Below are 72,089 nucleotides of genomic sequence, written 5' to 3'. Positions count from 1 at the left end.
ATACAGGGATTTTCAGAAATGAAAAGCAAAGCAGTTAAAGAGAGTGATGGGTAATAGGGTCCAGAATTTTGAGTGTGGGATTATGAGTTTTAAAAGTCCACTTGAGGATAAATAAACCCACAAATGGATATGTGCAACTCAATCAAAAAAAAAGAAATTAATAGGTTTCAAAGCAAGCAGTTTATAAATAAACTATCAATAAATAACATTAAATCAATATTTAACATGATACTAGGGGATAAAATGAGCAGCAAGGCATTAAAAGGATGCAAATAATATTTTAATGTTGTCTTTTGGGATGAAAGGAATTGAATGTGTCAGGATTCCCCTCAGCAGTTTTCTTTCTACTGGACAAACTTTTCGGCTCCTCTTGTGTTGACTGGGTCATGCTTAGAAAACACTGTGGCTTGGAGTGCATCTTTCTAGACTACCAAGAAGCAGAGGCTACTGTGTTCTAGCTTACTGTTCAAGTGGCCTGGGCTTATGATGCCATCATGTGCTGTCATAGCTGCAAGGCCCGGAGTAGTGGGATTTCATGCCCTTTGGGCTTCCACTCCATAAAAGATACTTGTATAAAGCAGTCTTAAAGTAGTTGATGACTTGGTATTTCAGATGCAGACTTTTAATTTGGAGATGAAAAATAAAACTAGGAAAACCACTAAAAATGCAGGTTTCTGTAATCAGAACCAATATAACGAAATAGCACTTGTTTATTGACTCAGTCTTTTTGCAGATGTGGGTTAAACATCTGAAACATGCAAAGCAGCAGGGTTCTAAAGTCAGGGAACCAAGCATATATTATTTAAGACGTCTGAGACTGTGACAAAACAAAACAGACTGCCACTGATTTCGTTGAATTCGGGACACGGCTCGTCTATGGTAAGAAAAGATCACTGATTCGTTGACGTGACTACAAGATACCATCATTGATTTGCCCTTGGGTGCTAAAGAGATAGCAAAAACACAGATAATTGAAGACTAGAATGCTCAGCACTAGCAGTCGCGTTGTGTGAGGTCTCATATGAGAGGAGTAGAAGCTTCACTGCACTCCTATGTTCTGTCTCTCTCATTAGTGTAGTGAAGAGAGAGAGCCAAAAAAATGTATACATCAGGAAAAGAGAATATTAGTGTAAATATTCTAATACTAAATTTACTGATACATCATGAGATTAATACAAGTTACCTTTGGTCCCTACAGTTACAAGAATTGCTCAAAGTGGTGGCCACTCACTTCCAGACATTTATTAGTACAACAAACTGCTGAAATGTGTGTACATTTTTTGGTGGACTTTCACTGTGTGTGTGTGTCATCAAAAATAGAGAAAGTAAATGAGATGATTCCACGTGTGGTTTCTCTGTGTGTGTGTGTGTGTGTGTGTGTGTGCATTTTACCTCAGCATAGAGAGATTGTTGTGGCTTGTATCTATAGGTTCCCGAGGTGGCTGGATTTAGCGTGTGTGAATGTGGATTTAAGGGTGTGTGAATATGGCTGAAAAGTGTGATTACTAAATTAAACCACTGATTGTTTAAGCATAGTTCCTGGTTTGGATAATGAGAAGGCCACCCTGGGTATGGTGGTACTACCCAAAAGGTTTATAAATGTTCCTTTAACTAAGCAATATTTAGCATGTAGTATTATAATTGGAAGGAAAAATTGGTTAGTTTTCAGAGCAAAATTTACTAAAGAAATAATGGGCCAACCACATTGGGTGTTTAGCTGTTGATTTTTAATGAAGTTCACCATAAAACTAATGTTTTAGGGAAAAAATTAATCCCACCAAATAATATATTCTATTATTATTATGAAAATCATTAAATGATAATGGACTAATTATAAAGTAAAAATAAAATTAACCTAATTAAGACTATAGTGCTTAAAACTTTATATGTTTCCATTGAGTCTAATTTTTGAAGAAATTAGCATATTGTAAGGTAATTATAATCATAGCACTTCAAATGTTGTGAATTCATAGCTTAGAGAATATATACATATATATATATTTTTTTTTTTTTCCTTACTGGGGATTGAACTCAGAACCTTGTGCTTGCGAGGCAGGCAGCAGCACCACTGAGCTAAATCCCCAGCCCAGAAAATATATTTTGAAAGAAAATCATAAGTCTATACAATGAATCAAAATTCAGTAAATAACTTTGAAGTCTTCTAAACATTTCAAAATTTTGATAAATTGCCTATCATGGATTTATAACTGACTTCTTAAATGTATTTTCAGAAATGGATTTGGGCAGCATTTCACATACTTCTGAGTGCATAGGACAATTTTAGGACTTGATTTTTAGTTGGTATGCAAGCCAGGATTATTTTGGTATTAAAAAATGTTAAATAATTTAGATTGTTTTTCTGCAAAAGGATATCCGTAACACCAGAAGACAACTTCTGTGAGCAATAATCTAAAAATCCTTTGTTGTTTAACCAAGTAGAAGTTTAGTTTTTGGCCATCTGCAAACTAAAACAAACAAACAAAAAAAACAGAAACCAGTTGAATGATTTGCTCTCTTCACATGGTGATTCAAAATCCTAGGCTTCTTCGATCTTGAGACTTTGCTATCCCCAGTAAATTGATTTTTAGGATGATTGTAGATGTCACCTGTGTTGAAAGATGACATGCAGACATTTTTATGAACATTTTGGAAACTGACATGAAACAACGTTTTGTTTTAAAGTCATACAGTTTATGGTACGCTTCATAATTTGAAAGTCATAACTTCCTATTCCAGGATTAACTGCTGAAATACACTTGGTTTGTTATAAACTAGAAGATGACATTTAATTGTGTTACTTGATAGAAAAAACTCAATACTTGAAGAACTAATGAGAAGTAAGCTTCAGAAAGAAAGAGGAGAGGAGAGGAAAAGGAAGATAAAGAGGATGGTAAAAAAAGCAGTAGCAGCTACAGTAGCAAGGTATAGGATGTTATTCTCAATAGTCACATTGCTTCTTGAGTATAAGAACTATGGGGAGGAACATTTTTAATCTTTGATTCTTGGAAATCGAATTCCTATTGTAGAAAGTATTGACTTTAACGCCAAAGAGAATATGTGATTTTTGTGCTAAATTTCCCAATATACAAACCTCCGAATCACTGAACTCTTTCTTCAAGTGTGTTGTGTTCCCGCCCCTCACAGATTTATTTCTGCTTGTGTCAAGCAACCAGTAGTCTGCAGTCAGCTGGGCGGTGTGCGGGCTCCCCTGACACAGATGTCAGAGGAAGTATAAAGTGTTTACTGAGGCAGAGAGGGAACAAGGAGGATGGAGAGAGCTTAGCAGACAAGTACAGGTTACAGTTAGATATGAGAAATGAGTCCTGTTGTTTTACTGCACGGTAGGGTGACGTGGTTAGCAGTAATGAATTCAATATCTCAGGATGGCTACCAAAGAGGATTTTGAATGTTCTCATCACAAAGAAATACTAGATTTATAAGATAATATATATACTAAATGCCATGTTTTGATTATTACACACTTGTACTCAAACACGACACTGTACTCAACAAATATTTGCAATTATTACATGTCAAGTAAAAGCAAAATAAAAAGTTAATCGTAGACTTCACACAAAGTATCTGTGAGATCATTCTAGAAACACATAGATAAACTTTCTTTAATGATTATGTATAATAATATATCCTCCTTGTATCATTCTACATTCTAATAACTCATGGCTATTAAAGCAAAGTAACATCAAGATTAAACTAATATAAATTGGATCTGAAGGAAGTTGTTAGGTTAATAATAGGAGAGATAATCTTCAGATTCTCAGAAATGACAAAACATAAGGCAGAAATATTGGAAATTCCAAAATAATGCAAACAAAAGAAACAGAAACTATAGCCTAGAAGCAAGGCTTTATTCTGTCTTTAAGGCGCTTTCCTCTGAATCCAGTCTGAAATCTTGTTATACTGCCTGTTAATTTTGGTTTATTTCAAAAGTTTATCTTCTATCCTCCTGTCTTCCTTTGGGTATTTACCTTCAACTAATAAGATAACAAGTCTGCTTCAAATATTGTTCTTTCTTTCTTTTTCAAATTCCTTTCTACTAGAATTACAGAATATTATTTCATTTTTGGCCCTATTAAATGAAAGGCTACGTGGTGTGTTCCATTAACACAAAAGATAGGAAACACTTCTTTTCACGTATCTGTGAGACATTGGCAATCTGGCCATGACTTTGGTTCATAAAACGTCTCCATTAATTATCCATATATGTGAATGTAGTCAACATTCTTTTTTCAATACGATAAAGCTGGAAAGTAAAAAGAAAGCTGGCAAACAAAAACTAAGGCATAATTTACACATTTCAAAAATCCTTTCTAAAAGACAAACATCAAAATGGAAACAAAAGAAATTAAATGTTTAGCCCAGAATAATTCTAAGTGCAACATTTTTCTTCATTAAAGCTAAGATCCCATCTGCTGTAAATAAATGGTTATTTTTTTATGAAAAGTAAGTTTCTGCCAGTAGATTGTTCAACACTCTTATTCCTTATCATTTTCCCTCCTCTGTATCACCAAGAGCATTAGTGATCTGCTGTACTTCAGAGAGTGTATTAGACTACTCAGAATTTTGTTTCAAGCTCTGCCACTGCTTTAGAAAATTCTGACGGCAAAGCTTTTATGTCTTCTTAGAAAGTGTCCGTGCAAAACTTTATATCAACAAAATGATGCTATTTTTAACAGCAACTTGATTCAGCTCTTTAGAAACAATAATGTGCATAACTCCACTGAAAGTGACACCAGTAGGGACAACACTGTCTGAGTCTGTGACAGCTCCAAGGGTAGAAATGGTGTCAAAACTGCAGCCTAGCTAACAGCTATTGGAAACTGGCTGAATGGAACCTCCTGTGCTAACAGATGTGCGTGATTCCTCTTTATTCTAAGATGTGTAGTAAATTGTAAAGATATCAAAAAGAACTGCCTCAGAATAAAAGAAACATGGATTTAGATTGCATGGCACATGTGCAAAAGCTTGTAGGGAAATTCATAGTCATAACTATTTGTATTATTATACTGGGAAAGAAATAGATTAAGCATCTAGGTTCAAACTGTTAGCAGAAGAATGAAAGTAATACAGAGAACATTAGAAACTGATGATTCAGAAATCTGAAAAAAAAACCCACAGTAAAATTACACATACAAAAGATTTTTCTCATTGAGTTTATTGGTACTTTTTACATTTTATATTGGTACAGTTACATTTATCATTGGGATCTTGTACCTTTATGTGACAGATCTTGGTTCTCATCATTTCTTTGAGGGACATTTAAATATAAATCTAACTGCATAAGAGAGAATAGAGATCATACCTGTAAACAACAACAAAAACAAGAAAATAAATTATAAGGGAGAAATCAGTACTGATAAAGATAGAATTAGAAAGTAGATGAAACATAGGTTCTCTCAGTTGTAAAATGAGAATTAAAAAATATCTGTGGTAACTTCATGGAGCTTTAATAAATTAGAGTTAATGCATTTGAAACCCCAGGTACTATCCCTGTACATGAAACAGACACAGTGCATTACTACTGGAGCTGGTGATGCCAGATGAAATAGTGTCACTAGTCCTGTTATGCCCATTGCTAGTACTATTAATAATGCTATGACTGGTCCTATTGTTATAGCCACAGTGAAGTAATGCTTGTAATAACTTAACCCGCCTCCTCTTGGAAGAAGACAGAGATACCTAACCCAGCTGAAGTATGGGAGGGTTTGCTAAAGAATTGAAGATGAAAAGGAGTCTTGGAGACTACTATGAAATGGGAAAACTGTAATGAGAGAACAGAGTGCATAAAGGCAGGATAGGGGAAGAGATCTTTATGGAGCCATGCATTTTTCAGTAGAGTTGTTATATAAAACATGAAAGTGTGGAAGTTAAAAGGAAGATGGTGAAAATAAGTGAACACATGAATCAAGATATATACACAGATGGCTCCTGACTTGCAGCTTTTTCTACCTTCTGATGGTGCAGAAGCAATACATAGTCAATAGTAACTGTAGTTGGGCTTTTGAACTTCATTCTTTTCCTGGGCCAGTGATGTGCTGTGGTGCATTCCTCACTTCTGATGCTGGACAGCTCCCTATGTGTCACACATCCTCAGACAAGGTACCTTTGTCTGCAAGTGTCAGATGTAGTAAAAGCATCTTGGACTTACCCTATCTTCAGATTACAGTGCTGTCAGGACACAAAGCCCTTCCTTGTAAGTCAAGGATCACCCTTCTGTTAAGACTTTAAGATCCATTTGGATGGGCTGGGGTTTAGCTCAGTGGTACCATGCCTGCCTCCCCAGCTCAAGGTCCTGAGTTTGATGCCTGGTACTGGAAAATAAAAGATCCATTTTGACTATATTTTGCTGTTTTTATTAGTGTCCCTATAGCCTATGTAAAAACTTCAATATGGCATGCCTTGGTTTTATGTTTTAAATTACTTTCTCCCTGGAGTTTACATGTGTTACAGGGTAAAAGCAAGACAACGTAGTAAATATACTTTGAAGTCTTCAGGCTAAACTAACAATTTTGCTGGTACATTTAAATCATGGACGAAAATAAATGGAGATTTTTGTTTAAAATAATCAAGTTGGTCTCATCACTTTACTCAGCCAGAAGACATAATTTCCAGAATTTCTGACAAATAGCCACTCTTTTAGATATATATGTTCTTTGGTGTGCATGTGGCTATTTCAGGCAGAAAAATATCCAGAAATTGTCATGCAAGGCATAACAGTTTGTTACGGCGATTTCTAATTTATGCAGTTTTAGACACAAATTATCTCTCTGTATCTAAATTAGCTATAGTTTAGAGAATTAGTTTGCGTCTGTATGCCTGTGTGTTTATATATCCTGTAAGTTTGATGAGACAATGAGGAATTGAAAGAAACAAAACATTTAGGTCAGTGCTGGATAGTAAGTAGCATTTTGACAGTTGCTTACTTGTTCTATATCCTTCTGCATTCACGTGGATACTGTCCATTATATATGAAACATTCTAGAGTTCATAATCTTGTCTCCTCTGCCCCTGGACACTGTCCAGCCCTGGAAGGGAGTGGACCTCCTGAAAGCTGGATGAGTTTTCATTTAACCTGTTTGCACCACCCCACTTCCCTCTTCCTGCATTCTGTGGCGGAAACTGAGGATGTGTGCTTTGGCTGATCAGCTCAGTCTAACACTTGCATAACATCTTGGCAACAAAATACTAATGCACCTGCTGCTCACTTACGTGGAGACTTTGTCCATTGTGCTTATGTGTTCAAGACAAGGAGCCAGAACTATGAAGGCTTAGGAATAGAGCCCCTGCAGCCTATAAGTTTGTATTTCTGAATTTAACTGACATTTCTTTCTAAACAATTACAATCTAGTCTACTTGATTACGTGGACACACAGGAATTGTGTACACATGTGAAAACAGCTGAAGCTGCTGGCCTCCAGATGTGTCCTCGGAAACCTCGGTGTGACAGTGCCTGGCAGCCGGCCTCTTCTGTCTGTGTTTCTGTTACCACGTTCTCATTGCTGTCATTCAGTCATTCTCAGAGGACTGAGAAACCTAAAAAAGCGGGAGGAGGAGAAGCAAACTGAGGGGATTCTAAATAAGCTGAGCTAAGAATGCAGAGAGATGGCTCAAGCTCCCAGGTGGTGCTTGAGTCTTAAGGTGACCTTGATGAATATTTTTGAAAGAATGTGCGCATCCACATGCCTTTTCCCAAATGAAAAGGTTATAATGCTTAAGAAAAAGTTATTTGGAATCACATTCAGCCACATAAAACCAACATGACCTTCAGCGAATAATTTATTATCACTGATCTTTAATTTCATCTCACATAAGTTGGAGACATTTATACTTACCCTATAGTTGTTCAGAGGGTTTTATTTGGCATATGAAAGTGCTTAACTCTTGCCACATATCAGGTGCTCAGTGTGTAATAGAATGGTCAGGATGATGATGGTATTAGAAAAACAATTATTTCGACGGTTAGGAAAAGTGAATCTGTTTATGGAGCTCTCTGGAATAATTCTAATGCTTTGACATATTTTTAGACCCATTTTCAAAACCCAGTGAAGATTAATCAGAGTTGATTGAGTTGTGTGTTCTTGCCCTTTCCTGTAACCTTAAGCTATCTAGAATGTGATCTGTCCTCCCTGTTTAATCTTATTTCCCATCGTTCATTAATGCACGTTTATTGCTAATGTTAAATTAAATAGTCCACAAGTAACTGTTGTCTACTTTTTCTCTAGCATCCACACCCATTCCTGCTGTACATCGCAATATCAGAATTGCTGAGGACCTTCATAAGCATTCCACACTATTTCTATGTCTGTGCCCTTCGGGAGATTTGAAATGACCCTTCTTACCTATTCCCAAATCATTACATAACCATTTCCTTCATCTCAACACTCTTAACTCTCTTATACAATCCTTGAAAATACCAGGGCTCTCAGTGCAGATAATTTAAAAAAATATGTCTTTGTAGACTTGAGACTTCATCCAAGTTTACTAGGGTGTACATAACAGAGCACTAAAAACTGAGTGGCTTACACAACAGCAAAGTCTTGTAGTTCTGGAGGCTAGAAACCTGAGAAGGTTGGCTCCAAGAGCTCTGAGGGAAAATAGATACCATGCTACTCTTACCTTTCAGTGGTTTACTGGTAATGTTTGCCTTCATTTGCTTCATCCAAAATCCTGCCCTCTTCTTGGCATAGAATTCTTTCTCTGTGTGAGCACGCGCGCGCATGTGTGTGTGTGTGTGTGTGTGTGTGTGTGTCCAAACTTTCCCTTTCATTCAAGGACAATAGATTCATCCTATTCCAACAAGACCTCATTTTAGTTGACTGTATTTACTCATTTCCAAATGTGACATTTTGAGGTACTGAAAGTTGAGACTTCAAAATATGAATGGAATATCTGATTCAACCTATAACAAATTATATATCTAATGAGTCGAAACACTGACTACTAAACTCACACAAGTCTTCCATATTATAATACTCTTTGAATTATATCGCATCTTCTAGGAACTTACATTTAAAATATAAGAATATTGTTTCACACTCATGTCTCTCTCCTCAGAAAAACTTAAGGGAGAATGCTTGTTGAAGTAAAAACTGCCTAGCTGCATTTGCTATGGCAATATACTCTTTATTACCCAGTACTTGTCTTTCTCTTCTTCTAGTCTGTAACATTTTGGAACTAGGGACATGTGTTTCTTCCCTACTAGTACCTACAGAGATGTAGCATTTTAAGGTATGTTATAACCAATCAGTCAGGTTTATGTGACAGTGTGCTCATTCTTTTTGATATACAGCAGTTTCATGACTGCAAAAGTAACTTCATCCCTCACCATTTTTTTCAGCTATATTGCAGTATTTTGGAAGGAACAAAAAAAGCACTGTTCTTTGAATTTTATGCCCATTTTAAGCTCTTCCATGCATTTTATATATTTGCTTTTCTTTATTTAGCTTTAAGAATTTGACCCACATATTAATTAGTTTTCGTTGCACACATCAGAAAATCCAAATATATCAGCTAATACACAATAGTGTTACATTTTTATCATGCATAGCAAAGTCAACAGTTTTTCAAGTGAGGATGATGTGGAAGATTTTTTTTTCTCATTGAGTTTATTGGTACATTTTAGGTACACAGTATAGTTACATTCATCATTGAGATCTTGTACCTTTACATGACAGGTCTTGGTTCTCATTTTCTCCCCTTATCCCTGCCCTCCATTCACCCCCTCCTCCCTTCCCTATTTACAAATACTTTATTTCCATTTTTTCCTTTTCCCTTATTAACTTTATCTGTTTATTACTTTATAAAGATCGGTGTTTATTTCCATTTATGAGCCTTCATTTTTACAGGTACATTTCCAAAAGCAGGAAAGAGGAAGGAGAGACCAAAGGACTTTTTCCACACAAATCTAGTCCATTTTAAAAAGTATCTCCTTTTATTATGTCTCAAAAGCTATTCGGTTTCATTGCCAACTATTTTTTTTCATTTTGGCCTTAATAAATGTTAGTGGGGATTATTAGTTTCCTGTATTAATAATCACCATCATGGTTTAAATAATGTCATTTGTGAACCTGGGAGTTCTTTACTCATTTGTGCAAATCTGACACCTAAACTGTGGAGTTGTTTTGATACGTCATTTACTGTAATTGATCTTTGTGGTTTACACATGTGTGAGGCTGTATTTGTGGGCTCCTTGATGTTGCAGTCTGAAAGCCCAGCTGTATCCGAGTAGCCCATGCCTGTTCCTCTCTTTCCACAGGAATGGTTTGATTTCTCAGCAGATTTACATCTCTTAATCTGCCTACAAATGGAGCTCTCAGTCTTGTGATCCACTTTACGGGAGTATTGGGAAGATCAAGAAAAAGATTCAAGATATTTTTTGACCAAGTTATATTATGCAAATCTTACTAAATACAAGTTTAAACCAGTGTTCTTGGAAGGTTAAGAATGAATTGATTAACACGTGATCCCATATATAATTGTGGATTATTAGTTAAATCCCAACATAATTCAGAATTATACTAACCAGTCACACAGGTATACTTCACATTTCCAGTAATGAATAGTAAGGTATTTTATTCCTTTTCACTATCCTGTATTGGGATTGGGGCGTGAAACAGTGGGAAGAAGGCTAATGTAATTTCAACTCATCGGTCACCCTTTTGATTTTTTGTGGCACCACCTTTTCTTTTATCACATGCCTGTTTTCTAAAACTCCACATCTTAACATCTTCTTCATTCATGTGCCTTATAACCATACATCAACCAGTGTCTCCCAGGGTTGCTCCTTCCTTTCTACTGGCACTGTCTTGGGTCAATCTGTTCTTCATCTTTTACCTGGAGTCTGTGACACTGGTGTCCTGAGCCGTCACTTTGCTGTCAGACGGTCCTCAGTCCAACCCATCCTTCCCACCATTCCCAAAAGCAACACAAAAGTGCATTTTGGCTCTGACTTATTTTTATTATGGTAAGATAGGCCTCTCGAGAGTCAGATGTCTCATTTACTTACCTTTCCAGGGATGTGACTTTTCTTTCAATGATTCCTAATCTCTTTTATTTTTCCTAAATGTCTTTCCTTGGTCACAGTCTCTTGCTCATCAGTTGCTGTTCTACCTAACTGATATTTCCCTTTTGAATTTCCCACTGGTGGAGAAATTCCCACTGGTATCCCTTGGATGTCAGTTCTTTTTCTAGCTTTTCTTGATTTTCCCACAAAATATTGCAGTTATAATTCCCCTTAGCCCTTGGGTAGCTGAAGCAAGGTACACAAAGGAGATAAGAATCTGGTCTCATTCACGTGGGCTACCACACAGTCACTTTTCCCCACGTTCTCATTCTGTTTTATATTTAGATAATATTTTAAAGTCCCTTCTATTCCCAGTTTCCCATGAGCTCTTAAAAGATGAGGATTTCATTTTATTCAGCCTTCCAAAACCTTTCTCTTCTCGGGCATCCAGTGCAGTACCTAACACATATATACTCTTTACATGATTGTTTAACAACTATGAAAGTTTAATGGATGTCATTGCAAATTCTGTGCTATAGGAGATAGTCGTAAGTCTGTATTAATTGTGGCTGTATAGTATTAATAGTTGCCATTTTAGTGTACTTCTATGCTAAATTCTTGGCTAAGCCAGTTCATAATGTCATATTTAGCAAAGCTCCAAACTATCCTGTAGCACTTGCTATAGACTGGCCATGGTCCCCATTTACATGTGGAACTAACTTGCAATGTGATGGCTTTTGAAAATGGGTCCCTTGGTGGGTAATTAAGCTTAGATGGATGCATGAGGCAAAGCCCCGTGATATCACTATGCTTGTAGGATAAGAAAGAGACACAAGAGCTACTTTCTCCACTCTTCATAGATCCCATGGGGAGATGGCCATATTGGCAGGCAACACATAATCTAGTACCTTGATCTTGAACTTTCCAGAAACCAGAACTGTAAGAAGTAAACATATATTGTTTAAACTACCTGTCTTTGTTATTTTATCATGGTAACCCAAGTGAACTGAAATAGGATTTTTGTCTCCAGATGGTGTGCCTTGTCTTAGCCACACAACTGGTACATGGCATTGTGACTGTCCTCCGTCTTGACCTGAATGAAGACTTGTGCTTTTAGTGAGTGTACTCTGGTGCATTCAATTATGAAGAGATGAGGGAATGATGAGGGGTCTGAAGGCAAAGGGAGATGGAGGACCCCATAGTGCTTATGATTGTGGGCACATGTGGAGGAAAAGTCATTCATCCTTCTTGAAGGTGTGAGTTCTTTTCCACTGAAACCAAATATTTAGTCTTCTGAAGAGTCAGTGCTTGGAGGGCCAAGTCAGTGCACAGGAGTGCTCATTTCTGAACCCTGATTCCTGATTACGTTCATTGCAGATAGACCATACTGCATAACTTTCTACTTCCCATTTGAGAACAAGAGCCCCATCCCTATACTGATTGTGCAGTCTCAGTGAGAAAATGCCACTGTCAAAAGATTTGAAGCTAGCCGGGCGTGGTGGTGCACACCTGTAATCCTAGCACTCGGGAGGCTGAGGTAGGAGGATCGCTGTGAGTTCAAGAACAGCCTGTGCTACACAGTGAGTTCCAGGTCGGTCTCAACTACACAGTGAGACCCTGTCTAAAAAAAAAAAAAAAAAAGATTTGAAGCTGTGAAGATGAGTCATAAGCTGTTTTACAAAAGAGCACAATGAAGCAGAATGTGATGGAGAACCATGGTGTTAAAGTCGGGTAATTATTGATGTAATTTCAATTTTTCTAATTATCTATGGATATGACAATAATAATATTATCTTAGTAATAGATAAACACGTGTCTTATAATAGTAATTGCTTAGTAAAAACTAGGTGGTTATTTTATATCTTCTTTCAGATACTTTGGTTGATCCTCTCAGTTAATTAGCGATGTAAAGTACTACATGTTGTGTGGTCAGTGGACAGTTCTGTAACTTTAAATCCTTGACTTCCTCTATTTTCTCATTGAGGTTCATTCAGGTCCTAGCAATTTCCAAGATGTCATGCAAATACCACTACTTCTGCCTTTTCTCCTTATCCCTCTTTCGTGATCAAAATCATCTTTTCCTCCTGAAATTTCATAGCATTTGAAATAAACCTTTATTATAACACTTTGCATGTTTTACATACCTCTCCTCTTGTCAAATTTGAGTACTTTTTTTACTTCACTCAATATATATACACACACACACACACACACACACACGCACACACACACAATAAGTACTTGCTAATTAAATAATTAGTGAGTTATAAACAAAGACACACAGTCAATAATTTAGCTCTTTTTGTGTGTGTATGGTTTTTAGTTTAGTTTAGTTTATATTTTTGGTACCAGGGATTGAACTTGGAACCTTGAACTTGTGAAGCAGGTGGTGGAATCACTGAGCTAAATCCCTGGCCCAATAATTTAGTCTTTGTAATTTATATCACCTTTTATATTTATTCTCTTATTTGGTTTTCATATTAAGTGTGGGTAAAGCAAGTGAATGCATTCCAAATTTAACAGAGAAGTTAATTTGTATGCCAAATTCACGTAGAAAAGTATCTACATATGTTGTATGAAACTTTTATTTTCGAGTGTATATTTCATTTCTGGAGAAATGGAGAATTTTTCTGGAGAAAAATTTCAGACATACAGAAAGTATTGTGAATTAAATTTAGAGAAGCCATGTGTATTTGGATCAATTTTTTGTGTATCAATTTTTCTACCAGTACATTCAAATATGCTTGTGAGAAAATACATGAATCTTTTTTTAAAAATCTAATAATTTTAAGCATTGCAAAATCATAGACCTCTAGAACCTTATCTTTTGGAATAAAAACTGGCTATAATATTTTATTCATTTCATCATATTTAAAACATCATAGCAACCAACAAAGAAGTAATGTTTTTAAAATCCAGTAAAATCTGGCTGACATTAATGAGAAATTACAATTTCAAATGCATTGCCCTTGTAAGATAAATCAAAGGTAACAGTAATTAGGATAATTGCAAAAGATATTTTCGGTTCTGTGTATTTGCACAAGTGTTGAGAAGTGGAATATAAATGTGAAAGTATTTTTGTTCACTTTGGTATCTTGAGCTCAAAATAATTTTTAGACTACAACATTTTTCATTCTGAAATTGTTGATGACATGTTATATTCTTGTTTATTCACATACTGTCCAGTTTTAAAATATAAAATATTTATTAGAGAAAGATTTTTTTCGTGTTATTGCTATGGCCTTATGTAACCACATGGCTCACTTCGTATGATATATTTTTTAAATCTTTCTCTTTGTGTACTTTGGGAAAAATCTGTCATATATATTTGATATATAATAAATATTTTTAAATTTTTGATTCTGAAATAGTTGTGATATTAAAAGTCATCATGAGATCACTTAGGACTGCATGCTGCTTTACTGGAGGCATTCAAACATGAATATTTTTAAATTTAGGATGTATGCAGCGAATGCTTTTTTAGGTATAACTGCATCCTACAAACTATCCAAAGAGAGGTGGGAGAGCTATTTAGGGGCAATGTGCATCTACGTGCATTCTTAGTATGGCTCTATAATATCATGCTGAATGGCTTATCCTCCTCTGTAAATTAAGTGTTAGTGGTAGTTGCTTCCACTCCAATCCTTCCTTTGGGCTCTTCTAGAATTGCTTATAAGCTTCAATAGTTCTTTGGCAGTGTCGTGCATTCTATTGTTCAGCAACTTATGAAAAGAAGTATATTGAAACTTCAGTTTATTTCTTTTGCAAGGAGAAATGATTGGGAAGAAGATGGTTACTGAAATGACTGAAGCGAGAAATATATGGGGAAGGAGAAAGAAAAGGAAAATTTTTCTATCCCAAAACTATAGTAGTACACTACTGGATTTTGTTCCTTAAAATTAGATAGTTTCATGAAAAGTCTTAGGACTCTGTTACACAGGCCATGTGGTGGTCACATCCTGACCAAATCATGGTGGTGAGGTCATCCTTACCATCCATGGGTCATATATTTACTCCTCGAGTCAGGAAATGGGGCGGTCTTCATAAATGATTGCCATAGAAAGTGTGATATTTCAAAAAGCATTTTATTGTTCTGTTAATCTTTAAGTAATTTGAAGGAGGCCACCATAAAATCTTAAATGGCGTCATGTATATTAAACACTATCATTACCAAGAAATAGTAAATGTTCAATTAATGACATCAGTCATTCTTTCCTTAGTAGTGATGATAAATAATTGCCTTAAAATATTCTTACTTGTCTTTTTTTGGTCTCTTCTACCACTGGGAGACAGTAGAATTGTACATTCAGCTGGCTCAATCATACCAATAAAACCAGCCAATGGAACCGATGTTGTTCATCAGAAGTCTAAAAGACGAAAATTTAAAAGACAGTTCCTTAAATGTGTTTCTGCAATCATTTTAAAGGGAAAATGAGGAATAAAAAAATTCTGAAGTTCTATAATTTAGTCTTCAGTCTTAGTAAAGGACCAAATAGACTTTCCTGCTTCAATGGTGTCCAGAAATTCTGCAGTTCTGTCTTTTCTACTTTTTAGTTTTGAATGGAGTCTCCCTTTAACATTCTCTTTCCTTCATATCAAGGAAGGATGCTAAACCGGAAATCATCTTTTCAGCGCTTGTTTTCCTTGTTTGAGGAAGGGTGGCAAACAGACCCTTCAGTCTTCTTTATGTACCTGCTAATACTACTCTACTAGGTCCTCAGGACATTAAAGCCCCTCATGGGAAGAGTCATTTCTGTACCAATAATCTGTATTTCCTTAACTTTCTTCAGTGCATGTAATTAATGAGTGTGCAATCCAGCTGTTTCAAAGTTGAATACTCCACGTAATGAGCTCTATTAATTTTCCCACAGTTTAATAGCCCAATAGCTTTAACACCAAACAAAAATTGCTTCCAAGACAAATCAAAACATATTTCTAATTGCTACTTTTTTCCCCAGCATTGATTTTTTTCCCTCTTAATTCTGTGGTATAATCTATTTAATATCAGTAAGAATAAGATTTCATTGTTTATTTGTGGAGGCACAGATCTGAACATAATATTGTTCTTATTGGCTAAAGCTTCCCAAGGGCTACTGAACTGAAAGCTTACCATTCTCTGTGAATACTTGTATTAACCTATTCAAAGAATGAAAATCAACTTAATCTGTGTGAAGTAAGTAAATAGATGATTAAATAACACAGTATTAGGTGATTTCTTGATTCACATTACCTCACTATGCCATGAATAAAGCCACTATAAATAAAAGCATTGTTTGCTGATATTCCCAAATAAAATATTGTCTTAAGTTGCACAGAGAGAAATATGATTATTTGGCTTAGGTAATTCTGAGTCTGTAGTTGTATAATATGAGCTATATTTGTGAATATTTAATTTTAGAACTTTGATGTATAACAGGCACTTATGTATTTATGGCTATACTTTAAACTTTAATAAGGCTAAACAGCAGAAGCAGCTATGGTCCATTTGCTCTAAGGGCCTTTAATCAGAGTTATAGTATACATGTAGAGCTAATAAGCCAACGATCAGATGCAGAGTTCATTTTACAAATGGAATGGCCCAGTGGAGCATGACCTTAGGGTCAAGACGTTGTGTACTAGAGTACAACAAATGAACCAAAATTCAGTTTTGATTCCAGTGAAGTATCATGGGAAACCAATTTGCATTTCCATTATTTGCTTATTTTTGAAATATATATATAAATTAGTTCCCCAGAGAAAGAAACCAAATTGTTATATGCAGAAAAAATAATGAAGCATTCTCAAAGGAGCATCATCTAACTAGTAAGAGAAAAATAATATTAAAATGAAACAGATCAAGTAAGGTAATAAATTGATGAGGTAATAATTCTATGAAAAATGAAGTAACAAAGCTAAAAATAACCCAAGAGGTAATAAACTGCTTAATTTTTTTTCTTTCTGCTAATTTAAACTTTATTTTTATAGGAGAAGGGGAAGATAGAAGTCATGTCTGAGGGTTAGATTCAACTTTGCTTCCAATATGTCCTAAAATAGTGGACAAGTGATGTATCTTTTCTCACGTTCTTGGATTTCTGAATAGTAAAATGGGGTTACGATTCTCTCTGTGTACTTTATAAGAATATGGTCAATATTTAGGGCCAGGAGCTAGTTCAGGGGTAAAACATTTATCCAGCAAGTACAAGGCCCAAGATTCAGTGTCCAGCATGACATAGTAACATCAGTAATAACAACGACAACAACGAGGCCAACACAGTGAGGTCCCTCTTTGTAAAGTGACTTTGCTGTCCGAGACATCGTTCCGTCTCTCTGTCTGTTAGCACCCCTACACCCGCCCTCACTTACAGCATGGGATTTGTCTTGTGTGTTTTGTTTTCTCTGATCTTGAAGGACAAATGTCATTAGTTCTTTCTTCAATAAATCTAGATGTAAATAAAGAGTGCAGGTGCATTCATGGTGGTTGAATATAATTTTAGATGCTAGTATGTGCCATAAAGGATCTGGGATATACTTATCAATGGAATAAAAACAATTTGAAGCTATTTAGATGCAACAACTTGGTCTCCTCATTCAGATTATGAAAGATTTTCATCAAATGAGCCTCGAATTCCTTTCTATCCTTGTGAATAGAGGAATATTGCTATTATTGTTACTTCACCATTCCTTTGGTGATTATTGTTTGTGTTTGTTTTTTGGGGATTTTTTTGGTGCCAGGAATCACATTTAGGGCCTTGTGCTTGACAAGTAGGCACAGTGCCACTGAGCCTCATTCCTGGCACTTTTTGTTTTTTTCCTTTGATGATTACTGCTTATTCTAGGGCCTTTCATTCATTACATTTAGATATCGATAAACTTATTTAAATAACTTGTAATATCCTAGCTTTACAGTGAGAAAACAGATTTAGAAAATGTGATTGTCTTGTCCAAACTAGATAACTAAGCTTTACATGTGATTTAAGGCCCACCTGATTCTAAAGCTTATGCTTTTACTCACAAAATAAATAGCTACAAGAAAGTAAATAATTACAGGAAAGACTCAAAGTACCTATAGGTTCAATATGAGTAGTCAAGGAACTACACGCCCAGAATAATGAAGATTTAGAAAGTCATTTCATCAGAGAATAAATTGCCAATTAAAGAATTGTTAATACTACTCACAAGCCATGTGCTGCTTTTATTTATTTATTTATTTATTTGTACCTGGGATTTTGAACTCGGGTCCATGTGCTTGTGAGGTAAGCAGTGAAACCACTGAGCTAAATCCCCTGCTCTCCATATTCTGCTTTTTGATCACCATAGCCTTAAATGACAGTGTCTAGCAAAGAAAAATCTACATAATCTTAGACTCATTTTACAATTAATTTGTTATCACGGTATGACTACATAGTCAAGAAGTGATTGTTTTTCTTTAATCATAACTTTTTTTTTCCTCATTGAATTTTTTGGTACATTTTAGGTATACAGTACAGTTATGTTCATCACTTGGTTCTCATTTTTTTTCCCTTACCCCTGCCCTCCCTTCACCCCCTCCTCCCTTCTCTATTTACAAATACTTTATTTCCATTTATAACTTTTGATTATGACATCTAGATGGCCTCATGTCCTAGCCATTGTACTTAGATATTTCTAGGTACAAGATGTTAACATCTCTTAATAAGATGAGACTCCTTAATGAAACTAGTAATGTAATGTATGCCTTGTATTCCTTGGATAAATTAAAATCCCGAAAAATTCAGATTGAATCGCATTTAAGGTGACAGACACAATGCTGGCAAATGTCTAGAGTTCATACCAAAGCTGCCTTGTAACATCACTCTCAGATGCAGTACAATCTCTTATTTACGGGATGTTTCTGGACGCAGACAATTTTGGGCACAACATACTTCTCTTGAAGCAGGAAACAATGAGAACCCCAGAGCAGATCACTCTTTAACTTGAAAATAGGAGCAAAAACAGCATTTAATGATGCCGGCAGCTCAGTGAGTGACTCCTGTCAGTCTCGAGAGCCCCACATAGAAGTCTGAGCCTCCTTCTATACCTCTTTTTACATCTATGAGCCCTAATTCCATTGGTGTTGCCCTGGGAATATAGTAGGCAGGATTTACACAAAGCAGAGCAGCGGAGAAGGGGAGAACAAAGAGTTCTGGCAAGACTCTCTGAGTCCGTTATTTTCTTTTGGAGACAAAGTACAGAAGTTGTGATGGTTGCCTAGGCGCATTCTACATAGTTGTGCCAAGTCTTATAGTTAGACTAATTTGGCATTCTCCTTGATAACCTTTTGTTTCGTTTTGAATAACATCTACAGATGTATTTTGGAATTAGCACTCTATGGAAGGTTCAGCAACATATTATGCTACAGGATTATTGCAAGGTAACTGGAAGTTTGGGAGAGCAGTAATGGCTATTTCTGAAACTGCCAAGGAAATGTACCATCCCATCTTGAAAAAGGTGAACCACTCTCAGGAGGCTTGGCTTTTTACTCCTTTGTGAACTTAGCAGACAGAAGACTTGAATTTCTGTCTCATCTCTGGCTCACATCAACATTGGGGACTGGAACAAGTCATTGAATTCCTTTAGACTGAGTTGTTCTAAACCATAATTAGATTACGTGATAACTGAAAAATATGCTTAAAATATTTGTGGATAGATGTCATCGGAAGGGAGGGCAGAGACAAGGGGAAAAAATGAGAACCAAGACCACCTGTCATGTAAAGGTACAAGATCCCAATAAAGAATGTAACTGTACTGTATACCTAAAATGTACCAATAAACTCAATAAAAGAAAAAAAAATGAAAGAATTATATAAAAATAATTATTATATTAACATCATATGATTATGATTATCATAATCCTAAAATGATCATCATCACCCTTAGACGCTATTCTAACATCAAAGCTAATAACCTATTAACAGTCCTCAGTTGCTATGATTTTGTGGTTTATTCCCATCGAAACTCCTGTTGAGATTTGCTTCCCCATGTAGAGGTATTGAGAGGCTGTGGAACCGTTAAGAGACAGTTAAATCATGGGGACTGCACCATTATGAAGGGATTAATTGTGGCTCAGTCAGGCACTGGTCAGTTCCATTGAGAGGAGGCTGTCACAACTCAAGCCTGGCACCTCTCCTGGGGCCCCCAAATTCTGGTGTGTGTCCACTTCCTTTCTACCTTCTTCCATGAGTTGGTGCAGCCTGAAGTCCTCACCAAGACCCATGCGGATGCTGGTACCATCTATGTTTTCAGACTTTCAAAACTGTGCACCAAAATAATGCATTTTCTTTATAAATTTCCAGCCTCAAGTAGTCACTATATCAACAAAGCATAAACTGTTCCACTAATGATCTCAAAATCCATTTTTACTGTATTACAAAACATGCGTATTTCTCACCTTTTTATTTTTTAAAAAAGGCCATTGGTTTTATACATTTTCCAATAAAAAAATTTCATTTACTTCAAGTAGTCTATTAAGATACAATAAAACAAAGACAGGTTTTCCCTTGGAATTTTGGGGCCATAAAATCATTCCAGAGCTGAGCACATTATTTATAGCACAAATGTGTCTCCTGACACACCTGGTATACTGCACTTCCAAGTCTCTGATGGACCAGCTAACTGGACCTAGACCTGGAGCTGAGATATGAACTCCGACAAGCGTGGGAATGATCCGAGATTTGGGTCACAGTGAATTTATTTTCCTCTATGAAATGAGACCTTTCTGCTTAGATGCTCTGAATAGTGATCTATGTAATATTTATTTGAAGAAAGGTATTTTTCAAGGATAACAGCGCTATCTGTCTGAAATGTGTCTTATCTCCACCAATGTTTGAGAAGATATATTGTTTCAAATGATTCAAGGATCTCTTTCTTCTGTCATTCCCTAGGATGCACCCATCTTTTATTCTGTGTTCTTATGGCCAGGAACATTATGCTTTTACACAGCTTCATTTACTCAATTTTAGGGTTTTTATTAGAAGAAGTCCAAACTGGAGAAGTTGGTGCATCAAGGAAGTAAATATGTCCAAAATGCCCATTTTCTGGAAGGATCACTGAAGGCAACAGCTGTTGTGTCCATGCTGGAATAACTGAAAGGAAGACAGCAGACTCTCTGCACTGCCTTTGTTTATTTGTTTTGTTTTGTGGCGGTATGCTTCACAGGTTTTACTGTTTTTTCAGGAATCATGTGCATGACAATCACAGTATGGCTAAGTGATCACAGGACACCACAGGTTTGGATGAAGGCACAGCTCCCTACCACGCAGGTTTGGCTGCTCTGTTGCATTGGTTTGGTGGGTGACCTTGGACAGGTTAATGCAACTTGCTCTGCTTCTGTTATTTTGCACTTAACAAATTGAAAACACCTACCACTCATCTGCTTCTGAGCATTTTCATGGGTGACCTTGGACAGGTTAATGCAACTTGCTCTGCTTCTGTTATTTTGCACTTAACAAATTGAAAACACCTACCACTCATCTGCTTCTGGAAGCATTTTCAAGCCAAGGACAACACACCAAACACTGAATGCAGTTCTAGCAAAACCATAAGAAAAATGTTTGGATGGTCGGTATCCTGATGCTAACCTTCTGCCAACCACTCATTAAATAGCAGAAGACAGTCAGTCAGTCATTCAGTCAGTCTTTCTGTTCATCTATCCATCTACCTATAACTCTGAGAAAAATCAAAATGACTGTGACCAAGACCCACTTACTTATTTCAACAGATGGTTATTCAGTAGCTGGTGTGCAAGTGTACTCATTTCTGGGGCTACGAACATGGGTATGACATTGCTGTGACCAGAGAGCTACACAGTCAGGGAAGGAGGCAGCTTGTAAACAGATGGCAGCGGTACAGGGAAGTAAAGAGCTCAGAGAAAATGTGCCCTGGAGGATGGACGACGGGTGAGTGACCTTATCTGGGGAGGTGACACAAGAGAGAGACAAACCACAGCTGAGGGAGCAGGCACACTGGGGAAGAGGAGACAGGCAGAAGGGATCATTTATGCAAACACATGACATGTTCAGTGAAGCACAAGATGATGAAAAGAAGTGGTAGTGGAAAATAAATTAGTTCTAATATTGGCAAAGAATTGCTCTTAGAATTTTGTCACCTTATTAGAGCCAATTGCTTGAGTATATTATAATAATGTTTAAATCTGTAGGACTACAACTCAGGTTTCATTTAAAATAGAATGTCTGCTTTAAACTCGAATATGACCCTGCTGCTCTCAGCCTGGGCTTAGCTCTCCCTTAAATTTAAAACAAAATGCAAAATCTTTGCACAACTGGCACTGCCCCTGTTTATTTCTCTGTTGCTGGTCTGCTCCCTTTTTGTGCCACCAGCCGCCCCAATTTTTTGACTTTCCTTGTCATCTTTCCATTCTCTTCTCTGCCTCGAATGCATGTCCTCCATTTTTGCTTCTCTCTCTCATAGCATCATTCAAGTATTGGCTCAGATGTTGCCTCGTAAGAAGTCTTGATCCACTGTTATCTCCAAAGCATCTTCCATCTTTCGTAACTCCGTATATGGTTTGAGTGATTTTTTTTGGAGCGCTTATCTCTATGGGATTCCACAATATATCATTTCTTTTTATGTGCCTAACTTCTAATGTCTTGAGTGGATTGAGCCATGTCCTCCCTCAATAAAGATAGGACCATCCCCTCATTCTGAGGAACTATAAATATCTTCTTTTGGAAAAGTGCAGGTATAATTAAGGTAAACCTCTTAGCATGGAATCATCCTGGATTTAGGGTAGGTTCTAAATCCAATGATCCACAGCTACCTCATCTTTGACAAAGGAGCTGACCGTCCCCACTGGAGGAAAGATGGCCTTTTTAATAAATGGTGTTGGAAAAACTGGATCTCAACCTGCAAAAGATCAAAACTAGACCCTTATCTTTCACCATGCACTAAATTAAAATAAAAGTGGATTAAAGATATAAATATTAAAATAGAAACACTAAACTTACTGGAAGGTAAGTTAGGCAGAACTCTGGAAGACATTGATATAGGAAAAGACTTTATTAACAAATCCTCAGCATGGGAACTAGCAGAATCAACAACTGGGATCTCATCTTATTAAAAAGCTTTTGCACGGCAAAAGAAACCATCAACAAAACTAAGAGACAACCTACAATGTGGGAAAAAAATTTTACCAGCTGCTCCTCAGACAAAGGACTATTATCTAGAATATATAAAGAACTTAAAACAATCAGCCCCCAAATAGAAAGACCCAATTCAAAAAATGTGCATCTGAAATGAACAGACATTTCTCAAAGAAGTAAAAGCAGCAAGTAAATATATGAAAAAAAAAATGTTCCACATCACTGGTCATTCCAGAGATGCAGATGAAAACAACACTGAGATTCCACCTCACTCCACAAAGAATAGCTGCTATCAAGAAATCACACAACAACAAATGTTGGCGCGGTTGTGGGGAGAAAGGAACCCTTCTCTGTTGTTGGTGAGAGTGCAGACTGGTGCTACCACTATGGAAATCAATATGAAGATACCTCAAAGAGCTTGGACTGGAGATTTCATTTGACCCAGCCATCCCTCTTCTGGGTATCCAAAAGATTTAAAAGAATCATACCACAGTGATACATGCGCACCAATGTTTATAGCGGCACAGTTTGTAATAGCTAAATCTTGGAAACAGCCCATTTGCCCATCTGTTGGAAACTGGATAAAGTTGTGGTTTTTCTATGAAATGCAATACTACTCAGCCATAAAGACTGAGAAATTAGATTCATTCATAGGAAAATAGATACATATTGAGGATATACTCCTAAGTGAAATAAATAAGTCACACATGTGTAAATACCAAATAGTTTCTCTCATGTGAAAAAATATAATAGTACACAAGATCCTAATGGGATAATTAATTAATAGTGTGAAATAGGAAGAAAAGGGCTAAAGGTGTAGGGAAAGTGGAAAGGGTAGGGGAAAAGGAACAAGGGAAAAGACAAAAATATGAGAAAATGAAAAAATGGAAATAAAGTGTTTGTAAATGGGGAGGGAAGGAGGGGGTGAAGGGAGGTCAGGGACAAGGGGAAAAAATGAGAACCAAGACCTGTCATGTAAAGGTACAGGATCCCAGTAATGAACATAATGGTATTGTATACCTACATTATACCAATAAACACAGTAAAAAGAAAAAAAAAAAAAACAATGAGAAGAAGATAGAAGATAGAGTTCCTCACCATCTTACTCAATGATAATGGCGCTAACACTAACATTTGCACATTCCAAAATGTGCTGTAATTTGCTCATTTAACTGTCATAACAACTGTATGGATGACAAATAGTTACGATCCTATCTTAGAGCTGAGTAAATCAAAGCCACAAGATCTTAGTGACATTGCCTGAGATCACAGAGGCACTAAGGTGCTCCATTAAGCGGCACAGAATGTCTCCGTTGGGACCTGTGCATCTTTGAAGGCTGAAGATTGCTGAGGCTGTTCTCAGAATGTGTCCTTTGTTTGTCTATGCTTTGTAGCGGTGTCATTTGCAGTAGAGGAAAGAAACAAACCTCAATCATGGTTATGAGGTACGTGCACATTACAGTAGGTATTTTCATTTGTTATCTCATTCCACCCTCAAAACACTTCCAGGCTGCAGTGGTTGACTTCACTTTAAACAATGGAGATTAACACAGAGCTGGAGAAAGTTGGCTGGAAATTTAACATCCGCTGTGGTTGACTTCAGTTTTCCTGATCTCTTCACGGTTAGCGCCATTCAGACCACGTGTACCTGTGCAGTCACAACAAGCTATTCCAGAAATGAGCTACTCTGGCTCCTTTGTATCCCATTTTGATCTTTCAGATGCTGACTTCCAGAATTCTCCAACTGTACCAACTCTACTGCACTCATTGTTACAATTAACACTACTGCTTCAGCACTACGTTCTCCACTCTAGGGAGGAATTTCATATTTTCTCTTACGGATCACCACCTAGTTCTTGTTGCCTGGGAAACTAAACTTCTTGTTTCTTTTTTCACCCCGTTTTCCTTACAAAAGTCAAGTAGGATGTGAAGTTAGAAGTTCTAAAACCCTTCGGTGTTTTAGGGGTCTTTTTATATCCCTCTTTAACTTAGCAGAAACTTTACTTTGCATTTGTTTTGCTCCCTCTTCCTGTTTATTTTATGACTCTCCTTCATTGCTCCTCAGGAGGTCAGAGATAGTGGTCCTCAGCAAGATAAGCTGCTGGAAGGAAAGGTCAGCCTGCCAAGAGAGGTCTGAAAATGGAGGTATTAAAAAAACTGCTTTGCTATGGCTAGGACAGATAACACTGTCTTCTCCACGTCCCCTTCAACCTCCACCCTGCCTTAAAAATAAATGTATTTTCAGCCTGGAGATTTCAGATGCCATGATTGTATCTGGTCAAGGTATGGACAAAAAGTATTCCATGCCTAGTGATTTGTTATGCCTTGCAGTAGCAGGAAGAAACAGTAAAATATTCTTTACACTCTGTTTATTCTGTCTTGGGATGATTCTTAGATGTTTAAAATTGTTCCTGTAACACAAAATGGGTAAGCTACATCAATCCACTTAGTTAATTTAAAGGAAAGAGGTGAATATCTTTCATTGTTATTCTTTTTCAAATAATAGCCTATTATCTATTATATCCAGTAGCATATTTACTGATTAATAAAAGAATAGTTTCACTTCAAGCTCTTGTATTTGTGGGTTGAAGTGAAAGACTTATCACTAAGTACTAAATTCACAGTTTTCTTTAAATGAATGGAATTTGAAAAACCAAATATTGAGTTGTTTTTTCTAAACAACTTTTATTAATAGAACTCTATTTTAGAATTTATACATCAGCTATTAAATGTACACACAGAATAAGTACTTTCTTCTATCATTCTCAATCTTAATAACCCAAATGATTAGATAGAACTAGCCAGAATTGTGTCAGTTTTACATTTGAGGAAAGAGGTTGTAGTTGGGGAAATAATTTCATTTGAGTATTTGTGTATTTTAGCTGTATCTGAAGTAAATGGCATTCTGTTAAATGGCATCGTTCCTTACAATCCAGCATTTGTTCAACTCTCCCATTTTGCCTTACTAGGCTCTGTTCTTTTCATTGTATTTAGGGTGGGGGGAAATAAAAGTTTTAAACTAGTGAAAGGGACTATGGTGTAAAGATTCAGGGGTGGGGGGATAGCAGCAAGGCTGGATAGTTCATATATGCTATTTAATCCTAATGAAAAATTCTAGTGTGTCCCCTCTGAGAGAGAAGAAATTGAGCAGTCTGAAAGCTCTGCATTTTACAGGTTTTGGCAGAGTTGCATCTTTCCCATTGGAAGGAGAATAATTAATTTTTTATCAGGTTGTCAAGGATGTTTAGTCTTTCTGTAACAGTTCATAGAACTAAGACGTATCGGACTGTCACATTTCTATGAACTGTAGCCAACTTCGAAGATCATTCAATAATTCAGTAAGGTCAGTTCTTAGTATCACAGTGGCAAGAAGATATAAACTGGGTGTGGATTTGGTGCAGGTAGAAATTACAGTTTTCAAAATGGAGAAATACGTCAGTGAAAACTGGAAAAAATTCTAATTAGGTGTCTTCTATCAGCTTTGTTAGTTACAATTTTCTGTTTCTCTTGGAAAACCAAAGTATGGTTTATACGTTTTCCAAATATAATCATGTCCTTGTAAGAATACTTTTGGAGTATGAAACTAAGTGGAAAAATACTTTTGCATATGAGTTAAAGATTAAGCTTTCATGCACACAAATTCATTATCTTTCTAGCTACCCATTTCTTTCTGTGCATATGGATTTCTATATATTGTTTAAAAAGCTGTATCTCACGTCTGGTTTTTGTTTCTGTTTTCTTTATCTTCAAGAATTCAATTGTGCTGCAGAAGAATCTGAATATGCAGTAGTGACAGTGAATGACCCTCTAAAACATTTCAAATTTTGGTGATATCTGGGTTTGGAAGGGAAAAAAGAGGGAGTCTTTAAGATTAGATGTGACCCTGTGTGGTACCTGCCTTTGGCTAGCTCAGAAAGATTGAGATCTATAGTTTCCTTGATTTTTTAAAAAATTTATGTTTATGGTGTACTTCTGAAAAATTTCTCTGTTAAATACTGTAACAGTAGCTCCCCACGAATTTCCTATTATGCCAAAGATAATCTACTATGAAAATAATAATATACAGGTTTACTTTTCAATTGGAATTTATAAGAGTAAAAATCTGGGATCATGTCTATGGGTAAGGAGTATCAAGTAGTCACAAATTTTCAGGCATCAGCAAAAAGTAGTGGTGAACAAGCCTTAAAGAACTGTGTAAAATGAGCAATAACTAGAACAGAGAGCTCTTTTTACCAGAAACTGGGACAGTTTATTATGAGACTAGAAACCAATGAACTAGTGAAGAGTAATTTTTCAATGGAGCCATGGAATCGAATTTGACATACTCTCAGGGCACTGTGAACTAATATTTGGAACATTGGGGATTACAGTAGAAATTTCAGGTGAGGAAACTGCCTCTTTCCAGTTCATCTTAATATACTCTGACTGATGAAGTTTTCAAGGGCTTACTTCCAGTATTTACCTCCATGTTCAAATGGCCAGAAGTTAACTCCTTTTTCACACTGGCTGGTAGGGAAAGGAGAACTTATGAGTATTCTCCAGTCATATCTGTGACTAGCTATGACCTTGCAAAGCTGGTAATAAGAACCATACAGAATTTTGCAAAACAGATTTAGAAGCATCCTTCTTCCCTGTAGAATTTTCTCATAGCAGGCAGGTCCAAAGAGATAGATGCATTAAAATATCACAAATTTAAATCAATGAGGATGCATGGCCGCATTAGGACCTGAGCTACTGTAGCTGGACATCATTTCATGTATGGTCCATTTGCTTTTATGGAAATAAATCTGTCCAAACAGACTTGGCTATCATTTAGAGACCTACAGATTATAAACCATGGAAGGAACCTCTGAGGTCATCCAGCTCAGCTCCTAGGTTTAACAGATGAGAAGAGAGCTCCTTGAGAAATATTGCCTATGTGTTGAAGCTCCCTCCAGAATCCTGATGACCTGAAGCTCATTTCATATATGACTTTTCCCCAGTAAGCCCTGCTCCCCTTTGTTCAAATTCAAGACCTGCTTACTACCTGTGCTAGTCCCTAACCTTCTCTGTGATTCCACTTTCTTATAAATAGTATGAAAGTAATCATGACATATAGATTAACTTTTGTGAGAATTAAAATGAGTTACTATGTGTCTGGTAAGTAGTAAGCACCAACTAATTACAGATATTTCTGTGCTTATCCTTAGCATCTAGTATTGGAAGAATCATGCATTGCATGTTTCTCCAGCTCATTGGTTCTCACTGGGAGTGATCTTTTTCTGAGAGGATATCTGGTTATCTCCAGTGACAGTTTTTGCTGTCACAGCTCCAGAATAGTGGATTACTTCTGGCCTAGGGTGCTGCTATTCATCTTATCAATAGCAGGACAGCTCTCTACACCAAAAGACTACCAAGACCCAAATGTGAAAAGTGCACACTTTAAGACAGCTTGCTTTGGGTTAAAAAAAAAATGATAGTTTGAATCTAGGGTATGAACTAAACTAAGTTTGAAACAGAAAACCAGGAAACACAAGTAACACCTGTAGATGTGGGAAAGTGTTTCCTTGTGTTGACAACAGGCAAGTGTGGTCTCCTAGAAGTTAAAGCTTGTATGTTCGTTGTGCCCACTCATCTCACCTCCCCTGTTCTTCTCCAGGACTTGGCTACCATAATATCAGCAACTAACATCATCCAATTTCCTTTTAAAGCAAAAGTTCATATGAAGTTACACATTTGTACTGCATGTATTAAATGTTTAGTTGGATTACAAAGAGAATTGATACTCAATTGCTTTTTAGTTTTTTATCTGTACCTAGTAGGATGGGAAATATCGTGGTCAGGAGTCTTTGTAGATAGTAATATGTTTTCATAACTGTTGAAATAGAGAGAAGGCTCTGCTGCCAGCTTTCTCAATCATTTAAATTTATTTCAATTGTATATTTGAAATGAGCAGCCCACCTTAAAATTCTTCTTTTTCTTTTGCTTGTAAAGAAACAGTTGTGTTGGGGGCTGGAGATTTAGCTTAGCGATTTGGTGGCCTGCCCTGAAAGCGCAAGGACCCGAGTTCAATCCCCGGTACCAAAAAAAAAAAGAAAGGAAAAAAAGCAAAAAGAAACAGTTGTGAGCTTAATATAATCTTTATTTTTGTCATTTATCAAAAAGAAGCAAACTCACATTTAGAAGCATCATGAATCTGGGATAATTTTGAAGGTTATAGCATTTCCACAGTGTAGTGTTCTACATATACTTTAGTTTATAGAGTTACATGACCCCTTTAAAATTATGGGTAACCAGGAAGCTATAGTGGCTGATAGCTCAACAGAAGAAAAAATGCTTCCCTTGATGCTATATTGAATTGAGAACAATATATTTACATAGAAACCTCTTTAAATATGAATTTTCATGGATAACGATGTGCAAAAGTGGACAACTTAAAAATTATGCTACACATTAAGAAAATATTACTATATATTGTATACATGTAGTCACATAGTACATTTATACTGTTCTGGCCAGTGATGCACAGCATGTTTGGTCCTATGAGACTGTAATGGTTATGAAAAATTCCTGTCACTTTGATAATGTAGCACAGCACATTATTCACGACTTTATGCTTGTGTAAACAAAACTACTGTGCTGCTAGTGGTATAAAAGTACAGTACACATGATCGTGTACAGTGTGTAAGACTCAATAATTATATTAAATGTGATGGGTTTATATATTTACTATACTTTTCAAGTACTATTTCTGAAGGTGCTGTTTATGCCTATTAAAAAAGGTTAATGTAAAAATATTCTGTTTTATGCTCTCAGCTGCTTCTTCTAGAGTTTGCTGGGACCATTGACTGCATCCCGGGGCCAGTTTCACTGCGTGAGTTATAGCACCTAGGTTTGTGTAAGTGCAGTCGGCGATGTCCACACAACAGAATAGCTTAAGAACACATTCCTCAGGTTACAATCTTCTCATTATGTAACACAAGACTATAGATCGAATCTGTCAGTATATGGATAGAAATGTCTATATTTTTATCACTTTGATTTTAACCTAATGTGTCTCAAGATGTTTCCTTCCTTTGTATTTTGCATTAGTCAGCTGTTGTTGCATCAGTGCTGTGTAACACACTGTCCCAAAGCTCAATGAGCTATCAACAGAAAGTATTTATCCTCAGGCTCACATGACCAAGGTGACTCTGGTTCAGTTGATCTAGACTAGGTTTTTCTAGAATGCTCAGCTAAACATAAAATTCTCATCTTTGATCCACATGTACTTGTCCTAGTCCTTAGTCTGGGGCAGCATAAATTTGATCACAATGAATCACCAGAATGGAAGCCAAACCTGGAAAATATACTTGGGGCCTATTTGTGTTATATTCATTAATATTCTGTTGGAAAAAACAGTCACTGGGCATGCCCAGTATCAATGGGGTGAGGAAATATATTTTTACTATGGTAGAGAGTAAAGGGGATTGGAGTGAACATTTTTGACATAACAATGCCAATTTCACACCTTCCTCTTATTTTAGAGAAAATACTTTCTCTTATTACCTGGACTTATCCCTTCTGTCCATTTCTACCTGTAGAATTGAGGCTCATTAACAAAGAGCTAACCCAGACCTGTCAGCTCCATTCAGCTTGACATTGTGTGGAATACATCTGTGCTTTTCTCACACTTATAATGGTATGTTAATGTATGCAGGGGTATGGTTAATTTGTTTCAGACAATAATTTAATTACAGACTCAGAAATTCCACAGCATAAACAGCTTATCAGAGAAGGAAGACATAAGAATGGCTCAAACCGTCAGACTCAGTACTAGAGTATAATTATGAAATAACACCCAATTAGGAGATGCAAATATCTTTTAAGAAAACAAACATTTTTAGGTTGTTTCATATCTTTTCCTGTGGCACATACACAAGTAAATTAGAGAGGAAAAGAAATATACTCAGTTTCTGGGATAATGGCACATTTATTTATCCTTTTCCTCTTCTATAAGATTACATCTATCTTTGTCCTTTTCCCCCCTGATTTATTTCCTTAGATTTATAAGGACTTGAGTTCAGTGCCCTCTGGGAACTTGGATTTCCTTTGACATAATGTCTACCTTCAGGATAAAATCATGTAATCCCAATAGAATACCTGTATTAAGCAGCAGTCTCTAGGTGAACCTAGGAACTCATCAATCTTGCACCATATGCATGGGTAGAATCTGGGAATGATGAAATATAATACCTATGATTATGTTATATGCCATAGATAATTGGAGGCCAGTGAGATTTGAAGCAGGACAAGAGTTTGATGCCCAGGATATATTGAAGTTGGAAGAGTCTCTGTGAGAAAGGAGGCAGGGTAGCTTCTAGTTGAAGAGAGCAGAAACTAGCTTAATGGTTGGCAAAGCAATGGGACTTTAGGCTACAACCACATGGGAATGGCTGGTGCCAACAAGCAGAAGGAGCTTAGCAGTGGAGCAGGCCTCAGAACTTGCCAGTAAGAGCCCAGCTGGTTCCTCTTGGACTTCAGCCTGTGAAAGCTTGAGCAGAAAACCCTTCCAAGGAGGTCAAGGCACCCAACCTACACAGTTGTGAAGTAATGAATAGATACAGTTTTAAGCTTATGAAGTTATGGTGATTTATCATGCAGCAATATAAAATGAATACGTTATCTTAAAACTGCTGTGTGTGTGTGTGCTGTGTTCCTCCCAGGTCATTCTAGGTAAGTGGTATCGTCATTGTGAAGGTTGACCCATTAGCTCTGACAAATCGAGTTACATAGACTTTGCTAGATTTCTGGGTTTTTTTAAATTGAGTTTATTGGTACATTTTAGGGATACAGTACAGTTACATTCATTGTTGGGATCTTGTACCTCTACATGACATGTCTTGGTTCTCATTTTTTCTCCTTGTCCCTGCCCTCCCTTCACCCCCTCCTCCCTTCCCCATTTACAAACACTTTATTTCCATCTTTTCATTTCTCACATTTTTTCTTTTCCCTTATTACCCTTCCCCTACCCATCAAGATGTCTATTTTTAAATTGGCCTTTCAATTTACATAGGCCATTTAGTGTCACTGATGTGCAGAAGATTTAGGTTTGGTAGGACCTTGAGCTTATACAGTTTTAGAACTTCCTTTGAAATATAAATACATGATTAAAATAGACAGTCCTAGACTTCCAATGCTTTGACTTATGATTCTTTAACAAAGGAGATACATGTTCAGTAGAAATAATATTTTGAATTTTGATCCTTCCCATGACTAGTGATGTGGGGTGTGATACTGTCTCACTTCTCTGGATATGAGTCACAGTTCCTAGGAACTGAGATAGTTCAGAGGGAAAGCAACCAATGCGGTCCCTACAGTGAATTGTGTCACTAATTTGTGATGTGCAGTTGTCAGGCATATTAAATGTAGTTTTGACTTAACATATTTTCAATTTGCAGTGGGTTTGTTGGGATGTGATACCTTGATAAATCAAGCAGCCTTGGTATATATACATGAAAAAATGAATTTCCAAATATAACTTTTAAAATCTATTCATATTTCCCCACTTTTTGCATAGAGTGTTTGATGGCATTGCAATAGATTTTAAAGAAAAAAAATAGAAACATTGCCATAATTATTTTATTGTAGTTTCTGAAATATTTCTTTTGCTTCATAACTCATTATTTGTAATGTTTTATACATTTTTAGAATTGCAATAAAATCTGGAAAAATACTGATTTTTAAAATAATGTATTATAGAGCTTCATTATATTTCAAGCACTTTAAATCATTGATTAGACAGTATTCATTGTCTAGTTTATACTGATGTTCTTATATTTAGTATCAAGAGCTTTTTATTTTCATCATATTATTATTTTGTTTCATAAAATTAAAGTTTTTTTTCCAGTGTATTCATTTGATTCATTATCCATTCATCTTCCCTATTTGAATTATCAGTTTAACAGCTTATTACTATGTCAAGTATAAATCTTTCTTTTCTGCTATTGATTACTTCTTTTGGTGTATTCTCATATTTTGTTTTTTTTTCATTGATGGTAAGACTTGCTCCTTTTTATCACCAAACTAATTTCTAAGGGAACAATTTCACATATTTTTTGTTTGTTTTTTTGTTTTGGTATTGGGTATCAAACTCCAGTCCTTGTTCTTGTGAGGCAGGCAGTGGTGCCACTGAGCTAAATAGCTAAATCCCCAGATCTGAACAATTTCATTTTTATCACTTTTATTTCATGTGATTATTTTTAAGCTCAATTTTAGCTCATTTCCTTACTAGGTCATTTTTATAAATGGCATTAAAATAATTTTATACACATGCTAATTGAGATTTATAATCCCTTCCTGTTTTCTTGAACTGTTATAGAGCATGTTTCCAAATACCTAAATGACATATTTGATCTTTTTTAAGCTTTTGAATGAACATCTTGTAAACTCATTTTTATTCAAGGTTTTTGTATATCTCTAGACATCTATTTTGAGGCCATCAGATATCTTGTTCGAATGTCTTTGCTGTGAACAGTAGACTCCCTATCCGTATTCTTTGAGGGTTGGGCCTTGCAATGATCTTTATGCCACCTTCAGTTCATCCTTGAATTGTGATACCAGGTAGGCGCATGTGTCGGTAATGGGTGCCAGTCACATTTGTAGAAACCATTCCTACCATAGGACAGATATCTATTATGTGATTGTGCATAGCAAGTACTTTGGAGCCCCATTAACAAACAAACAAACAAACTACATTTTCGATTAGCTGGATTGTAGAAAAGTTCACTGTTGCCTTCAAACAAGGGTTTTGCTGTAGAAAAGTTGAAGTGGAAAGGGACCGGTATTAACTAAATGTAGTTAAACTACTTTCTGAATATTAGAAAACAGTATGGCTCTTTCTAAAACTTGTGTGTAGCAGAGGTGACCATCTATGTGAAGGGAAGGCTGTTGTCCACAACATTAGCTGTATTTTTATAGCTTGGAAAAAAAGCATCGCATGACCTCGGAGGTAGGATTACAAAGACAAAGACCTCTTTACCGCCCAGGACCTCCACAAACTTTCCAGCAAACATTGGTGTCCTGGGAGGTGAATAGATCGGCACTCAGAAAGGTTTAGTAAACAATGTATTCAATGAGTTAAAGCTAGTTTTTTCTTTTCATGGAAGTTACCTTGAAGCTTTAATAAGCTGCTAGAACTGGTCTAAGAGTAGGACATAGCACAGCCACTTATCCTTATTTACAGTAGACCGTTTTATAAAATCATTCTGAAGACTGAATTAGTAAATGTGAGCTGTTGCTCTTTTAAGAAATATAAGCTTGGGTTAGCTCGGATTCTTCTGAGTCTCTGATCACATCATTTTCATTAATCAGTCAACATGTAAACTTATTTTGCATTGTTTTGTTTCAAGACATTTGATGCCATATTTAATATCTGTTCATTAGCATTGAACTAATAGTCATTAGCACAAAGAGGGTTCGCGCTGTAACCCTTGCCTTATCTTATCTGTCACATGTTTCCTCTGTAAGGAACATCAGAGCCTTCTTGTGCTTGGGAATGCTAGGCCAAACTTCAGCATATGCTTGGGGGTTTGTATATGTGTGTGTGTGTGTCTGTATATGTGTATGTATCTGTGTGTGCATAAACACATTTATACTATGGAGTACCATTCAGCCACAAAGAAGAATAAACCTGAGTCATTTGTAGCAATATGGATGCATCTTGAGACCACAGTGCTAAGTGAAATAAACCAGACACAGAAGACTAAATATTGCATGTTTCTCTTACGTGATAAATATGTGTGTGTGTGTGTCTGTATATGTGTATGTATCTGTGTGTGCATAAACACATTTATACTATGGAGTACCATTCAGCCACAAAGAAGAATAAACCTGAGTCATTTGTAGCAATATGGATGCATCTTGAGACCACAGTGCTAAGTGAAATAAACCAGACACAGAAGACTAAATATTGCATGTTTCTCTTACGTGATAAACACAAAAATAAAAGACAGTTGATTGGATATCAAGGAGGTAGACTTTGTGGCGACGGGAAGAGTATCTGGGGATGGAGGAAGAGGGGAAATGGGACGGGGGAGGAAGCAAAAATGATTAAAATGTGATTTATCGTCCCCAAGATGAACGCAATTGTTCTGTATCACAAACATATCATAATAAATAAATTAAATAAATTGCATGAAGGTATCAGTAAAAAAGGAAATCTGAAAAACAATCATATACTATGAAAAGGCCAGTTGTTTACATTATGAGAAGTAAAACCAGAAGAAAGGTGTAGAGCTAGACCTACTGGGAGCACGCAGGATTCAAATTTTCTGCCACCTGTACCTTCACACATCTACAAATGACAATGAAAGCATGGTGAGTGTTGGTTGCGGGATTACAAATAACGTTACCAAGTAGGCAAATTCCCACATACAGATTTTGTGAGTAGTGATAATCAGCTGTAAGACTTGATGGTGTGTTTTCATGTATTCTCTTACTCATCCAACAACTTGGTTGAATTAATTATGGGCAACTTCCCATATACCAGGTATTTTCTAAGTTCAGGGACTCAGAGTTAAGAGGGAATCATCACTCTTGCCTTTCTGAAGTTCTTAATTTAACACAAATCAGAAACAACTTTGCTTGAAATCCTTCCCTGTTGTTCTGACAAATACAATTTGAACAAACAATATGGAAGTGCTGTAATACTTGGAATCTTGATGGTTGTAGGATGTAAGAATGCTTGATCAATTTAAAGGAAATTGTTGCTTTAAGCCATGCTTTGCTTACAGTCAAGACCAGCCGGTATTCATTGCTAGATGGTTCTACATTAGGTCAGAATTACTCCAATGACTCCTTTTCATAAGAGATGCTAATGAATATTAAATGTTGAAAGTGGAATAACTGTGTGGCTAAATTAGTTTTTGAAATCCTTATTGAATAGTATGCTTTAATGCAGACTTTTTACTGCATAGCTTTCGATACGATAAAGCATATCATTACTGTCATAGAAACTGATAATGAATCCAATTCTGAAGTTGTAGTTGCACAACTAACTTCTTAAGATTTAGATCGCTAAGATTTACATGGAGGCGGGAGGTGAGTCTAGTCTGGACACTTGGACACTTCTCCCATTCTGGAACACTGTGCCTCTAGAGCTTACAAGGTCTTTTTTGTTTTGTTTTGTTTTTGTTTTTTGTGTGTGTGCCTGGGTTCTAACTTTTTCTTTTGAAGCAAATTTTAATTTACATCCAAAAGTTCTTGATTTCTAGATGGAGCCTCTGGAAAATACTAGAGCGTTTTTCCTATCATTTTTTCCTTCTGATGCTCTCTACAGAGAAAGCAGTTTCCCTCATACATCACTGCCTGCTATGAGCTCTGATGTTCGAGAATCCACACTGCTCACAGTTTTAACTGTGGCTTATTGTTGGAAAATTGTCGCATAAGTGCTGTGTATGTGTAAGTTTGTCTATTTCTGCTATTAAATGTCATGTGCCACTGTGGCTTTGACACAATGAAAGGTACACTTCTTTTCTTAATTATTTGACCATGTGCCTCTTGTGTAACAGGAAAATAAATTCTCCTGTGATGTCATGTGCTCTAAGTTTTGTACAAAAATATATTTGAGGAGGCCACATGTTTTAGTGAAAAAGAACATTTAGATTTTTAAATCTGAAGACCTACTTAAGTTTAAGGCCCAGTGTCTCAGTTTGTTATAATATTCTTTGGAGATATATTATTTTTATGTTTGTTAAAACATTGCACACTTCATTTTTATTCTATGTAAATGGTCAAAGTAACTGACAAGGTTCTTATAAAAGTGTATAGAGTGGTATCTGGCACAGAGGCTGAAAATGAAATAGGCCCTTGGTGAGTAGAATTCAATGTAAATCCTGGTATCACATCATATTCCCTTTTTTGAAAAGTCAGACCCTGATCTATACAGATAAAGTCCCTGGGCATTCTGGGTAATTAAAATTTTCCTTAACTTATAATAGCAAGGGAATTTGTATTAAAGATTTGAGGGACCATGGATTCCAAATTTGCTTTCTTTCACCACTACTGTCCTCCCTCTGGACTGTGTGCTGTTCTCTTTAACTTGGGAGCATCTCATTCTTCTACACCATGACCCTAAGGCTTGGGAGGAGAGGACAGGTTTGCTGAAGTGATAGAGGTGCTCCCAACACCGTGGACTTTTGTGCTGTTTATCTGAAGAATCAGACAGGGACACAGCAACAGAGGAACAAGCCTTTGTATAGTTACACTTGAGGACAAGCAGAACGTGCATGGCACACAGAAGCCACAGGCTGGTCTGAACCGAGGACAAAGGTACACAGCTTTTATGACCCTTACAGAGTGGGCAGGGGCTGGTTTATTGATGTCCTCTCACACAGTGGTGGAGCTTTACTTGCACCTGTGCTCTTCTTTGTCATGTCTCTTCTTGGGTTCCTGTCTCATTGCCATCATAAATCTGCTTTGGTGTGTGATTTTTTTTACTGTGTCAATAAAGTAAAAGTAGGGCTGGGGATTTAGTTCAGTGGTTCTGCTGCCTGCCTCGCCAGCTCAAGGGTCTGAGTTCAATCCCCAGTACAAAAAAAAAAAAAAAAAAAACAAATCAGAAGAAAAGTAACTATAGATTGAATTAGTGCCAATTCTTTGCATATACTTGCTCCTTACTATCTAAAATGTGTTCCTTGTCATCTGGAACCTTTCCTGGTGAGGTTTCAGAGCAGGAAAGATCACTCCTTTGCTTTAATAGGTTTGGTTTTAGTGATCGTGTTTTCTTTGGCTCATGGCTTTTGGTATCTCTGCTGACCACACAGTCCTTGAAGGCTGAGCTGACTCCCACTCTCCCTTCTCCCTGAGTGTTCTCTTCATTTTTATAGCCCTGCTAAGCTACATTTTTAACTCCCAAGTTCCTAGTAAGTATGTTAACCCTGTAGGACTGATAACTGATTAGACTATCTCAAAAAATTGGAAGTAGAAATGCTGCTCTCATACATTGGATGGATTTGGAGAGTTATTTGTTTTACAACGTATGTGGTAGTTTTGTGGTAATAGTTTTGTGCTTTGATTCTTTTCACTCTCACACAAGGGTTGTACCAGTGTTGTGGAACCTTCAGTGAGACTGATGGGACTTAGATGCTGGAACCCAAGTCTTAATAAACAGTATGTTTCAGAAAATAATACGTTCCAGAAAACATAGTTGAGTCTAGGATACCAACAAATAACATAATGTCTGTGATCCATTTGTCTTAGCAGGTTGAGGTCATGGTACTTCATAGAAAGAAAGGATTGGCAAAAATTATAGAAAACATGACCCTTATATTCTCTGCAGCAGTATTGTTTAGCATAATCAGGGAAAATGGGAACACTTAATTGCCTTGGTAAAACTTGGGTCTTGGCTAGAATTATTCTCAGAATAGTAAATCAGCTCTTCTTGAAATGTACTTGAGAAACTCCTTATTTACTTTATCAAGTCCCCAACAATGGAGGCTTGTGTGAGCTTGTGGATTGAGACAGGAAGAAACATTTACACCCAGGAATATTCAAATTATTTAGTAATTATTTCATTTCTCTTAATGAGATGTGTTGAAAATTACTAAATCAGGTTTTGGCCCTTTAAAGCAATCTATTGCATGAACTCTGGTCAGCCTGAGTGCTCCTTGAGAACAAAGCCTAATTTGATTCTTTAAAGAGCAGCTGCTTCTTAATTTAGAGTGTAGCTTGGAAAAAGTAGCCCCTAAATTTAAGTGGAATAGACTTAAATGAAAGGAGTACTTTCGGATGGGATCCAAGAGAGCAGAATGGATAGAATCAAAAAAGCATAGAATAGATGAAACAGAAAGGAATGAGCGGCGTAGAGTAGAATTAATGCTGGTTTGAATTAGAGAGGAATTACACAGTATTGAATGTGTGAGTTCTGACCTCAATCAACTGATGATGTCATGTTTTGGAGGCCTACGTTTGAGGACTTGAGTCTAACTAAGGGTACTTCATTGAACTTCTACCTTTACTGGGGTCTTGCTACAGGATCTGTAAGGTCCTCTCCTCTGGCCCTGAGCTGTCTCTGAGGTTTCACACAGGGAGCTGTGCAGGGGGTCTCATGTTCTTCTGGGTTGTGCTGTCTGTCAGTGGATGTGGTCTGGGAGGGATATGATATAAAGGTGTAGACAGTCCCTCATTCAGAAAGTCAGGGCCCTTTATGGGGCAATGTAGAGCTGAAAATAGCAAGGACAGCTGTAGTACTAACTGTCACCATTCTATACCTGGATCACGCTTTTCACTAAAACTGTTCCGTCACATTCCTATCAGGACAGTGGACTTCATATCAGATGATCTGGTTTTCAAAAATAGATTCAATCTTTATAGCTTTGAGCTCACAGAAATTATTAAAATTCACTGTGCCTTTATTTCCTCACCTTTAAAATGGGACTGAGAGTTCATACACAAAAATCTTGTTAAAATGAAATAAAAATACAGTTCACACAAATTCCTTTAACAGATGATAAATGTTTCAATGTTATTATTTAAAGGTAATATTATTCACTTGACATTCCAATGCACTTTGGTGCTACTGAGGACAAGATAGGACTTCCCAGATGTCTAAGTGAGTCATAAGCACTTGATCTACCTTCAAATAAAGAATTAGAGCTAAAATTTTATACATCCCTGCTGTGTGTCCAGGACCATGCTTAGTACTTTCACATACATTTAATCATTGAATCACCACAGATTCTATGCAACAGGTCCTATCTGACATTAGAAGGGGGTAAACTGAGGCACGCTGATGATAAATAACGCAATCAGAGTGATGTAGTGTATGCAGAGCAGTAATTCAACCTCAAAACTATAGACCTAAAGATCATACTTAACCATTCTGTCCTACTGTTAGCATCACTGAGAGACTTTCTGTCTCTCATTCAGTCTGCATCTGATGCATTTGCCTCTGTGGCTTCCAGAGCTCAGTCGGAATCCAAAGCAGTTGCCTCACTATGGTTATTTTTCCTCTCTTGGAAATTCTTGATGTGGTTTAGAGAAATGGTTCCACATTTCCTGTCTTTTACAGCACTTTTTTTTTCCTGCCTGACATCAAATTTTTAGTAAATGGGTTATGCAGGAATCACTGAGTTGGAGTAAATGAAATACCTGGCTAATACAGCACCTGTGAATAAATGAAGCACTTATTAAAATTTTTAAAAATTTTCTCTTATTATTCACCCCTCCTAAGCCCCCAGATCAATTTCAGTAAGTTTGAAATCAACATGGCTCTTCTCCAGAAAGTCATTATTGATCATAATATCTTCCCGTGGGAAATTAAGTTTGGATATAACAGATGAGGATGTTTTAAAATGATGTAAAACAATTAATCTACTTATCAGGCTAGACAAGCTATTTGACTCTTTAAAAAATCAATCAATCCATCCATCAAGAAAAAAAGAAATTTTCTTTCAGTTCCATTATTCACATTTAAATAAAGGACTCTGACAGGAAACAGTGCAGAAATGAGTTGTGCAAACTTGAGCCCGCCCCTTAGATTGGTGAATCAAACACACACCTCCAGCCAGATGAACTTGAGTTTATCTCTGAGTTTAAACCCTTGGTCACTCACATTCTGTTTGGAGAGATTACACTGGTTATTTGCTCTTGCTGGCTTTAGTTCATCCATAAAGTGGGGCTGGAGGCAGGAAGGATAAGATAACGGTGGCAGTTTATCTTGATATCTTCAGGATGTTTCTGGTTTTAGCACTGAAAATCCTACATCATAGAAAACCCATTGGTCCCTGGGGAGTCAAACACCTTGGGGAAAAAAGCCACATACTATAAGACTTGTGACTGCTTAATGTCGTGACCATGTGAAAGGCCTTTGAACTAATCTTTGAAGCATCTGTAAATAATATAATAATAATTTTGCTTTAAATGTAAAGGCATATATGGGCACTCTCTGCTTTAGGTTAGTTTCTGTGGCAGCAGAGTCTGAGATGTAGTTTCTTGTACTAGTGGTTGATTTTGAGCATAGTTAGGTGGTGACCCATAGATATGAGAGAAGCAAATAAAACTGAACCCGGCAAGATGTCAGTGCTGCTGAATTTCAGCCTCAGCTGAAGCCTATGGGGAATTCTAACATGTGAATAGACAGTAGAGTGGCTCCACTTTGAGACAAGGGGACGAGCAATTTTTGTACCCCGTGCCATTCAGCTGCTGTGTCCAGATCACCTCAGAGGATATTTCTGACAAAAGGAAGTTCACAGAAGAAGGGACAGGGACCCCGATAGGAGCCAACACTGTGCACCAGAGAATGGGTGCCCAACCTGCCTAGACGTCTGCGTGAAGCCCTGCCAACAGCTGCTACACTGCTCAGGAGTTCCTTAAAGAAAATTCTGTCTTGGTCCTTAACTACTCTATTTATACTTTGGGCTTCTCATATAAAAGAAACCATGGGATATTTAAATTCATATTTCTGACTTATTTCATCTAACATTGTGGTTTCGAGGTGAATACAAAAGAGATAAATAGATCTTTGTTTGCAAATAGGAAGGGAGCCGAGATAGAAGTAAGGGTCAGGAGGGAAGGAAAGAGAATGTATAAAGAATTAAGATATGTTCTGTGCAGTGCCAACACTCCCCAATGAATGTAATCATTATGCATCACCAATAGGTTCTAATAAAAAAAGATAAAAATTCCAGCAGTCAGCTTAAGTGACAACCCCTATTCAATATATGTCACCACGTCATGCCTTGATTCTTAAAAGTCTTGCCACTTTCCTTATTTACTGTCATTTTAAAATTAATGACTGTTTATCTAAAAGGAATTTTTAAGCTTGTTGGAAAAAATATGCTACTTCACTAGAAACGACGTCACCATTGCCTCTCACTGGCATGGATGGAGGATACTCTTGTTCTTTAATCCTGTCTTGCCACTTTCCTTATTTACTGTCATTTTAAAATTAATGACTGTTTATCTAAAAGGAATTTTTAAGCTTGTTGGAAAAAATATGCTACTTCACTAGAAACGACGTCACCATTGCCTCTCACTGGCATGGATGGAGGATATTCTTGTTCTTTAATCCATTAGCCTTCAATGGGAAGTCTAAAAACCCTAAAAACTCTGAGATGCAATTTAGAAAAAAAAATGAAAGTTGATTTTTAAGTCTTAGGTAATAGAATGTGGTAGATTCCTGTAATTTAAAGCAAGTGCCAAGGTTAAGTGGAATGCATCTTCTCCAGGGATCCATATAATTTAGAAAATGTTTCAATTAGTCAGCAGGATTCGTATCACTGATTGCCCATCAACAACTCGAAAAAATAAAAAAGTACTTAAAAGAAAATGACTAAATGAGCTTGTCAGCAAGTTCATATGTGTAGAGTGATTTCAACCTCCTCAGATTTAGACATTTTCCAGAAGAGAAATTTATGTTAAGTAATGAATTAATTTTTCAGTAGTGAAGATGCCTACTGACTTATGAGATTGAGTGTTCCTGATAGGGTGTGGTGTCTCAGTTGATATTTCTGAGATTTTTCTCCACCTTTTGTGATTCATGCTCTCATCTTTCAGAACACACAGCAAGGGAGTGCAAATCTCCCTGTGCATTTTGATGTTGTTTTTTAAATTAAAGTAGTAATTTCTTATAGTAGATACGAATGAATTCTTAAGTATGGAACAAATTGCATCTTTGTAAGTGTGAATGTCGTCACTGATGGGATGATTTTAAACTTGAGATGGTTTCTATAATGTAGTTACATTAAAACTCATTTAGTGCTAACTACCAAAAAAAATGTCATTGGTCTTATGCAGTCATTGTTAGAAAAAGGCAAAAATGCATTTTCAATGGAGAAAACCCATGTATCTTTTGTTTTAGTGAAAATGTTTATTTGTATGTCTTGCTCCTTAACTACTCTATTTATACTTAACTACTCTATTTATACTATCTATCAATCTATCTATCCATCCCTCTTTCTCTAGTACAGTGGCTTCCTGTTGCAGTTGAGCTTCCCGAGATTTAAAATATACCAGCACATTCCACACTTTTTCTGAAAATATCCAGAAAATATGTGCCATATACCAACAGGTATGATGGCTGCTGGGAATTGCTTGTGCCCTCAATTCCCTACCCCTGTCATTCCTAACTTATATGATTATTTTCTACATTAAGGTAGGAAGAGGAATTTTTTTATACTATGACCTGAACATTATGCTATCACTAACTATTGTTTTATGTATTTAACACCTAAAATAGAATAAAACAATATGTTTAGAGTAATACAAGTACACAGACAATAATTTCACCTCATAAAAGGACAACTCTTTTTAGTTTTTTAATCACATTGTCATCTTTTCTTAGTTTTATGATTTCTGCCCTTTCCTAACATTATAGTAAATAAGCTGATGAAAGTGCAGTATTCAAAATCACTTACCAATTTCTGATCTCTTTCTGCCTAGCAGGAGTCATCTTTATGCTCCTATTGTAGTTGAGAAAGATAAACAAGTTGCTGTTCACTTAGAAAGGAAGATTAATAAGCAGAAAAGGGAAGCTAAGGTTCTAGTCCTTATCAGACTCAAATGACCAGTACTTTTCTGCTGCTGCTGGCTCAGAGACATGCTTTGCCATGCACGCTTGCATCCAAACTCTCAAGAATTCCAGTTCTATCCTATGCCAGGATACTTTTGAATGAATTAATAAACAATTCTACTCAATTTTGTCCTTTAGTAACATTTAAGTTTTTTTTTTTATTTTCCCTTTCTTCAGTGATCTGGAATTATCCTAAACAACCAGTCATTTGTAGTTGTAGGACATTTACAAAGATAAAAGAGCTCACGGTCCTTGTCATGCCTCCCTGTCGATTAATTTATTCTACAATCAGCAGCTATCAACCAAACTATTACTAAAATATTGCTTTTACCTTAACATTTAATGTTAGTCCTATTCAGAGTGTAGTTATCTAAATTTTGTTTCTTTTTTCTTTTGGTACCAGGGAGCAAACTCAGGACCTTGCTCTTGTGAAGCAGGTGAGGTGCCACTGAGCTAAATCCCATGCCCAAACTGTTATCTAAATTTTAATGTGTTAATATTAATATGTCACAATATACAAAGAAAGGAAAATATTTAAAGAATTAAAACTTTAAAGATAATCACTAACCTAATTGAATTATAATATTACAAAGTATTAAGGAATAGTGTGATCATGTTTTTGACTTTATTTACTCCGAATTTCAAGTTTGTGTAGGGCTTAGTGTTTACCTGAAGCTGTATGACTTCAAATTCCAAGAAATATATACTCTCTAGCAGAATTTTTTCCCCAAAGTTATAATGAGAAATCTACTGGCTCCAGAATATTTACTGAAAGACAGTAAGTCCCTGACTTAAGAATATGTGTGCTGCAAACTTTCAGATAGAAAGGGACCTCGCATTATGCATGTTTGTAGGTGTGAACAGATCTGGAGGTAGCTCCCTGTCTGCTGGACATTGCCACAGCTGTACTGCTGTGTGCTCAGGGTACAGGGCTCCATCCGAGCTTGGGGTGGCTGGAAGCAGGAGGAAAAGCAGTGGTGAAATGGAAGGGACTGCTAGAAAGGGCACAGATAATACACATTGTATATTTGTGTCAAAAGTGTATAAGATGCGCTTTGTGAGATGTATGAAAGAATCTGAGTTTTGAACATTCTACCAGAACAGGACTCAGAACTCCAGTAAGTCCAGGACTTAGGTATCTTACTGATTGTACAATCCAAGTCTTAGAGAGGTTAAGAAATTTATCCTTTGCCACGTAAGACCTGACCAATGAACATTTTTAATTACACCTTGTTTTGGAGTTGGGAGGCTTAAATGAGCTCATCTGTATGCTATAAAGAGCACACTGTGCAGCATTTAGAAGAACCTACATGTGCCACCTAGTAATTATCATACAATATCATGATAACTAAATAAAAAGACGAGTTTCCTACCACTTGTGGATTTTGACTGGGTAAAATGATCAAACATTCAGCAAGCTGATCAAAGCTTATTTCCAGAATGTGCCATGATGGACTGAATATTTAGAGAGACAAGGCATCCTCAGATTTGCAAAGCAGTAATGCTCTTGTGTGCTCTCTCTTAAATACCTGTGATCATGAGTGAGACACTATAATATTGATGATAATGCCTCTCTTGACAATTACTCCCAACTTTTTCTGCTTAGCACCATACAAAGGAATCTAAGGATTTACTATTGCCAAGGGGGCCATTAAAAAATATAATATGCTTGGAAAGAGATATGAGAATATTTTATTATGATAAACCCCCATTGAGGAGATAAAAAGAGTATGAAGATTGATTCCCATAAACTTACATTAGTCCCAGCTGTGATTCCTTCCTTACATCTGGAAGCTGAGTTTTTTCAACTATGTGTGGATTTTCCAGTCCCTAGTTTTTACTTGAGGATTTATGCTTGAAACATTGCCTTGAACTTTGATCTATTCCTGCTGTTCTATATCCCATCAGTGAGTGAGCTGTAGACTCAGATGTTCCTATTATATTTTGTGCCCTTTTCCCTTCAAAGTTTATTGTGGCTTTTTGTTGTTGTTTGTTTATTTTTGTTTGGGTTTGAAATCAGGGCCTCACACATGAAAGCACACATTACACCACTAACACTGTTGCCCAGCATGACTTTTGATAATCATCTTCTCATTCCAAGACTGACGCTGAGCTGAGCCTAACCTTTTCATTTATTGTAGCCATAGTAAACCCTAACCATGCACAAATCTGCCCGCTGCCTATTCTAGCAAACTCTGAACCAGTCTTCATTCTGTCCTCATCCCTTTAGGTCTGATCTTTATAATCTCCAAGTAACTGCAACACTGCATCTTTTCTTCCATGTTCTGGGCAGAGGGAAACAACAAAAGAAACATGGAAGAGAAGTCAGCCTATGAAAGGGCAGCACAACCTATGCAGAAATTGAAAGCAAGCCTCTACTTTTCACTGGCCAGGACAATGTCACATGACCATTTGTAAGGGCACAAGAATGTCTAGTGGAGCTGCATCTTGGCCACATCCTCAAAATCGAGTTCTGTCAGTGGAGGAAGGAAAATATAGACTTTGATGGCTCAAGTAATATACCATCATCCCTCCAAACTCCTAAAGAAATACTGAAAAACGTAACTCATATTATTTTATTTGAGCCCCAGCTGAGCTTCTAAATGAAGACCTGTATTACAGTATTGCAAAGATGAAAATCTCATGTAAAGAATCACAGACTCACAGCCAGTGAGAGCCATGTCTATGCCCTGCCGTAGATGGTGACAGCAGAGTGCCATGGAGTGCAGCACTTTTGTTACTTATAAAATTAATTCTTATAGCTGGACGATAATGTATTAAAATGTAGTGCTGATCAGGGCTGACCCCATGGCAGTTTGTTCAGGAATTAAAAATATTAAATAAAATATTTTATGTAGGCAGCGTTGTGGCCCCTGCTGATGGAACTTGTACTTAGGAGATTACCCTCAGGGGACAGCAGCCATAGAAGCAGATGCTGGCTGGAGCCTGGGGTACAGTAGTTAAGAGATGCAACCTCACTTCTCTGATTTTGTTAATTAGAGAGCAATGCGCCTGGAACTGAAGAAGTCTGATTATGCATTATTTAATGTGATTGTCCTATTTTTATATTTTACAATTATACAAATTTGGTTTTTAAATCTGACACAGTTGGGGTTTTCAAAGAATTATGTTATCTTTTATTTTATCAAATTTTGCCTCTAAAACTGATATGTCAAAATATCTTAATTTTTTTGAGCATTTGCTCTGTGCTAACTACTGTGTCCTCCACGTTTCACATACACAACAGGCTTCACAATAGGTTTTATTCTGGTTTTACCAATTAAAATACTGCATGTTACAGGTGACCCTACTGGAAATGCTGGCCCACTATTTGAACCAAGTTTCCCCTGCTGCCCAAGGCCAGGCCTTTTATCTTCTAAAACATGGGTCTAATTGATACTGAGGACTCAAAGACTTGGTTTAGTAGGAAGCATGCATCCTTTGTCCTCCCCTTATTGCTTGCTTGAAAATATATCACACATAAGGAGATGAATAGATGGGCATCAGCATAACAGAGGTGATATCTTTGGGATTCCTTCCCAATTTTGCGTTTATTTTACTTTGAGGGTATATATTCACTTATTGTCACAGTGGGGACCCTACTTGGAAAGAACTGGAGCCAGTGGTGTCCTAATGACTGTGGTTCAGAATGTGGGGGGTCAAATTGTGTCCTCATAAGTACTAATTGCAGATGCATGCAGAAAAGGCTTAAAGTAACATCACTGATCTAAGTGTAGACTGCGACCCTGTACTCAGAAAACACTACATTTATTTATATAGAGCTCTTTTGTGGGTTGTTGTGAGTTGTATCTAGTAAGGAAAAAAGTCCTTTCCCCTACTTGTTTAGTATTTTACATTCAAACTTGCCTGACAGTGTTGGAAAAATTAGGCGGCATAGATTTATATATCTTTCAGTAATATTTTGTTAAAATCATTAGTATCTGTTTGTAGAAATTCTACAAATTTCTACAAAGTCTGCAAAAGGTGAAAATAATTAAATGTGGTCTCTGTAAAAATAACCTCCATCATGCTTGAGTACTAGTCCATGGATCTCACTGAAGTTTTATTCATATTTGTGCCTTTTATGCATAATTCTATGGCAATAAGTGATATATGATAAGTAACATTATATGTTCCCTTTTGTTACATACAGATGAGAATATTATTAGATGCTTACTCATACATTTTGCTATGTATTCATCCTTTTGTACATCTTATATTTATCCATATATCGAAAAATTTTATTTTCTAATTTTATGAGCTTTGGGGAACTGATTATTTTCTCTGAAGTGAAAATGCAGAAAAAAAATCTTTACTATTCTTTCACCTTGAAGTTATTAAGTAGTAATAGAACATACTTATTTTATTTCATAGTACTCCACAGTCCATTCAACATGGATTTGTGGAACACCTTCAAGATGTCCAGCTATTACCAATCACTTAAAGAAAAAAGAAAGGAAATGAGGATATTTGCCTTGCAGAATCTGTCTGTATGAAACAGAAACAAGGTATACAAAAAGAATTAAATATGGTGGTCTAAGTAATTTTGCTCATAGTGTGTAGGACTGATATGCTTTTACAAAAATATAGCTTGGATGTCACCTTTCAAGATATTTTTTGGTTTAAATTGTTCTTTCTTTTCCCAAGGGGTTCTTTATTAATTTTTCATTTGCTGGTTGGTATTTGTCAACTGGGATACAGAAATTTCTGAAGCTGGGGAAAAGAGAATTCTGTCAGTGTCAAGCTGGCCAACCCTGGCTCTCATAAGTCTTCCAGAGGCAAATGGACATAACATGTGTGTAGCTTTGTCATCTCTGAGACACAATATCTGATACCCACAACTTAAAAGAGGAGGAGTTTAACTTGCTTCACAGTTTCAGGGATTCAATCCGGGATCCTCCGATGGTTCCAAGGCCAGAACATCACGGTAGAAGGGTGAGGTAAAGCACAGCTGCTTAGTTCATAGTGGCTGTGAAGCAGAGTAAGAGAACAGTGTGAGAGAAGAAGGAACCAGGTGCCACACCCAGAATGCAAGGTTGTGCCTTTGTGAACCAACCAGACACCCATGAAAGTGTACTTCCCTGAGTGTATCCCGATGCCAATCAAGGTGACACTCCGCTAAGGTTATGCCACAACTAGTTTAGCATAAAGGTGAACAATCAAGGTGGCCAACAGCACTCTTTGCTTTCATAGCATTTGTAGTCTGTGGTAGGGGCAGATGGCAAATAGTTCAAAAACAAGTGCTAGCGAGGGAAAGACTATATCCTATGAGAGAGAATAGCAGGATGTGGTAAGAGAATTTCCCTGAAGAGTTAATATTTAAAATGATTATAAAGAATAAATGTTAATTATATGAATACTAGCCAGGAAAAAGGTTAGTATAAAAGTCTGAAATAAAAAAGAATTGTAAAAAAGTAAACAAACTAACAAAGCTCATATTTGCTATCACACAGGTAAGAAAGGTACATGAGGTAAAGTTTGAGGAAAAATCAAATATAAAGAAAAAAGGAAACAGATTTTTGTAGAGTGGGGAGAAGAGTTGCAGAGAAGGGAGGGGAATGGAAAAAAAGAATTAAGATGAAATTCCTTATGATGAATGTTATCATTCTGGATGGTAAACGTACTAATTTTAAAATAAAGGTCATGCAACTAGGAATGACAATGGTGAAGTCACAACAGATCCAGCAGAAATCCAGAGGATCATCAATACCTACTTCAAGAACCTGTGCTCTAACAACATGGAGAACAGAGAAAAATGGACAGATTTCTAGATACATATGAATGACCAAAGTTGAATATAGAAGATATAAAAATTCTAAACACCCCAATTACAATCAGTGAAATTGAACATGTAATTAAAAATTTACCAACAAAGAAAAGCCAAGGCCCTGATGGCTTCACAGCTGAATTCTACAAGACATTTAGAGAAGAATTATTGCTACTACTCTTTAAACTTTTCAGTGTAATTGAAAGGGAATCAATATTTCCAAATTCATTCCTAGAAGCAAGTTTTATTTTGATTCCAAAACCAGGGAAAGGCCCAACCAAAAAAGAGAACTATAAGCCAATTTCCCTAATGAACATAGGTGCAAAAATCCTCAATAAGTTGCTGGCAAACAGAATACAGAGGATCATCAAGAAGATCATATACCCTGACCAAGGCAGATTTATCCCAGAGATGCAAGGATGGTTCAACATATGTAAATCAATAAATGTTATACACTATATTAACAGAGTCAAGGACAAAAATCATATGATCATCTCAGTTGATGCAGAAAAAGCATTTGAAAAAATTTAACACCCATTCATATTAAAAGCCCCACAGAAAACTGGAATAGATGGTCTTTATCTCAAAGCTGCTATACAGGTTCAGTTCAATCCCAATTGAAATTCCAATAGCATATTTCACAAAACTAGAGAAAACAATCTAAAAATTCATTTGTAATCAGAAGAGACCTAGAATAGCAAAAGCCATTGTAGCAATAGAGACATGGCAGGGGGTATCACAAATCCCAAATTGAAGCTGTACTACAAAGCCACTGTGATAAAACAGCATGGTACAAAAACAGTTCCAAGATCAGTGGAAAAGATTAGAAGATGTAGAAACAACTCCTGACGTACTCAGCTACCTCATCTTCAATAAAGAAGCCAAACACCATCACTGGAGGAAAAATAACCTCTTTAATAAATGGTGTTAGAAAAATTGGATTTCACTTTGTCAAAGATTAAAACTAGACCTGTATCTTTCACCATACACTAATTTAGAATCCAAGAGGATTAAAGATATACACATTGAAATAGAAACACTAAACTTGCTGGGAGATAAGTTAGGTAGAACTCTTGAAGATATAAGCATAGGAAAAGACTTTATGAACAAATCCTCAGTAGCATGAGAACCAACACAAAGAGTCAACAATTGGCACCTCATCTTTTTTTTAAAGTTTCTGCACTGCCAGGAAATCACAAGCAGAACTAAGAGACAACTCACAATGTGGGAAATATTTTTTACCAGCTGTTCCTCAGACAAAGGCCTACTATCTAGAATATATAAAGAATTCAAAAAATCAAGCCCTCCAAATATACTCTGTTCAAAATTGGGCGTCCAAAATGAACAGACATTTCTCAGACAAAGAAGTAAAAGCAGCAAATAAACATATGAAAAAATGTTCAACATCACTGGTCATTTGAGAGATGCAGAAGAAAACAACATTGAGATTCCACCTCACCCCGCAAAGAATGGCTGCTATCAAGAAATCAAACAATAACAAATGTTGGTGAGGTTGTGGGGAAAAAGGAACCCTTCTCCATTGTTGGTGGGAGTGCAGACTGGTCCAACCACTGTGGAAATCAATATGGAGATACCTCAAAGAGCTGGGACTAGAAGTCCTGTTGACCCAGCTATTCCTCCACTGGGTATCTTCTCAAAAGAATTAAAAGAATCATATCACAATAATGCATGTTCACCCATGTTTATAGTGGCACAGTTTGTAATAGCTAAAATTTGGAAACAGCCTAATTGCCTGTTAACTGGAGATTAGATAAAGAAGATGTGTGTGTGTTTTTTTTAATAAAATAGAGTACTGCTTAGCCATGAAGAATGAGAGGCTAGAGATATTTATAGCTATGTGGACATACATTGAGCCCATACTCTTAAGTGAAATTAATAAGTCACACATCTGTAAATACTGAATAATTTCTCTGGTATGAAAAACTAAAAATATGGATCAAATATATAATTGATATTGTGTAACAGGAAGAAAAGTTCTAAAAGAATAGAGTGGGAGGGGTTTGGGAAAGTTAAAAAGGGAAAAGAAAAAAATACGTGAAAAGGAAAAACATGGAAAAAATGTCTGTGTTAACTTGGAAGTGTATGGTGGCTAAAGGAAGGCTGGAGAATAGGGAAAAATAAGAACGAAAATAAGCCATGTAAAGGTACAAGATCTCAATGATGAATGTAACTGTATCGTATACCTAAAATATACCAATAAACAATAAAAATTTTAAAAATTTCTTGCACTTTACAGGCATCAGAGAGTTTTTTTGTCTTTAGGGGCCCAACCAATAAACAGAATCTCATTCATATCAGATTCTAGACAAAGTGATGAAATTCCAGGGTAAATATAGGAGCTAAAACACCTGATTCTTATACAAGCCAGGTAGGTCCACACCCCTATGCCCAAGGATGATTGACAGTAGCAACTTCTTCAGGGTATAGGCTGCGCCAAGCTCATGCTACTCCAGGGGAAGAAGACAAGAGAACCAAGTGCAGCAGAAGATGCCAGCTTATTCTTCTTTGACAACCGCTCAGATAAGTCTGTGTCTCTCCAACTTCTGCTGGGTAGAGCAAATAGAGGAAAAGGAGAGGCTCAGGTTGGCACCAAACCAGAGTCCATGCACAGGAAGGAGACTTTATGTTAGCAAAGAAGCATGGCAGCAGTATTCTACAATTTGGATATAGTCCGGACTTCATGGTGAAGTTTTAAGGAAGGAATACATAATCCAATATGTGCTATTAACATGTTCTTCAAGGAATCTGTGTAGTGTCAAGAAGAGAAATATTAGTGAATGTTATTCTGGGCTAAATCATTTCAAATCACCAATGGCAAAGCATGTTTATATTTAAAACTAGTATTAGTGAATGTTATTTTAGTCTAAACTGTATCAAATCACCATTATAAATAAATGTTCATATTAAATAAAACCGACAGTGGTTTAAAAAATGATGAAACTTACTGATTTAATCATCTGTAGCACAGGTACAGACAGATAAAAATAAAAATATTTGTGTCATAAAAAGTTCTATAAATTGAGTGGCTTATAAATGGAAGAAATGCATTTTTCAGTTTTCCAGTCTGGGAAGTCTAAGATCAAGGTAAATGTGATGTGTGGTGAGAGCGAGTCTTCTCTGTAACTTCACACAACATAGAGGCTAGTTCTCTTTTATAAACTATCAGTGTCAGTCTTGAGGGGTTCTGCCTTTGATAGCTAATTATCTCCCAAAGACACCATCTCCTTATACCAACAGCCTGGTGGTGAGGATACAGTAAATGAACTTTCAGCAGACACAAATATTTAGATCACAGCAACAGGGTTAAGAAAGCATAAAGAGCAAGCACTGATATATTTTACTATATGCTGAGCAATGTTGTAAGCACTTGACGAGTTTGAATTAATTTGATCCACTCAATAACCTAATGTAGGCCTAATAAAATTTCAACTCACTTTACAACTCAGAACCTCCAACACATTCAAAAAGAATGTAATTATTGTATGATTTCTTGATAGCAGCCATTCTTTGTGAGGTAGAATCTCAGTGTTGTTTTCATCTGCATCTCTCAAATGACCAGTGATGTGGAGCATTTTTTCATATATTTACTTGCTGCTTTTACTTCTTTGTCTGAGAAATGTCTGTGCATTTCAGATGCCCATTCTTGAATTGGGTCTTTATATTGGGGGGGTGCTGGCTGTTTTGAGTTCTTTATATATTCTAGATAATAGTCCTTTGTCTGAGGAGCAGTTGGTAAAATTTTTTTCCCACATTGCAGGTTGTCCCTTAGTTCTGTTGATGGTTTCTTTTGCAGTGCAGAAGCTTTTAAATAAGATGAGATCCCACTTGTTCATGCTTTCTGCTAGTTCCCACACTACTGAGGATTTCTTCATAAAGTCTTTTCCTATGCCAATGTCTTCAAGAATTCTGCCTAATTTATCTTCCAGCAAGTTCAGTGTTTCTGTTTTAATATTTCGATCTTTAATTCATTCTGATTTTAATTTAGTGCAGGGTGAAAGATCAGGATCTAGTTTTAATCTTCGGCAGGTTGAGGTCCAGTTTTCCAACACCATTTATTAAAGAGGCTATCTTTCCTCCAGTGGGGATGGTCAGCTCCTTTGTCAAAGATGAGGTAGCTGAGTACATCTGGAGTTGTTTTTGTGTCTTCCAGTCTGTTCCACCGATCCTCAGGCCTGTTTCTTTGCCAGTACCGTGCTGTTTTTATCACAGTGGCTTTGTAGTATACTTTCAGATTGTGAATTGGCGGACTTGTGGGGAGAAAGGAACCCTTCTCCATTGTTGGTGGGAGTGCAGACTGGTGCAACCACAATGGAAATCAATATGGAGATACCTCAAAGAGCTGGGACTAGAGGTTCCATTTAACCCAGCCATCCCTCTGCTGGGTATCTTTCCAAAAGAATTAAAAGAAACATACCACAGTGATACATGTTCACCAATGTTTATAGTGGCACAGTTTGTAATAGCTAAAACTTGGAAACAGCCCATTTGCCCATCAGTTGGAAAATGGATAAAGAAGATGTGGTTTTTCTATAAAATGGAATACTACTCAGCCATAAAGAATGAGAAATTAGGGTCAGGATTTAGCTCAGTGGTTCTGCTGCCTGCCTCAAAAGCACAAGGACCCAAGTTTGATCCCCAGCACCCCCAAAAAATAAAGGAGGAATGAGAAATTAGAGTCATTCATAGGAAAATGGATACATAATGAGGATATACTCTTAAGTGAAATAAATAAGTCACACATGTGTAAATACCGAATAGTCACTCTGGTGTGAAAAACTATAATAGTACACAAGATCCTAATGGGATAATTAATGGTGTGAAATAGGAAGAAAAGGGCTAAAGGTATAGGGAAATTGGGAAGGGTAGGGGCAAGGGAATAAGGGAAAAGCAAAAAATATGAAAAAATGGAAATAAAGTGTTTGTAAATGGGGAGCGGAGGAGAGGGGTGAAGAGAGGGCAGGGACAAGGGGAAAAAATGAGAACGAAGATCTGTCATGTGAAGGTACAGGATCCCAGCAATGAATGGAACTGTATTGTAGACCTAGATTGTACCAATAAACTCAATAAAAAAAAAAAAAAAAAAAAAAAAAAAACAACGTAATTAGTAGATGTAGGATTTAACCCCAGAACAGAAGTTTTAAGTTACTTTGCTACAAATGGGTAAGATCAAGTAGGTGCATCTCTGGACTAGTTTGCATTTCTTTGTCTTAATTATTACTATTTGTTGCTTCATTGCTTTAGGTAAGATTGTACTGTGAGAGATGAAAATGTACTTCATTGTGCATATTTACTTACAACCTTCTGTACAATAGCATTCATCTAAAAGTCTCCCTAAAGAGATATAAAAGTACAATGCCCATTGTTATACTGCATCTTTCATGGCTTCTCTAAAGAGTTGAATGCACATTCTTAATCATTTGACTTGGCCATGATAATGTGTAGGCTGAAATAAAATCCCCTAATGCATGTTATATCAAAATAGTCTTTTATTTTGCAATACCTGTCAACTCATTTATTAATGCAGTATGATTGTGATAGGCACAGTTGAAGTTATTAGTATTCAATATGTCTCTCAGAAGTGTGCTACATCTCCCCCTCACTCTCCACCAAGAGAAGGCATGATGATATGGTGTTTTAAAAGACAGCTGCCTTCCGAGAACTATTTAAATGGCCCACACTTTTTTCATATTAGTTCCCACAAGGGAGTGCAGTTTCTTGCAATTCATGCATGCTTTCAAGATTTTTTTCTAGGACCTCTGAAAAAAAGCATGTCATCGAAACAACGTCCACCCACTTCATGGGCAGAAATTGCTCTGGCTGCACTGCAGAGAAGGAACGTAAGAGGTAACTGAAAATGGAAGAGGAGAGAGCACTTGGGAAGCTCTTTCAGTAATCCAGACGAGGTGATTGTGCTGTGGACCAAGCTAGCAAACAGAGCCAAGCAGTACCTTCCAGAGAGGGACTCTGAACCTTGCTGACAGATTAGGCAGTGCAAGAAAGGAAGGAGCAGAAGACATTCCTCTCTGCCTGCTTTTGATAGGGTGGGATGGGGTAGATAATAGTGACAATGCTGTTTCTGAGTTAGGGAAGGGAGTAATACGGGGACATAGGGAATACTTTTTTGGAGAAGCTTGAGTTTGAATGTAGATATGTTTCTGGGACTATCTTTGTGAGATCTCCAAGTACAGGACATCGAGAAAAAGACCAAAGCTGAAACTGCGTAGAATTTACTATATTCTGAGCCTGTTCACAAAGTTTGTATCATATATACTCTGCCTCTTTAAAGTACTCACATGTGATAATTAGAGGAACTTGTATTATTCCCACTTTACAAGTAAAAGCAAGTGCGTGCACGATAAAACAAGAAAGCCCAATTTGAAGTATGTAGAACCATATCCAGTGATTATTGATTTCATACTCAAAATTATATTTGTCAAGTTTCTTGCTAGATAAACACTCATAATATTTTGGGTACCAGTTTTGGAGGCAGAATCGTTGAAAATACCCTGTGCTTCAGAGCTGACTGCAGTCGGAAATGGCAGTGAGAGGCATAAGAGAGATAAAACTCTAAAGGACAATTTAATTTTGAAGAAGATGCAGTGATTACGACAGAAGTACTGGATGCCAAACTCCAAGCCCCATCCAGTTCACAATCCCACTTCAGAAAATGATAGTAGAGGGCAACTTAATTAAAAGATAATGGAATAAATTAAGAATGCTCCAGTGTCTTCGTACGCCTCCAGAGCATACATTTTCACCTCATAGAAGTCAGCCCAGGAGCCTTTCTCCCCCAAATGGAAACAGCCTATAAATGTCACACATTTAGGGTTGAGTATATGGAAAGAAGACTGCTGAAAATGTTTGCCTAAGCTATTTTCCCAGGAGGATTTTTACATTTAAACGTGAACTGTATAAGTCATAGGTAAAAGGAAAAATACGTTGTCTTGCAAAATTTGTGCTGCTTTCATAGGTTATTTCCTGAGTGCCAAGGACTGTGCTAAGATATCACCTCTTAGTAGACACCCTCAGGGTCAATAGAGTTAAAAGCAATGGGGCCTCTTTTATAAGGGCTCCAATCTCATTTATGGCCTAGTCAACTCTCAAGGTTAGTATTACAGAGGGTTAGTATTATGATGCGAATTTGGAGGAGCCATATAACATTTGCTTATAGTCATGACCTTGGACGAATGACTGAGCCTTCTTGTTCTTTAGCTCATTCAGGGGGTTAAATAGATTTAATAATAGTAACTCCCATAGGCTTCTGATACAGACTCAATGAATTAATTAAAGTGTTCAAATATGACACGGTCCATAAGAGGCACTGAATAAATCCCAGCTGCTATTAAATCTAAGCATGACATGAAGCGGGGTTCACACTATCCTCTTGGGCTGAAGGCAAATCGGGGGATTATCTGTTTCAGTGTCCCCAAGTGCGCACTACCAGTTAGGCCACGCTTTATGAGAACCTCCTTTAGAACTGATTGATCTGCTCAGACCATATGATAATTTGGAGGAGACCTTACTGTGGAATAAAGATTACTAGCACCACATTCCTGATGCAGACATACTTGCATTATAACAAAACAATACCATTATGGTTGAATATGCCCCTAACAATTCAAGTGTTGGGAGAAATTTCAATGTAATTTTAGGTCATGGAGGCACATCCCCAGGAATTAAGGCTGTGATTGCCAAAGTGGGTTAGTCATTGTAGGAGTAAGTTTCTAAGTCAAAACCACTTTTTTCCTATTTCACATCATCCTGCCATATAACACTAACTGCAATGTTTTCATGCAGTAAGAAGGCCCTGAGCCAATGAAGCTCCCTGCAGCATGAGATAAATAAACTTCTGCTGCTTATACATTATCCAGGCTGTGGCTTTCTGTAATAGCAGCAGCAAACAGACTAAGAGACTCTCTACCCTCTGTAGTGAGGACATTCTTTTTCAGGTCCTGTCTGTATCCTCAGGCCTCACTGCATGGAGGAGTAGGAGTTGACCAAGGATCCTCTCTGTTCTATTCTGCTTTTACCCTCACCTGTTACCTCACTGCTCCTACTATGCCTCTGCACAGCAGGCTGCTATTCAGCCTATTGTTTCCATGATGCTCCTACTGTTGCTTTTACCCTCACCTGTTACCTCACTGCTCCTACTATGCCTCTGCACAGCAGGCTGCTATTCAGCCTATTGTTTCCATGATGATCTCCTACTGTAAAAAAAAAAAAAATACAAATGGTTTACTTTAAATACCTGCTGATAAGAAGAAAGAAGAAAGAGAAGGTATTTCCATTTAACTAGCTCCTAAGACCCACATGCTGGTACTTATCTGTCTGTGGAGTTGCCCATTTCAGGGGTCTAATGGGCAGTCACTGAATGTTTAACGGAGTGAGTGGGTTGCTGCATTTCATCTCATTCAAAACTCAGAGATTAGACACGGTGTGAAATGTGTGAGAGAGTGGAACAGGTGCAGAATTAGGTGTCCAAAAGACCTGGGGTATGAAATCCCATGTTCTTATCTTACTAGCGGTGTAACCTTGAGGTGGGGTTCTTATTCATAGCTTGAGTTCTATGTGTGAGAAGGCCTAGCCACAGGATACTGTTGTCATTGTTTTTGTTGTGAGTATGTTTCCCTTCCTTATGCGGAGTTGGTACAGGTACATAACACATCTTAATTCCTCTCCCCCATCCTTTTCCTCCTCCCTCCTCCTTCCATTTCATGACCCCCTTCCCATTTGAGAAAGATCCGTCTCCCTGCTTAATATTATCTGTCTTTTATTTTGCTCTATATTTATAATTTGGGGGTTTCATATAAGTGAAACCATGTGATATTGAAACTTGTATGTCTGATTTATTTCACTTGAAATTATGGTCTCAAGGTGCATCCATTTTTCTACAGGTGACTCGTTTATCTTTCTTTATGGTAGAGTAGTACTCCACTGTGTGGAATTACCACATTTTTTAATGTTGTATGGGATAAATAGGATAACATGTGGACATGGAAGACCTCACAATAAATGCAAAAGTTTTTTATTGCAAGTGTGCTTGTTTGACTCTTCTGCAATGCATCACAAAAGATTGTGCATGCAGGGAAGGTCACTGTGAAATGAAGATGCCCTACTCGTGCTATTGTACTACCATGGTTGGGTATTCACTCAGTAATTTGTTGGGGAAGATTTGAAATTATGTGTCCAGTGTTCTTCAGCAAGTATTGGCTCAGTGTCACTCAATATTTCAGCAATAGAGTTGCTGTTGCAGAAATTAGTTATGACAAAATCTTTGATCTTGAAAGTGAGGGTAAGAATCAGCAATAAGCAGGAACATACAGTTTATTGAAAAGCCTCAATTCATTGTAGCGTAAATTCACAGTAGTTTTCATTCTTATATTAATAGTCTCAGTTTTTAAGATGTCCCCCAACTTTCTTCCCCCTTCAATATCTTGAAAATAATCTAAAATTTTCTCATCAATTTCAGATATTAAAGTCATAAACTCTCAGCTGCATTTTGAGTTAATATTCTCTACTTTTCATGTGCTTTAGTTTAGGGTCTAGTTCCTCTAATATCTGAAGCCAAAGGGAGGAAGAGAGAAAAGTATTTTATCTCTCTGTCCATGCTTATTTAGAAAAAAGTTATCTCAGAATATATTGTCCTCATAGTTTTCCTCAGAGTTGATAGTGAGTTAATATAAAACTTCATTGGGGTCCTGACTTCAATCAAGACTTTCAGCGCTATCTACAGTGGCTTTTTCAGGAAGCCCCAGAATCCCCATTGCCTTTCACAGAGTGGCATGAAGACCCCTTCTCATATCCTCCAGGTGTTCCATAACTTAGGTTGCATTCATTTTTTTTTCTAGGTGCACTACAACACGTTCTCTGAACATACTGCTTTCCCAATCCTCCAGTCTTGATTATTCCTCATGATGTCGTCTTCTTCAGACTGTAGCCAGGGATCTGTGTCTGTGATCAGGGATGTTGCTAAACTTCAGATTCTCAGATGTCTTGCTCAGATTTCATGGCTAAAAGGTGGTTTATCTATCTGAGTGTTCTTAAGCTAAGACACCTACACATAGCAGAAGAAATAGACACAAAGCTCTTCCTTAGGTGTCCAGGTATTGACCAACTCTGATGAATTTTACCAACTACAGAGTTTCTTGGGGGGAACAGAAAGAGAAGAGGGAAGCATTTCTACTGCCCTTGTCTCCTCTGCCATTATCAAGTCTTCTCATACATTTCAGGGAGTAAAGGGAAAGAGAAATTGCTGAGATAGGACGTGTTCTATCTTTTAGGCATGCATACACGGTGGCCTCTAAGGTCCATTATACATGACTCATTAGCGTTGGATTACTCAGTGTTTTGACTCAGCATTCAGCTTTAAGAAGAGATACAGTATGATTCTTTGGGTCAACAAAGAGCAGGGATGAGTAATTTTTCTTCAGATATTTAAGAAGCTTTCTCTGTTTCCCTAAACTCCTCACTTAGTGCTTTTGCTTTGCTCATGATTAGAATGCACTGTAGGCTTTTTTCCCCCTAAGTGTTTTCAGTTCATCAACCAGTGTTTGGAATTGTGTATTTATTCTCACACTCAATAATCATAATTTGAGCTGCTACTTTCTACAATTTATTAGCAAGGTGATAACATGCAGGTGAACAAGACAGACATAGTTCATTATTTCAGTCTATTTTGTGCTGCTCTAACAGAACACAATGGAGAATTCACAAGGAACACATATCTTTTTCAGCCTGGGGAGCCCAATATTAAGGAACAAACTTATGGCCAAATTTCTTATCTCAACCCACTGCAGAAGGTAGAAGAAGGGCAAGAGAAGAAGAGAGAGGCCAAGAAAGATCAAACCTGTCCATTGGAGCTCACTGACATAAAAATGGCATTAATACGTGCCGACCCTTATGGCCCTCGTACCTCGTGACATGCCCATGTTTTCAACACATGTCTTTTGTGGGACTCTTTCATACCAGAGCATTCACCGAGGGCAAAGTGAGGGTAATGGATGTACTGCTGGGAAGCAGAGTTTTTCCAAAGCAGGAGCTTCAACCTGTTGGAAGGGCTTAAGGGAATCTTCTCTAGGGAATTAATCCTTAAGCACAGTCCCAAAGAATGAATGAGAACTAGAATAGCACAGAAGAGAGCAATAGTTTGTAGACAAAAAGAGGACATGCTCAGATGAGGGAGGGAATTTAGGATGGCTGGAATGCAAAGAACAAGTTGTTCCAGGTAATACTGGACAGTATGTAGTGGCCAAAGCAAACATATACTGTGTTTCACGCGTGTTACAATAGAGGCAAGAACGAGTGAGCACCTGAATGAATTGGTAAATGAAAGAAAAGTCCTCCTTTGCACGCACACTCCCCACCCAGCAAAGAATAGATGGTGCTGGATGGATTAAAGAGCCATATTCATTTTTTTAAAGGATTGGCCAGAATGTATTTGCCCATTGTCTATGTGGGAAATAATGAATATTTGGGAATAAATAAATGGAAAGGCTCTAATGGAGAACATTTTCCCTTCGCTTGTTTATTTTGTGTTACAATTTCATGGTCAACTTCCAAGCTATATCCCTCCTTTCACGTTGATTTTTCTTTCCCTCATTGCCTATGTTCTCTTGTGTCATGCTCCCCCCAAAAATGCTGTGCTGACTGGGTTTGCTTACCCATAAACACTATTGTAATTCTTTTGAGGAAAGAAGGGCTATGATTATGTAGTTACTACTTTTCCCCCTTGAAACTGTCTTTACAGGCTTTGAGTTCTCTGTGGAAACATATACTCTGCTTGAAGTGGTTATGTTTTATTATGTGGATATCAATAATCCAATGATGTCTTGTCTAAAATATCTGCCTCTCTCCTCTGTGTGCTGTGCAGAAAAACATTAGGTTTGCAGTGATCCAGTTGCTTGGAGATATTGACAACATGCTTTTCTCTGCTGAACTGAAAATGTTTCTACCTTGGGAAATATAACTGAAGATGTTATGTTCCTGTCAGTTTTTGAAGACGTAAATACCACTTAGAAACAATAGCAGCACATGCAAATCACCCAAATGGTTTGTGGCTGAGGTTAAGTCAGGGAAGGTCCATTGTCTTCAAAGGGCCAGGGTGCATGTTCCAGTTAAGATTTTTCTGGTCCCCTAGATCTGAGGGGTCTCACATTACGAACATTGGGTAACAACATGGCTAAGAGCTACACTTTTCTCAAGGTCACCTCAGCTGTTGTGAAAAGTGCAACTCCATGTTGAAAGGACTCACATCTTTGTCAGGAAAGGAAGCAGAACTAAGCTCTGTTTACGACTTTAAGCTATCGTCTTGTATGTGAGGTTCCCCTCTAGCACTTTCTTAGTAAACCAGGCTCTTCTAAAGCTTTCTCCTGCCCTTGGCTTTTACAGAGCTGGATCCAGCAGAGTGGTCCCAATTTTTCTGTGCCAATTCTTGAGCCAAATACATGGATTCTTTTCCTCTTTTTGAGATTATCTAAAGGAGATCAAACACAAGAGATTGGTGACATCGAGAGGGTCCTTGACCAAGAGCGATTATGATGACGGTGAGAAGTGTAGTGGGCTTTAGTAGGTGCTGTGGAAAGGCTGAAGAAATTGCCTGTTCTACTGTTCAGTTCTCACAGTGAGCCACTGCAGAAAATGCCATGGGTTGATAAAGAATTATACTCCAATTTATTTAATAATCTGAACATAATCGTTCAGGTAAGAAGAGGCATTTAGAACTCAAATTCACATTTTCCTTATTAAAGGATTTGGAGTCATTACGTGGACCTCCAATTTTTTTTTTTTTTCACTTAAAAGAAGTCTATGTAGTGAGGTACATGAAAGCAGTATGTTATGCTTTTCAACAGCATTGTTGCCTGCATCTTTCTTCTATTGGCTGTTAGTTTTGATACAGCATGTAAATTCTTTGAGTCTTGCTGCTTCCTTTAAGTTTTAAAAGCTTGAATGACCTCTTTTAAAATAAGTGGCCCTTTTATTTATTCTTTTGTTTGTTTTGTTTTGCTTTTATTTTTAATTGAGTTTATTGGTACATTTTAGGGATACAGTACAGTTACATTCCTTGTTGGGATCTTGTACCTCTACATGACAGGTCTTGGTTCTCATTTTTTCCCCTTGTCCCTGCCCTCCCTTCACCCCCTCCTCCCCTCCCCATCTACAAACACTTTATTTCCATCTTTTCATTTTCTCACATTTTTTTCTTTTCACTTATTACCCTTCCCCTACCCATCCCATCTTCCCTACACAGACCTTTTAAAGATTAACTTTATCAACTAGGAAGTATATTTGTATAATAATTTATTAGTGCAAGGTTGATTTGCCTCGTAATTGAGAAGTAAACTACAGAATTGTATTCAATCATGTTGTTTCTTCTCCCTTGTTTTGATCACAAGATCCTTATTCATTTAAAAAGAATCTAGAAAAAAACATGAATAGCGTGTTTTCCAAAGAAAAGCAATTTCTTTCCCTTTAGTTATGCTGCTTTGTAATTCTCTTCTGTCCAGCGCCCTGTCCCCTGGTGTGCCAAACACGAGCTCTGGATAAGGCAAGGTTAGTGTGCTGTCTGCCTGTGCTTCCCTGGAAGCCTCTATAGTGAGCTGTCATGTATTTGCCACGAGCGGGGTCTCCTGCTATCCTGAGAGGCCAGCGAGACAGTGAGAAGCACAGAGATGTGCATGTGGACGGTCTGCTGGGGTGGGAGATGAGCGGTTTTCATCTCTGTTGCCTAAGCTGCTCATGAACGTACATTTGTTCCCGTCTCCTTCCGGGATGTGGTGGTGTTGTCCCTCAGACACTGGGAGAATGCGCCTTTCTGCAGCAGAGCCGTCCCCTCTGTCACTTGTGCCCCTCACACCTGGCTTGAGTTTCGGCACCTGGAACAAAGTAGCATCTCGGTGGGGGAGGTGGTGATGGTAGAACTGGAAGTGGCACCAATGTAACCACTTTTCTTTTTCTTCTCTTTATATTTTTTTATTTTAAATTGAATTTATTGGTACATTCTAGGTAGACAGTACAGTTACATTCATTACTGGGATCTTGTACCTTTACATGCCAGGTCTTGGTTCTAATTTTTCCCCTTGTCCCTGCTCTCCCTTCACCCCCTCCTCCCCTCCACACCTTCAAACACTTTAATCCTATTTTTACATTTTCTCATATTTTTTTCCTTTTCCCTTGTTCCCCTTTCCCTATCCTTCTCACTGTCCCTACACCTTTGGTCCTTTTCTTCCTATTTTTTTTCTTCTCTTTAAATACGATTATGCATCTCTTAATGCCAAGGTAATTTCTGAGAAATGTGCCTTTCCGTGATTGGCTTGTGAATACCCTAGTGCACTTCTTTACAGATCCTTTTATTCTGCCCCTCGCTCCTCATGTTTCAGATGATCTTCCCGATGTAGTATCTCATCTGTCCGTTGCAAAAATCACATAGGTTCCCTTGTTTTTATTTCAAAATCTTCCATAAAGAGAGCTAATTTCCATTGCTTATAAAGACTTTTGACAGTTAATTGAATATTCTTTCAGTAGAAGTATGTTTCACAAGCCTGTCTACTGTGTTATCTATTATCCATTCCAATAGATTTCTTGACTTTTCCAACAGAGTTTTTCCTACTAAAAGGTAACGGAAGTTGAGCCTCCAGTGAAGTCAATGGGAATCTTGCACCAAACATGAGAAACCCATTAACCAATATTTTTCTTTAGCGGGACGGTTTTAGATACGCATAGATCTGCTGACATTTGATCCCGGTGTACACCTGTTGAGAATGGCTCTGACTGGTTCTTTCCGGATGAGACAGGAATTTTTCCCCATTGCTGGATTTTCCTTGTCTTTAAATCTCTGCTGCCACACGGTGGGGAGATGCAAAAAAACCATTAGCTTAGGTATTTTATCATCTTTTAAAATAACGAGTAATTATCATTTACAATGCCTCAAGTTCAAATAAAATAATAATATAACATTAAAAAACCTTTCAGACAAAGGATGATGTTAGGCAAAGTCATTACAAATTGAATGGGCACTGCTACTATTATGAATATAATTGCTCTATTGCCTACTTGGGTAATGAGTTCAATTGAAAAGTGGTCACTTTAAGAAAGGCAGCCTGCTCCAGCGAAATTAATGAGATTTCAATACTAATTACATAAAGCTTTCTTGCTTTCCTTATGCCTTTGCTTCCTTCACTTTTTCCTTCCCTTTTTCTTGACCCTCCACCTTCTCTCCCTCCATTACTTTTGTTTCTTCTCTTCATTTTTCCTTTTTCTTTCCTTTCCTCCAATAAAAACTGCCCTGTTACCTTGTGCCAGACATTATCCAAATGTTATTACTACAAAATCAAATTAAATACCATCTGTGAACTTCTATAGAAGCACTGTTGGTAAAGAGATGAGTACAGAATGAAATCTGAATATAAAACAGTTTTCAGAACATTGTGCCCAGGAGCCTCTGGGATCCCAACGGCTTTGAAAGCCACAGTTTCAATGATCTGCAGTAAGCTAAAGTGCACAATTTTCTTAGAATCAAGAATCCCACCCTCCGCCGGGGATTTAGCTCAGCGGTTTAGTGGCCTGCCTTGCAAGCGCAAAGACCCGAGTTCAATCCCCTGTACCAAAAAAAAAAGAATCCCACCCTCCAATGACTGGTAGCACTTTCTGCAGATACCATGACCTCCTGTTCATCCCTTAAGGGCAGTGCTGTTTGCCATCTTTCATTAAATGCAATTGAGATGTATAGAAATTAAGGAAAATTAACAGTATTTCTTGATAATATTAATCTCATTTCAGAACAGTTAAGAGTTTTATATAAAAAGGTGGTGCTTTCTCTATGCTTCTCTTGGAATGTGTTTCTGTTTGTGCATATATATTCTGTGTTCTATAATTATATAGACAGCAATTCCCCATTTTCATGCCTTTCTGGTAACATCAGCAAACAATTGTTTTCATCAGCATTTTAAAAAATAGTATGCAAACAAAATATTTTAAGAAGCACACAAAATGGCATTATAATATTCAGCCACTTAGTTTTTTTAGGTCATAAAAGTGATAGCCACAACTTGAAAATGACTTTCATCTGTTGCTTCTTTAATCCACTGTTGCCTAACAGCAAGTACCTAGAAATACTTTTATCTATTTCAAAATAAGAAACTTACTTGGAAGCAAGATGAAAATATCCAAGTTGGGTACCAGGGATTTAGTTCAGTGGCACTGTGCCTGCCTCACAAGCACAAGGTCCTGAGTTCGATCCCCTGTATTGGAAAAACAAAAAATATCCAAGTTGGTATGGGAGATTTAGACAAGGAGGAGAGTAATTTTTTTTTTGTTTAAGGCATATTATGCACAAGGAAGTGCCAGATCATTTGTATCCATCAACACTTTTAAAACAACAAATAAAAATGGGAGGTCAATATATGAGCCCATTTTAGAGATCAGAAAACTGAGACAGAGTGCAAAACACATTTTCAGGATGACATTACTAGTAATTGGCAGGATTCACATAAAACAAGAACTCATATTGTCCAGTTATCTTAAAAGAATTATTTAAATATCTGTACCCAAGCAAAAATGCCTAATATCTAAATACTTGAGTTTCTTTTTCTTTTTTTTTTTCTCCCAGTACTGGGGATTAAACTCAGAACCTTGCACTTGGGCAGCAGGCATGGCACCACTGAGCTAAATCCCAAGCCCCAATGAATTTATTTTTCAAGAACAATATAGAATCAATGGTATCAGTAGGATAAGTACGAAGACCTGGTTTTAAACCATATGAAAGTACATTTGTTTATTTTTGAAGTGCACACATTTTTATTAAGAACATTTTAAATTAAAGTGTACTTTTTCTTGAAAGTGAAGGAAACAGTAAGACCTGGGATGATGAGGAGGGAAGATTGTCCTTGGATCATTTCTCATGTCCTTCATTCATAAAGGCGATAACAATGGTACCAAACCATACAGTTATTGAGAGAATGAAATGCAATAATGTACACAACACTCGTAATCCGAGAAGACTTTTAACACATAGTGCCTAATGAGTGTTAAACTTTACTATTATATTCACAATCAGTAAAAGTTTTACAAGCTGTGATATTTTGGTGCCATGGCTTCTCATTCTGGTTTGTATCATAATGTTTGTGGCCTTGAAAGAAGTCCCTAGTAATCCTAAAACTCAATTTCCACCTTTTTGAAAACAGAATATTACTCATACCGTCAACGCTCAAAGCATTTTGTGGAGCCAAAACAAAAATATTTGCAAAAGACCTTTGTAAAATATAAAGGGCAGTGTAAATGTTGATGAACATAATCAGGACTTTATTCCTTCCTAGGAATCACAGAAGTCTCACCTTTAAACTGATTTATGGGTCAGTCTAATGATATAACAATAATTTAGAAATATACTTATTAGCAGGGATTACATTTTACAGCTGTGCTCTATAAATGCTGACCTCTGAGAGGAGATAGATTTTGAAGCTAGCTCTTAGGAGAAGTGATGCTGGTTCCTACTGCACGGAGAGAAGGAACACGAGGCTTAACTGCAGGAGCAGAAGGGAAATACGTACGTACAAGAAAGCCATTTGCTCCTTAGCAAAGTATTGTGCAACAGAAGCGTACATCAGTGACTTCATGTGTTTGTGATGTAAGTAGTGAATTCGGAGGAAAGTGGCTTTCAAGTTTTGAATCAGATCACAGCAACACGGATGGAGTCTTCAATTCATTCTAATTCTGCGTAGTTCACAGTTTTCATCTCTTGCTTGTGGCTTCACTGGCCTTATCTGTGTGTTCGCTGAGCATGAACACTTCACCAGTGTTCCCCTGGCAGTGTTGTGTATCGCACAGATCTCAGCGTGTCATATGTTTATTCCAGGTTGTGTGAAGCTAGAACATGAATATTTAACAAGGCCCGTGGCTACTAGAACAAACCCTGAGTCTTATGAACAAGGAATATGGACAGAAGGCGCAGGTGGCCAGTGGAGCCTGCCGCAGTGCAGTGCCTGGGGCTGGTGGAGTAAGGGCCACTCCTCATAAAAGGCGCAGGAATTTCGTAATATGGTAAACATGAGTTTTATGCATGTGATTTTGGAGGTGAGAAGCAAAGGACAAAATAGAGTAGCAAAGACAGAATTTTGAATTGGTTAAAGGAGTGAAGTTAGAAATGAATTTTAAATAATGGCTTTCTTAAGAACCAATTCTTTTGTAATTGATTAGAAGGAGTCTTTCAAGCACTGCATCTTTAAATACTGAATTGCTTCTAATCCAAGCTTTTGGCAGTAAGAATAAATGCTGTCTGGTCTCTCTCTAGGACAGATGCCCTGGTGTTTAGATGCTGTGTTAAGTATTATTGGGAACAATGACTGTGAAAGAAGTTTGGCTGAAGAAGTGATCATTAAAAACTAAAAAGAGATGTCATTAAGTCTAATCTACCTGATAGCATTCAATATATTATACAAAAATAAATGCTAAAATTCCATTGGTCTTGCACATAAAATGAGTCATAAAAAATTTCACAATATCTGATACTGGGGAATTGGGATTTTCTTGAGTTGTTGATATTGTGCGACATTTGAATTTGTTCAAAAGGATATGTTGAACCACAGAGGTGACAGAAATAAATATATCTAGGTTTCCTATAATACATACTTGTAATTACAGTGAATTATGAGAAAATGATATTTTAATACTGCCAGTTCATTGTGGCTGTCTTTGTCGAATTTGGAATCAGCAGAACTGAAGGCATGTTATCCTGCAATATTCAGCTACGTCAGTTTTACAACTTTTACTCTATTCACATTATAACATTTGGCTTCAGCACCACCCAGTGGTAAAACTAAAATTTGCATGTTCTTGAATTTGGATGGAGTCTTTGATTTGCAGGCAGGTCCAACAGAGCCAGTAAACTGTGTAGTGCCAAGTGTTTGAAATGTGACTGGTTGTATTTGAGATTTGCTGTCCCTGTAAATGCACATTGATTTACTAATAAGTTTAAATCGATTTCAGGCTATGATGGAAGATAGAGGATATATTCAGTTAAAAAATAAAATATTAAATTTTACTTCATCTGCATGTTCTTATTATTTTTAACGTGACTGCTAGAAAATTGACAAGTATGTCAATAACCTCCATTATATTTCTATGGGATAGTACTAACCTTAGAGACTTCATCATGTAGTTTTGCCCAGGTAGCTCATTTGAAAATATTATGAAAGTAAAGAAGTAGCATAAATAATGTAAATCGCCTGAATCTGTTCAAAAAACATGTTGAGTTATACGTGTAGGTGACAGGAATAACTATGCAATTTATGTATATTTGTTATTGCAAAGAATTAATCGTGTTAGTTGCTTTATAACTATTAAAGTGACTGCATTGAGATTTCACTAGGTACCGGTTATTGTTTTAGAAACTCTGCCCATCTTTGCTCATTTCATCCCCATAAAATCTCACAAGGCAAGAATTACTATTACCCTCACTTTGTACAAAATAGTAAAGCCCAGAGAGCCAAGTGTCTTGTCCAAGGTCACGTGTCTATGAAAAGGCATCATCAGGATTTGAACCCAGAGAGCCTGACTTTGTTGCCTACATTGTAAATGGTTCTACTGTATTCCGAGTAAAAAGAATATGTGGGTGAAAAATGAAAATCTTAGCCATACAAAAAGTGCGCTAAATACATGCATACCCAAAAGTTAAAAGAAAATAGCCACAGGGCTTTGCCAAATTTAGTTATTTCGCTCATTAAAATAATTCAAATGAATTGTGGGAAAAATTCACTTATAGAGTATGTTTCAGATTTCCCATTGATTATTTAGTATCAATTAGGAAACATCATGAGAATTCAAAGATGGAAAAGATGCATGATCAGTTGTTTGGTTCTAAAAGTTGGGCAGCACTGGATCCATGAATGAATCACATAGAAAAAGTACAGAGAGGAAAAGTTCCCGGAGGAGATGACATAGGAAGAGAATTTTGATGGGAAAAATATGAGTTGCCGGGCATAAAAGAGAGAGAATCCAGAGTTCCATGCAGAAGGCACAGTTTGGGTAAAGTTATTTACCTGTGAGAGAGCAGGACACATTCAGGAAACTACAAATAGTCCAGTATTCTGTGAGCTTAAAGTTATGGGGAGAAAGAAGTATGTTAATCTAATGGAGCAATAGTAAAAGCTTTAGGGGAGGAGGGGGTGAAGGGAGGGCAGGGGTAAGGGGAAAAAATGAGAATCAAGACTTGTCATGTGGAGGTACAAGATCCCAGCAATGAATGTAACTGTCCTGTATCCCTAAAATGTACCAATAAACTCAATTAAAGCTGAAAAAAAGATTATGTTTCTTATTATAATAATAATTGCTTTTGATAATAGTTTATAATTTATTAGGATAAGCCAGGTGTATGACTTCAATTTTCTTTGTGTATTTACTTGAAGACTATTAAAGTTATTTGTTTGTTCCATTGTTTGGAATACTGGCCTTCACTCCATGTCTCAAGGGTTCATTTGTAGGATTTTTATATCCTAAGAAACATATACCTTGGATAATTTAATTAAAAGAGAGTATTTGAGACAAGGTAATACAGGACAAGACTGTCTTGAGTGACATATGTGTGTCAAATTACAAGTCACTTTTTTGTTGTACCTTAAAATTTTCCCCATCAAATATCATATCACAGAGAGCCATATGCTGAAATCAAATGCAATAGGATTCATTCTCATTAATCTATAATTCTATATATTGCCTTTCCATTATGAAAAATAAATTGATTAAGATAAAATTCACACTTCTGATTTTATCATTTATTAATGAAAGAATTCTGGGAAGAGGATAACATTTGAGAGAGAGAGAGAGAGAGAGAGAGAGAGAGAACTCAGGCCATCTTTCATAGGAAACAGGGACTACTGTGGACTCCGAGGCCAGTTCAAAACCAAACTTGGTTAAATCAGAAGAGATGAGTTAAAAATTAAAGTATGTTTTGAAAAAAAGAATTGCTACCTACCCACTCAAAAACTGAAGTCAAGAAAAGAAAAAGATTAATTGCCAAAGGATTGCTTGACAATTTGGTTTTTGTGGTGTCTTTACGGTTTCTACTTATAAAATAAGATCTAACTTATTTCATGTATAGTTATTAATTCTTTCATTAAAAAGACTCCCAACTTCCATTTTCTCATTTTAGACTTGGCTGTTAATTAGGAAAAAACACCAATTTCCATTTTACTATTTCCATTTGGGGACTGTATCAGACCCTGACATGAAGAATGTGTCCTCTTTTAGCTTTATTTTCAGAGTAAAGAATTTGGGCTACGACAGTGTGATAATTTTATAAAATAAAGATATCTTTATTCCTTTCCTGCTGTGCTCTGCTTTGTGTTGTTTTTGCAGTGCTGGGGATTAAACCCAGGACCTCACCCACACCAGGCAATCACACTCTTCTGTTGAGCTACATCCTCTGCCTATTTTAAATGCTTAGTTTAAATTCTCAGCAGGGTCTCACTAGGTTGCCCAGGCTGGCCTTAAATACCTAACCCTTGTGCCTCATCCTCCTAAGTACCTGGAATGACAGGCATGCACCCCCCACTCCCGGGCCCTATGTATTTTCAATCTCGTTTAGAGACTCCAGGTGAAATAGAGCAGATCCTGCAGTTTGGTTGTATCCTTCAGCAGCCTTTCTGCCCTGGGCTGATGTAGCATGTGTGTGCTCCAGTGTGAGCGCACCATTCACAGTCTCTCTCCTTTGTTTATGTATGTGCATATGTGTCTAGAGAAACAGACAGAGAGAGACACGCAGAGGTGGAGGAGAGAGAAGGGACAGAAAAAGACATTGTGTTTTCAGCAGGGGAAAACTTGGACTAAATATATCAAAAAGGAGATGGCATGGCAACGGCAACCTCCTTGATTTCCTAAACAGGAAATCTGGCAAAAGTTGAAACGAAATTGATAGGAAATTTTGAGACACGGTTGACGTCAATGAGAAGATAATAGACAGGATAGTGACTTTTCATTCATACAAAACCAAGGAGGCGAACTAAAGAGCAGGGTCTATGGGACTGCATCCCTTTCTGAATGCCGTTTCAGTAACTACTTCTCTTCTGTACGAAACTTTGTTAACAGATTTTCAAAATGACTTCTCAAGTTAAGGCAAAGTGTATGTGTGTGTTTCTGTGTGTGTGTGTGTGTGTGTGTGTGTGTGTGTGTGTGTGTGTGTGAAAGAGACATACACAGAGAAGCAGAGAGAGGGGGAGGGAGAGAGAGAAACTGTAGCGAGAGGGAATCTAAGATTAAATTCTAAAGTCCACTAACTTTAGAATTATGAGGCAGGAGGGCAGTTGTCAAATTTTTGGGGGGGTGCAGCAGCGATATTTTATTTTTTTCATTGATTTCATAAGTTTATAAGCGCACCGTGCGGTTACATTCATCATTGCGATCTTGGATCTTTACATGACAGATCTTGGCTCTTATTTTTTCCCCATTCCCTTGCCCTCCCTTCACCCACTCCACCCTCCCCTATTTATAAATTGTTTTCATTTTTTCCTTTTCTCACATTTTTTATTTTCCCTTATTTCCTTTCCAATACCCTTCCCACTTCCCCTACACCTTTAGCCCTGCTGGGTATCTTTCCAAAAGAATTAAAGGAATCATACCACAGTGATGTATGTGCACCCAAGTTTATAGAGGCACAGTTGTAATGGCTAA

The sequence above is a fragment of the Fukomys damarensis genome, unplaced genomic scaffold, assembly GCF_012274545.1.
Source record: "Fukomys damarensis isolate Sample0158 unplaced genomic scaffold, DMR_v1.0_HiC HiC_scaffold_35, whole genome shotgun sequence".
In the NCBI taxonomy this organism is placed as follows: Eukaryota; Metazoa; Chordata; class Mammalia; order Rodentia; family Bathyergidae; genus Fukomys; species Fukomys damarensis.
This window is presented reverse-complemented; position numbering follows the sequence as displayed.